Consider the following 72,089-nt stretch of genomic DNA (forward strand, 5'->3'; position numbering starts at 1 on the left):
TACCGCTTAACGAAAGGTTCCCAGCAAATAGATTCACAAATATGCGTTGGATTTGCATAGCCGGTGTTCACATTTCAGGAACCTTAACCTCTGATATTTCAGTTGGCTCCATTATTATTTCTTATTGATTAATTTGGTGATGCTGGACATGACCATCCAGCATATATACTTGATTATTCACTGATTGTGCTGTAGGAATTCCGCAGAAACCATCAATAATGATTGCCAATTTGAGCCAATAGCGGAGCGCTTCTATGTGTTTCAAGTAACTTGTGCCCAAACTAAAAACAACACGGAATGCCACGTAGCTGGACAGAATCAAAAATTATTTTTGCCACAGCTTGGAGCGAATCAGCATATTTCATGTTTTTCGTGTAATTACATACTTATTTACACACAACTATTCAACACTATAAAACTGTACTTAGAGCGAAAGTGTCAGTGAGAAAATTGTATTCCATCTTGAAGATTTTCTGATCTAGATTTCTCTTGCTGAATACGTCGCGCGGCACATTGGAGGCCTTAAGTTTTGATTACACAATAGCGTTGAGTTACTAGAGAAAAATTTGGTACTGCCAACATTCAGGTATTCCATGTAAGCGATGGGCAGTAGATGTGGATTTGTCGAATGTTCGTGCTTCGTTTGAGACGTTTGAAAGCAATCAACGCAACAATTTTTTTCAACGCACAAAGAGACATTAAGTTTTTTTTTTTTTGCACATGAATAATAATTGCGAGTTGCTACATTTAAACTTCCATGCTATGACGAGCTGTGGGTATGACGTAAATAAATAAATAAATAAATAAATTATAAATGAATAAATAAATAAATAAAACGCCACGTGACCGCAGATGATTTGTCTAAGCTGCGTGGTTGTGGCTTCAAATGCTTTCGTGGGATTCGAAGCAACTATTTTTTTTTTGTCTGGCGGCATAAATACAATGAAGTTTATCTTCCCTCGTGCATAATACCTGCGGATCGTCGTACTTATACATACCATTGTACCGTTGAATATGATTAATTTTGAAGGGGACCGTGGTAGTTCGAAGGAAGGACAATATTTTGTCTAATCCACGTGCAACTCGTCATTGGCATGCTCAGTAAACCACCACAATTACAGCCATAGACACTGCAACCCTATTTCCCTCTACTAATGTATGTAGGGAAATCTATCCCTTACGCCTCTATTTTACTAATGCGCAGGCACGGTTCGCAGCAGTGTGCACTCTGCCGGCGTCAAACAGCGTCGAGAGCGTCGCCGACACCGAGTTCACGCGCTGGATGGTCGCCACGGCCATCGCCCTGGTCCTACTCGCTCTCATCACGGGCCTCGCCTTCTTCATCGACAGTATGTTCCGGCACACGGGCAGCGACCGGTACCAGACTGAGGCTCCGTTTCCGGTTCCGGCCAAGCACCTGCTTAGCTCGGTGGCCTGCAACTCGACCCTGTGCCGGCGTTACTCGGAGCTCATCGCGTCGTGCGCCGGACACGGTGGAGGATTCGCCCTGCGAAGGACTGTCCCACTTTCTGTGCGGTGAGGGAGTTTGCTACGGCCGGCCGTTCGAGGAGCTTCTCAGGGGATACCTGCGGGCTCTAGCCGCCGACGCTCTGGCCTCGTGGAAAGGAACGCAGCTCACTTCGCACTGGCCAGCCGTGGACCGCGCCGCCGATCTGTACAAAGAATGCCGTGAAATTGCGGAGAACGACGACGGCGAGTCGGCAACGAGCGTCCTGGAGAGCGTGAGCGCCAGCGAGCTTAGCTCCCTCGTGGGAACAAACGAGACCGCAGGCGAACTGGCGACGCGACTTGCAGCCCTCTATCAAGACGGCGGGTTCTTCTGGCTTGACACGGCGGCAGTTCGGCGCGGTGAATTGAAGTGGCGCCTGCTCGTCAGGGCAAACGGGCTGTTCGAGCGACACGCCGAGCACCGCGATTCGTCGGCAGGCCATCGAAGACGACGCTCGGCGGCCAGTGCGGACGGGGCCACGGATTCGTTAGACGCCACGGACATCGTCGGCGACGACACGGCAGCCATCTTGTCCGGCATGGACAGCGTGCACCTCCTCTGGAAGCAAGCGGGAAACCTACTGGCTTACAACCCCGAGGTGTTGACAGTGGCGGAGCTCGATCAGTACGGACTGAGCTCAGCGATTCTGATCGCGGAACTCAACCGGGACGGTGGCGCGGCGTTCACCTCGAACGCGACAGTCGAGGTGCAGAACAGCGCGCTGCTTCGGTTCCTGATTAAGGCGCTCGCGCTGAAGAACGTCAAAGCATACCTCGCATGGGAGTTTCTCCGGCACCGACGGGCGTGTTTCGCTTCGTCCCGTTTACAGGAGAGGACGCTCGCCGACAGCTGCTTCGACTGCGTCGAGCGCGTGGCCGGATTGGCAGCCCACGCACCGTTCCTGCGCACCAGCAGTGAGGCCGAGTCTCAGGCCAAGGTCAGCGCCTTCCTTACCCACCTGAAGAGCTTCGTCGCGAGCGCAGTGGGAGAGGCCAAGTGGCTGTCGCCCACAGAGCAGGTGCTGATGAACGACCGCCTCTTCAAGTTCGACTTCACGCGCGGCGTGCCGGCGCGAAAGAACGGCGTAGCGCTGCTCAACAAGCACTACGCTTACCTGCCTACCATCACGGGCGACTTCGCGCGCGACTTCGACGCGGCCGCGCACGCTGCCTGGAACGCTTCGCTGGGGCGCACGTCGGTCTCGATGTTCCCCATGCTCTCGGCGTTCCCCAACGTGCTTACCGGTAACGACAGGGCGTACATCCCGGCCGTGATGCTTGTCCCGCCACTCTTTAGTTACAGAGACGCCCAGCACCCCAACTTTGGTTTCCTAGGCGTGGCCCTCATGAGGTCCCTGGCCCACAACTTGGCTCTCACGGGTCTCCAGCAGCTTTCGGACCCCGAAAACGCGGACCCGATGGCGGAGCACCTGGATCGCTTGGGTGGCTGTCTCCGACTGAACCGATCCTCGAGGCAGGCGTACGCATCAAGGATGGCAGATGTGTTGGCCCTGGACGCAGCGGTGCGTGCTTTCCTCGAAGGCTACATGCAAAGACCCAGAGACAAAGCCGAGGCGCACAAGGTGTTCCTTGATGCCTGTATGCTCACGTGTACAGACAAAGATCCTCATCGATGCGACGCTCCCGCCCGACAGGCCGACACGCTCGAGGCGGCCATCTCGTGTCCGCACCTGTCGGCAATGACGAAGGCAACTAAGTGCCCGTTGTGGTGAACGTAAAATGGCGCTGGGGATGGTCGCGCGCGGCGTTCCGTACAAAAAGTGGCGCCTCACGTGCTCAAAGCTGTTTAGTTTGTGTGTGTTCGATTGCAGTTTATAATTAGATCAGTACTAAAACGGTGCGTCATGGGTGATAAATGCTATTTATATAGCCTGTGCATTTTTGGCATAAGTTTATTTTCTAACTTTGTTTTTCTTCGTGTATTAGACACCATCATGACGTTATATTACTTTGATGTTATGAAATTGTATTGCAAGTTGATGTGCTAAAGCTATAAATACGACACAAAACCGATACCACTAGAATAGCGTCGTCGATAATAAGAGCCAGGACGTGTTAGGGATGCTTTTCTATCATCTTTCTTTTTGCCTTCATTTCCGGTGAAAGATCGAAGCCGAATGAATGAGCAGAATGAGTTCAATGTAGCCATCGATGGACTCTAATATGCGTTGGTTTCACTTCTGAAGGTTTATTTTGAGGAAGTAGGCACATACATAGAACAGTGGCATGTATGTGCGATATTATTTCATAGTCGTTGGCATTTCCCCGCACGCATTTAAAATGTGAAATGCGTCTAGACTTTAGATTTCAATCAAATTTTACACTGATAGCCATTTGAGTTTTGCACATCTGCTTACATTTGCTGCTTACTCTCTTGAAAGAAAGCAGAATACGTTAGAAACGTCTTTACTGTGTGTTTTAATTAGTGCTTGTGATTAGAGTAATTAAATTGATATTTATGTTCAAAAAGAAATGTATTTTTTTTCATAAAACAGTTTGTGTGACCACTCAAAGTGTAAAAGTAAATTTTTGTTGGCTGGCCATAATGAGAAGTCAAAAGAAATGTTTCACAATTGCCCAAGGAACGCGGCACATCCAGCATTCCGTCAAAGATGGTATGGTGTCTTTCTCAAGTTATCATGCATAGCATCTAGTACTCTGCAGCCTAATGAAACTGGTATACTAGTGGGTAAGCTGGGCCGGTATTTTGTAGCGACGCATTATGCTTTATTCTATACCAGTCTTATCAACCACCACTCACGGTCGGCTGATCCCATTGATAACGGGAGCGGACCGTCGCTCTGACCATTGACGAAGCGCGAAAAGCCATTAGCATATGAAAGGCATCGCTACAAAATACTGGCCCTAATGAATCAAAACTGACCCGTAGCTGATTAGTTTTTATTTTTATGCGTTACTAGCGGAGAGAATTGGCAGCAAAGTCTCTGCAGATACAACACACATGTTGCAGTTATGTGAAGCTAATCTTTTGCGAAGCGGGTAATTTAATCATTATACAGCGATGCGTGCAAATTTGTTTACTTTGATCCTAGGCAGCTTGTAGCCTTGTGAAAAGTTATAAAAATATCGTCTATCCACCCGAAGGTTACAACTTCAATCTAATGTTACGGCGAAGTTGTCTATGGCTAGGCCATATGGCTAGGCCATGGCGTCCGCGCAGCCCCTCCGGGCAACCACGCTCGTGAACTGCTCTCGCATTCGTCGTCTTATACAGCTGGCTGCGTTGCCTGCTCATCATTCCAGCGTAGAATTTCACTTCTCGTCGTCTTAATGGGGAGGCAGCGTTTACGGTGGTATGAGCCATAACTTAAGAGGGTATAGACCATTCATTGTCTTACGTTACGGACAGATTTAATACTAACAGAGGTGATACGCGAATGTGTGGGAGTATTTATCGCAACGATGACCACCGATCAAGACAACAAATCTGTGCAAACCTTTGCTCAAAATTCTTTGTCACCTCTGTGCCGTGCGATAAACAGCTTCGCTGTTAAGCGCATGAGGCCGAAGACGATGTATGACGACGCAGCCACGAGGACAAAGGCGATGTATGACGCGTCTAGAGGGAAGAATGGTGATTGTATACCTGTACGCACAGAAATGTAGGACACACATCTAGCTACATTTACGAATACCGTGCTTGTGTTACAGTGCTAGATAAACATACTGTAGGTTTGGCTAAGAGCGGGAGCACATGCGATGGCGGATACCGAGTCGATAATTTAAACAATAGAGTAAATCAGTTTTATATAATGAATTTTTATAATGCGCCACTGCATCGACAGTTCGATTTGCTTTAAAGTTACCTGTGAGCCGACGTTATTAGTTCTGGTTTTATGAAAATTTATTTACAGTTTTACTGAAAGGGAAAACAACGTTGTAGACCATCTGCAGCCGTTTTCCAGTGTTGTGGAGAGCATGAAGCTGGAGCGGAAAGCCGACCGTGTCGTAGGAGTCGCTAAGTTCTACAACTGAATCAAACACTATCTTGAAAGTTTCGGCACCCGTGTGCATCGCCTACGGTGGCAGGCTAGGACACGCGCATCTTTACACCGGCTGTCCGGTCACGCCACAGTGCATGAGAGCCTGTAGTTTACTAAATCAGGGGTATGTTCCCAAACTATTTATACCGCTCTGTGCGTGATCCTGCGCCAACAAATATGAGGCGATGAAAGTAAGAAATATGTGACCTAAACTAAGGACCAACATCTAAACTGGCCAACATCTGGAATGACCCGCAACGGCTACTGTTCGCCTCAAGGAAACAGGGGTGTACAACAACGCACGGGAATCACAGAGGCCCATCTGGTAAGCCAGAAGGAAAGACTACTACGTACAATAGCGGGACGCTGCGTCTTGGAACGTCTTGGATATTCCTTACGGAAGGCCAGCGCACTGACCAAAATCCCAACACGAATACAAGAAACTATGCACGTCTCACCGATTCCCAGGAACATGCACCCAAATTTCCACATCGGACGGAGACAAGCCCCAGCGCAGGCGCTCGCGAGAAAGTATAGAAACCATGCACCCCAATGTCTTGTACGTAGACGCGGCCAGCACCGCAAGAAGCACCGGATTCGTCACCAGCGTAGTCGACAATCACGGGACCGAAATAAATACATCGTCGGTTTCCAGAGTGAGCGCTGCGGAGGCAGAGGAACTAGCGATAGCGTTAGCCATCACGACGAGACCGCAGTGGGATTGCGTCATAGTTCTGACGGACTCTCAGATGGCACGCAGAAATCACTCCAGGGCTAAAATTTCCAGGGCTGTAAATCGCATTCTAAATGGAGCGCACCAGCTGCCACCATACATACACATCGCGTGGACTCCGGGGCATGAGTCCTTACGCGGCAATCAGCAGGCACACGCCTACGCCCGAGCGCATGCACACCGGGAGCAGCGAGATGACCGCGCCGAGCAGTTCCAACTAGAGCCCATACCATTAACCTACACTCACATCCTACAACACTATCGCCTTTCACGAAGAACACTACCCCCACCTCATAATGCTCTGACGTGAGAGGAAGCCGTAATATGGCGAAAACTCCAAACAAACGCATATACACATTTGAGTCTTTACCACGCCATACACCCTGCGCTGTATTCCTATAAATGTCCACACTGTGATCAATGTGCAACACTTTACCACATGGTATGGGCTTGCGCAAACACACCACAGCTAACACCCATAACACACCCCACCACACGGCAATGGGAGGCAGCGCTGTCCAGCTCTGACTCGACGCACCAGCTCAACCTGGTCAATCGAGCCACAAGGGCAGCTAAGGCCACTGGACTCCTGGACTAAGGGGACCACCCACTGCAGAGCGGAGGAGCTACCTACACTCACGTGCTCTTTTTATTAAAGTTTATTCTCTCTCTCTCTCTCTCTCTGGAAAATTGGTGCTGTTAGATGGGCTCCTGTTTGGGCATCTGTGCGCAGGCTCGAAAAAATATGTAATCCGGCGCATATGTTGGGCTTTATGTGAACCCAAACGGTAATTAAATGCTATATAATCATCATCATCATCAGCCTATATTTTATGTCCACTACAGGACGAAGGCCTCTCCCTGTGGTCTCCAATTACCCCTGTCTTGCGCTAGCTAATTCCAACTTGTGCCTGCAAATTTCCTAACTTCAACACTGTTATTATACGTAGGTATAAACTAGGTGGGTTGATGAAGTTAGTAAATTTGCAGGCGCAAGTTGGACTCAGCTAGCGCAAGAGATGGGTAATTGGAGATCGCAGAGAGAGGCCTTTGTTACCGTCGCTAGAACGGGGAGGTAAGAGCAACGGCGGCGGCGGAGTGTTGGAAGCAATCATGACCGCAGCGGCGGCGCTGAATTCATACCTTGCTTGTAGAGCAGAAATTAAATGATTAGCAGCTATCCTCTAATAAGTGGTTAAGTCTTAAAGATACGTTCGCTACGGGCACGTCATGGCCGGCACAAAGATTTTTCTCTGGTCTCGGTCGCACGCATTCTACGTGCTTTCGCGAATCGCCAGGAGTAGAAAAAAATTCAGGTAATGCGAAGAATGTTATGTTAGTGGTGTGGGTAAAGAAAGCTGCACCGATCCTAAGGTCATATTGCTAGATTGCTAGATCCTAAGGTCACAGAGCTAGATCCTAAGGTCATATTACTGCGACGCGCTGCATCCTGCTCGTCAAATCGGTTAACATCAATATATGATGCTTTACAAATCATTGCACATAGGAATTAAGTAAACAAACTTATTTTAGTCGCCAATGTGATGAACTAGAATGGTGGTGACCATGAACAATACTGAAAAAGACGACAGACAGCACTTGATTATATTGCTATGGAACGAGCCGGGCAAGAAGAAGAGGAGGAAGACGTTAGCTGACGCAGCCTATGGACGCCATCTTTACTTCAGCATCAACTTCATCCTTTAAATAAAGCAGTTCAACCTTAACCGTAGCAGGTTTGTGGTGGAGGTGCGGGGTACATCGACTAAGACGACGGAGCTGCTGCAGGAAGTGCCACGCCGAAGCCGACGCCTCGCTCGACTACCTCCGACACCACTGGATGTCCCGATGTCTCACAGCGGTGACCAACAGCCTTCTCTGGCTGCTCCAGTGCGAACAACCGGTGCCTGGATGCATTAAATGGAGCCTCGTACTTTCTCAGGAAAATTCGGCGAGGACGTGGAGGAATGGCTCACCCACTACAAGCGTGTGAGCAAGTACTACGGTTGGAACACCACGGCTCAGCTCGACAATGTCGTTCTGTTCCTCACAGACACTGCGCTAGTGTGGTCCGATATCCATGAAGATACCTTCAGATAATTTGGGACAGCTTCGTTACTGACCTCACAGAGTGTTTGGCGATTCCACCACGAAAAGGAAGCGGGCGGAGCAGACATTCCCTCAGCGCGCTCAAGTCCCAAATGAGACCTGTACTACGTACATAGAGGCGACCCTGAAACTTTGCAAAACGGTCAGTCCTCGAATGTCCGAAGAGTACAAAGTTGGACACCTTCTCAAACCATATCCGAGGATGTTTACAATTATTTATTCGGAAAGGAGAGTCTCGCGTCGGTCGCCGACCTCATCAAGCATTGCCGCACATTTGAGGCTTGGAAGCTGCGCTGTATCACGCCAAAGTTCGGGACGTTAACGAATGTCACAACGGGGGCAAGCATTGACGACAACGACAACTACACTTTTCAATTTGACCTTGCGGCAACTATAAGGCAAATTGTCCGCGAAGAACTTGAACGAAACACCAAAGGGGCGGATGTCGAACAGTTTCGTTGTGCTTCCAACCCACCTCAAGATAATGCATCTGCTGTGTCTGCATTGTCTGCCATGCCAGGCGTTCCAGACTGTCGAGTCGATCAGCTACGACTGCACCTACGTTCCTTTCCCGACGACATGACGCACGATCAACGCACTCGTCGAGCTACCGCCACGAATCGGCATTCGGAAGATCGCGTTTATTATTCTGAGCGTCCCAGGGTTGACCCCGAGGCTTACAATATGGTCGCGCATCGCCTGTGTGTTACAGCTGTGGCGCCTCAGGGACTCATTGCTCTTTTTTGTCGCCGGCCCCGACAGACAACAACATATTGCCCAACACCAGCTTGGCCTAATTTTGAACGTGAAAGTTATGACGACCGCTGGCCAACAGACCTGGCACTGCGAAAACACCACAGGCGTGCCACCCCGGAATACCTTCCGTCAGTATAGTAGAAGGAGTGGCTCGCCAGCTTCAGACCGCAGCCTGGCGCCCCAAACCAGTCGCCAACGCCGTTCACCGTCACCACGGCGACGTGCAACGTCACCACCACTGTCGGGAAACTAGCCAGCGCGGCCGATGGAGGTAAGGTTGCCGGACAGTCTGCGTCTCCTGCGAACTACTCCTATGCCCATTATGATGGTGAAGAACAAAGTGCGTGTGTTAGTTGATAATATACCTGCAACAGCATTAGTGGATACTGGTGCTACCGTTTCGGTCATGAGTGTGACTTTCAAAGAAAGGGTGGGTCGGAAAGTCATGTTCCCGTGGAATGATTGTTTCACTTTTCGTGGTGTCAGTGGATAGTGCCTTATTCTCCTTGGTATTTTTATGTGTTTCAGCCGGAGGAGAAGATCTTAAAATTGAATTTCTCCTACTACAGCGGTGCACTCATGATGTGATTCTCGGGATTGACTTTCTTCAGGATTGTGGTGCTTCCGTTAACTGTGGCACACGCTAAATTGCTTTGAATAGCGCGCTTCTCGCCACCCTTGCCGACACATCTTTACCAGAGAAAACTATTGTGTTGTTTCAAACAACTTGCTGCTACCGCCTTGGTCGCTGTCACGTGTCCCTGTCAATGTCGCAGCTGCCGACCGTTCATTTTTTGAGGCGCAAGTCCAGCCACCTACGTCGAGCTGCGCAAAGAAAGATGTACTTGTGCCACGCTTTCTCGTTGGAGCAGTGAATGGCGCCTCAAATTTGTGGGCTTCGAATCGTTTTTACGCCGCCGCTGTTCTCCCGCGTGATATGAAGCTCGGTGAATTTGACGAGATTACTCACAGCTCCATTACCGTTCTAAGCGAGGAGGAGCAGTCTGAAGCACTTCTGAAGAGCAGATCCTACGGATGATCAACAAGGCGCTGCCCTCACATGAGCGCCACGATCTCGCACAAGTTTTGCGGGGACATGTTTCTGTGTTCGATTTCACACAAGGAGACAAGGAGTCTTCACTCCCGCGTTCTCGTGCTCGCCACAGAATTGACACCGGATCTGCGCACCCCATTCGGCAAAAGCCTAACCGTGTTTCTTCAACTGAGAGGACTGTTATCGCTGAACAGGTGAAAGACATGCTACGGAAAATGTTGTTCAAGAGTTCTCTAGTCCGTTGGAAGCACCAGTAATCTTAGTAAAGAGGAAGTATGGATCGTGGCGGTTCTGCGTTGTATAAAGTAAGCTGAAGGTGGTCACCAAAAAGGATGTGCATCCGCTTCCTAGAATTGATGATGGCACCGATTGTCTACATTCCGCTGCCTACTTTTCATCACTGCATTTTCGATTAGGGTATTGGCAGACACCCATGCACCCAGACGAAAAGTATAATACGGCCTTCGTGACACCAGACGGTATTTATGAATTCAATGTTTAATGTTAATTTAATGAATTTAACGAAGACTCTCATGGCAGGTTCTAAATAAATCAAAACTGCCTTGATGGAACAATCCGAAGATCATGATGAACGAGCAGAAACGAAGAACGAGGCAAATTATTTGCTGAAGGCAATGACAACGTTGGAAACCACGCTAATGGCCGAGATTTAGGATAGAGTTTTATAGCGCTTCAACGCCACCAGCAAGGCACTTCATAGCCCAACACTGTCGTTGAATGCTGCCTTAAGCGTGATGAAATCGTTGTGTGACTATTTATCCGCCTTATTAAGAGAGAGGTTCGATGGAATTGAAAAGCTTGCGAAGAAAGGCTTCGGACAATGCTTTGCACAACATCAAGCACCCAGAGAAAGCGAAAACAACTGACACGATACGACAGCACTGAAAACACGAGCACTCGAGAGCCCCAAGATCCTTCAGCTAAGTTCCGCTGTGAAACCTTCTTCGTCATAACTGACAATCTCCTTCACGCTCTCACAGCTCGCATGAGCGCTTACACCGAAGTCTGCTCGTAGTTCGCTGTTTTTACTGATTGGAACTGCTTTTCCCCAGCGCAGAGGCACCTGCAGGCAATGGACCTCGTGAAAAAATATCCTTCTGATCTGGATGGCACATTTCCCGATGAGCATTAACAGTTTAATTCATTTACGAGCAACGAAGGCTGTTCTTCTGTGGCAGACATGCTGAAACTTCTAATTCCTCAAAACCTTGAAGGTTCATTCCCAGATGTTCATGTTGCTGTTAAAGTTTTTGTTCTTCGTGGTCACAAATTGCACTGGCGAAGGATCACTAAGCAAGCTGAAATTGATAAAGAACAGGCTTCGATCAACGATGGCTGACAGCTGCCTCAGAAATTAGCCGCTGCTGAGTGTGGAGACGGAGATTCTTAGGAGAGTCAATGTTGAAGATCTCATCAACACACTGTCCCAGCAAAAGACACAAAAAACGCTTGTAGAAACGAACATACATTTCTTTGGTTTCTTAAAAGATGAATAAAAACAGAAAACATGGTATACACGCCCCGTTTCAAGGTTGAATTTCTGCGAAACGCATAACCTCTTTTCTACACTGTGTTGAAGTAGAAAATTTTTTCATGTAAATTTATTCCACAGTTTAATAGCAGGAAAGGCGTGTGCAATATGAATGTGTGTCCTCCTGTTATAAAAGTGGATATTGCCTACAAAAATGCAAACGTATTACCTGTTTAAAAGTGAACGATCTGTGCATGAATGAAAATATGTATGATTGTTTATTAGAGAGTTTTATTAAAAGCCTTTTTCTGAAAACTCGGTGTAGATTTCATTTTCTATAGGCGCCACTTTTCTAAAAGATGTAACTCCTCGCATAATGAAAAGATTTGAATATTACACCATTTAATTTTTTTGTTCTGCTCAGTCGGAATATACAATATACATAATATCACTGTATGGAAACGCTGCCTTAGGAGAGCTTTAATTTGTGCTGCCGGATGAAATCACCATATAGCTAAACTATCGGGCGCATATTTACTGTAAGGATGTGCGAACATTTTCTGAAAAAGGCCCACTTCTTTACTTAGGCAGTGCTCACACGCTGGCAACTAAAGCATGCGCTGCCGAATTAGTGAAGCATATAGAGGAAGTCATTTTTCACGCATGCGCTTCCCGATTTTCGAGGAAAGATGTTGTCTATTGAAACAAGGATAAACTGCGCTAAAGGTTAAGAAGAATGGAAAAAACGCATACGACACTTAGACTGCACTTCTAAGAGTCGTATGTATTCATTTCATCTTAACTTCTCGCGCAATTCACCCTTATTTCAGTGTGAACCAACTAGCCCGACAAATATTATTCTTCTCTATTTCTCTTCGTCTCCTGGTATAGTTCAATTCCGATGGCAATCTCTCCACGTGCTCAGCGAGCAAGTAGACGCCCAGGCGATGTTCATAAACACTCTGGAGATTCTTCGAGCAAATACGGCATGTGTTCTTTGTGGCGAATTCTAAAGAGCGTCAAGTCTCAAGAATGACGAGAGGAAAGCGGCAGGGAGGGGGAGACCCCCCCCCCCCCGCCCCTTCTGAACCGGGCCCTCGGCACTGGTTACCGCCTGTTTCGTGCGCAAAGGAAACGACAGAGCTAAGAGGACGCACCGTAACCACTGTTCTCAATCGCTGCCAAAGGTGCAGCCTGGACCACGTTCTGCGCTCCGCTATTGGCGTGAATGGTGTGCGCACGCGTACTATAGGTACACCATAGCATTCCTTCTGATCTGCTGCGCGCATTTGAATGAACCAATTCCACCACACTCCTGAGCTCAGCATGAGAAAATGAAATGCAAAGAAGGGCCACAGAACAGGATATCGCGAATCCAGCGGCACACTGCCGAAGCATCAAGTTGGGCGCCCTGAAAAGGGCTGTTGGGTATTTCATGAAGTCAAGCAGCAGGCCTGCACAGTCTTACGGCCTTGTGACCCCTGGCAGGTCCCACTGCCCAGCCACCTGCCCTTCATTCTTGAAGTAGTTCATAAACACTTTCCGCACTGAATTTGCCACATTTGTGGAGTTGTGGACCTTTGCTCCCTGCAGGCCAAACACAGCAGCACTTGCCGTCCCTTGTGGCCAAGTGCCGTTGCGGACAGACCCGAACACGTCGTGGCAGTCCGCATATCCAGGTGGGCGATATGTCGCAGCAGCGTTGGTGGTCATGGACAAAAAGTTGGGAAGGATGCAGGTTGCCTTCACAACATTGTCCGCATTCTCAGGCTGCAGGTTGATCTGCCTCTCGTAGATGCGCCAACGCGAAACAAGAATCCCGAAGGCGTTCTCTACGCATCGTCTGAAACATAAACAAATTCTGGCTTAAAAATGCGCAAAAAAATAAATAGGTGCTTCTTAAAACGTTACAGCAAAAGAAGTCTGTACCAAAGTAGAAAAACATGTATCACTAAATGACGATGGCATGTTGTGCGTTCTGGTCCCAAAGAGGCCAAACACCAACATTTTATAAGTGTTGTTATTAGTTATAAAGGTGCAAAAATATTCGTGCAGTTACAGCAAACACATAATCAGAAGTAATGGCAGGATACATCATTGCTCTCACAGTTAACACAGTTCAAAGATGAAGGTAATCAAGAAAATGTCCTATGTACTAAAATTAACATTTATTTGTTAATGAATGTTGTGGAAATGAAAACAGTGAGAACTAAATACATAGTGGAGCAAGGTGGAAATTATGTTATTGTCATAACAAGTGGATAAATGATTAGGGTTTTAACCTGACGGACCTGGCACGACTGAGGCGGTAATTGAAGATGACCTCCTCAGCTTCAGTCCTGGTGCCCGGCAGCGGCCGCATGAAGTCGGGACGCAGCTGGAAGGCTTCATCGCCAACAAACACATGAGGGCAAACTTTCTCAGACCCCGGTAGCATAGCTGCCCGAGGAAGATTGAGCTTGCCCTCATGCAGTCGTTTGCCAATGGGGGAATTTTTGAAAATTCCCCCATCACTAAACCTTCCAGGTGCGCCCACATCAATAAGGCGGAACAGGTACGTACTGGCTGTCGGCCACAGCCATGAGCACAATGGAATGGGTGCCCTGAAAGCATTGGAAATAAAATAACATTTAATAATTCTTGTAACTGCAGCCGCTTCATTATCTTTCATTACACTTTTCTTCATTACAGTATTGCTGGGCACACATTAAAAACGGACAACATTTGACTGCACCACAAGCTCTGCCCCTAGAGTGCACATAATTTTTCTATCTTATCGTCCTCTGCTACTCACACATACCCCATTATTGCTGTTCAAGTGTGAAACATGCAACTAGACACAAATCACCCAAAAACATTCTCCTTTGTCACAGTCACGTTTCTGAAAAGAAAAAAAACCCTCTCCCTCAAGTCCTCCAATCAACAATACAGCTATAAATGGTACATTCTCATATCGCATAAATAATTACTCGTGGCAGTCCTCTGCTTGCAGGTTGAAAAACCAGGATGATGGTATTGTACTACCCCTTTTGAACAAAGCGTGCCAACACAATCTTTTCTCAAAATGAATTACCAAAAGAAGTAGGCTGTGCATTATGCACAAGGTTATTGTCCTACAATACTCCTGGGAAGTATTAGGAGTGTTTGTGTTCGCAAAGCAGACCCTTTAGCAGCAAATATGCTGCATGCAACCCTGCAATGTTTTGTTCCATACGTTATTGTTAAAGTGTAGGCTCCCTGCCTTTCTTGGACATCTTATCTCGGCATGCTTGCCGTCCACCATAGAGTTTCACACCCTAAAACCTAGAGGGAACTGTGGCGCTGCTGCGCTGTGGTATGGAAGGGAATGCCGGTATATTGTGGATTCGGATTGGCATCGTTCTTTGAGAGCCAGAACGCCTTGAAGACGCGCCTGGCTAGTCTATCACAGTGATTCATTTCCTGCTCAAACGGGATGTAAAAGACTGCTTTAGCTTTATTATTACACAAAAACATGTTTTGTTTAATTTTGAGGACATACTATTGGTTGCACAATTCTATGAAACGTAAAAAGTATCGGCTGGCCGCTAAAGTTGGAAGGCAGACGACAAGATTCTCGCTCGCTTTGGAACAACTTGTCGTCTGTTCTTGCTTTTCTTCGCTTGATGCTGCATTGTAGGTGAGTAAACTTTATTGAGAGATGTAATATGGGTGAATGAAAGCCTTTTATGTAGATTTTATTTTAAGAACGCGTTATTTGTGTAGCCATATCCACGTTTTAGACGAAGCCTCGTACAACACCAGCCAACACAAGCCTCGCAGACACATATCCCGTCATTCCCACGAGGGCACGGCAGCCCTTTAAGAAACTCGCATAGACAGTGGCGCCAGCTTACCCTCTAGGTGTTATAGTGAGAAACTCTATGCCGTCCACATCACACAGGCATTTGGGGAACTGCCAACGGCTGCAAAATCCTGCAGCGATGTCCCTGCAGTCGCCCTCTGGTGGAGGCTGCACAATACGGAAATGATATTGGATGTACACCAATCACTGGCAGACTTTACTGCTGCATTATGCACTTAATGTACCCTCATGCTCTGTGTTTGTGCATCTGATCACTATTCCAGCTACTGCAAACATCACTATCACACACGGTACATCTTACTGCTGCTGGTTTTACCTAATGTGATCTTATACCCTTGGTATGTTAATCTAGTATTTTAAACCGCGGTCCACTTTCTGCAGACATGCATGCGTTGTACGATCTAAGACGTTCGTGTTAAATATAAGATAGCACAAACAACACTGAAATTGAGTGAAATTCATTTCAAATGCTCAGAGAGGCAACTAATACTCAGCCATTGCTCAGTAAGTGAGAACATAAAATCATGCTTATTGGTACCACTCGACTTTGCACCATGCTATGAAAATATTTTATGCACACCTTCATGTACATAGGGGACAACACCTCCCACAGCACGCTGCACGTTAGGTGAATCGCCTCCCGTGCAGTCTCCAGCCCCACTCTGAAGGCCATCGCTGCATATCGGATGAGCATGCCGGATGACAGGTATCTGAAAGCACACAAGAGCACACAGAGCTCGATCGACGCATGAAAATTTCGGAATGGTCAACGGCCACTTTCTCCCGAATCATAAGAAGTACCGAAGTGACAAAATGGTCCTACCGCAGCGTCAGCGCAATGCGCTCGCCAGACGGAATGGGGTCCCTACAGACCCAAATTCCTTCGACAGCCGGTCCCGCACCATGTCGTGGAGAGCGTCGAATGTCTCCGGCGACATCCGGTAGAACTTGAAGAGCAGCGAGTCGTCGCCGTTCTTCATGAGTTTCATTTGCAAAAGGTAATGAAGGCGTATGCACTTGTACTGCGTCGAGGCCTTTGTCTTTTGCAACTTACCGCTGTGAACTACTCGCTCTCGTCCGCTCGCTTCGTCCAGACCGGCCGAACCGACTGCTTGCGAGACAGCGCCTGCCTCCTCCTTACAATAAGAAGTAGCTGCACAGCAGCCAGCTTCCTTCGCCGCTCCATTGCACGAACAGAAAACTTCACGGCAAGGAAAGAAAAACAAGGGCTCGCCCAGCAGAATCGAACAGCAGAATGACACCGGCGGTTCAGCGAGCGCGGGCGGGAACAGGAAGCGCGGGAACCGTCTGCCACGCTTCGCAGACGGAACGGGCGAAGTACTGAATTTTGACATGTACAAGAAAAAAAAACCTACTGCAGGACCTTCAGAAATATTTTATGTTGCTTTTTACATCAAAACAAATCAACTTAAATTATCAGAGAAAGTGCCACGCCAGGTTTGGTGTTCACTCGCTCCCCTAATGCCGGCAACACTGGAGAGCCGTCGCGCGATGCCGTCGCTCGCATGCGGGTTTGCTTGCAGGCGACGAGGAAACGCGACAGAAAACTCCATCGCGTCGCTTGTCGCTGTCGCGCGCAAGATCACGTGAATGCGGTTTATACTTAACGCTGTCGCCTTAATAAAAACCTAGTCGGGTAGCGATAGCTACAGACCCCCGGCTGCGCTTAGGCTTCGCTTGTAGTCACCATCCGTATACTGCGGCATCAACTATGGCTGCGGCGACGCGAGCTCTCCCCTTCTATACTCCCGGTTATCAGAGCTGCCGAGCGCGGGGTGTGAGGGCGCAGCGAACGCCCAACGGCGGTGTATTGGGGGAACTACAGAATGGGTTCAGGCCAGGCAGACGCTTAGAAGACAATATGTTTGTACTAACTCAGTGCATAGAGATTTCAGTAGCTCAGAAAAGACCTTTATGGGTAGCATTTCTAGATATTAAAGGAGCTTATGACAACGTAGACAGGGAATTGTTGTGGGATATTCTTCAATACGAAGGCATAGATGACGATTTTGTGGAGCTGCTGAGGGAGATATATCGAGACAACCAAGTACAAGTGGCATGGGAAGGCCGAAAAGGAAATGAAATGGTGGGAATTCACCAAGGATTGAAGCAAGGATGCCCTCTGTCACCATTGTTGTTCACGCTTTACGTCAAGGGCATAGAAAGACGACTGGAAAACAGCGAATTAGGTTTTGATTTATCCTACATGCGTAATGGACAAATGGTGCAACAGAAGGTCCCTGGATTGATGTACGCAGACGACATTGTGCTACTAGCGGACAATAAAAAAGATTTACAGATACTTGCGAATATCTGTGGGAACGCAGCGACAAATCTAGGCCTTAAGTTTAGCACAGAGAAATCAGGGATTATGATCTTTAATGAACACACGAGTAACTTCGTGGTGTCAATTCAACAGCAAGTAATACCCATAGTGAAGCAATATAAGTACCTCAGCGTACACATAAACGAAGGAAAGAATTACTAAAGCAACCACCAAGATAATCTGAAAATAAAGGGGAAGCGGAATGCAGCATTAATGAAACACAGAGCACTGTGGGGCCACAATAAGTATGAGGTGGTGCGTGGAATCTGGAAAGGAGTAATGGTGCCAGCGCTAACATTCGCAAATGCCATTATATGCTTAAAATCGGATATATTGGCGGGTTTGGAAGTTAACCAAAGATCAGTAGGCCGATTGGCTTTGGGAGCACACGGTAATACGACAAATGAGGCAGTGCATGGAGACATGGGTTGGGCCTCTTTTGAAGTCAGAGAAGCACAAAGCAAAATTAGTTTTGAAGAAAGGCTCAGGAACATGGATGAAAATAAATGGGCGGCTAAAGTGCACAAGTATCTCTACATGAAAAGCGTGGACACAGAATGGAGGAAGAGGTCAAGGAAGTTGGCAACCAAGCACAGGATAATCGAAACTGTAAATAGACAACCAGGGGTCATCAGAAAGAAAGTGAGAGAAATAGAGACCGTGAATTGGATGCAAAGAATGGAAACGAAAAGGACAATGGAGATTTACAAGAATGAGAAGAAAGAAATTAGAAGGGAAAATCTGTACGATAACACAAAGGGCAGTGCCTTGCTATTTGAGGCTCGAGCCGGTTGCCTAAGGACGAAAACATATCGGAACAAATATTCGGAACTAGATGAGACATGTGTATGCTGCAGTAAAGATCCAGAGACCACTCAGCACATCCTAATGGAATGCGACGGGATCCACCCAGCGAGAACCGTAGGTAACGTGCAACTCCCAGAAGCGCTTGGGTTTAAAGTGGAAGGAAACATAAACAGATCAGCCGTAGAGATCAGCAAGAGACGATTAGACTACTGGTGGAAAAAAAGCAGGGAAAAGATGGATACGACCTGATCTCTTAAAATCATAGGCAGCGGTACAAGCTAAATTTTTGAAAAAGGTATACAAAAATGCTAGATAAAGAACATGTGTAGTATACCTGATTAAATCAAGCAGGCTAGGTGACTATTTGTCGCCACCCCGTTTCAAAGGGGATGCCAATAAATCATCATCATCATCATCGGCTAAAGACCCTATATTGACCCTTTTCGCGAGGCAGTTTGTTTTACAGAAACGAGATGGCGCTTATGGCGGCGCGCCATACGTCTCGTCAGCGACCGCACACGAATACGAAACCATTTCCGCTTCTACCTTGATTCTGTGCGATCAGCTGTCAGAAATGCAACTGTTTTCGCTAACGCACTGTGCTCCATTCACTCTGGTTTGAATCCTGTGGATTGAATACGTGTGCAGCAGTTGGCTGCAAAAATAGTAACTGACATATTAAGGAATGTAATGAATATGTGGGGTCAAGTTCGCGGACCACTGCTGCAATTGTCCGCACGTGTTTCTGGCACTTCGAGATGTACGGCTCTCCTCGAGGATATACAAGTTTGCTCATCCGCCTGCGTTGTATTGCTAACCTTCAAAGAAAGGGCTTCAGCCCCGGTACGTCGGCAAGAGTGAGTACTGCTCTTCAAACAATAACGGGAGTAGTGCCACCTCCTGTCATAGTAGGTTTCGCGCACCGTATTTACGCACATCTACCCCAACCAGCACGGAAACTTAGATCCAATCTTTCGCCAACGTGACACGATTAAGTGAATGGGCGCACACTTGAATATATGCGCACTATATACGCACGATAAGTGACGACACTACATCGATAGCGCACGAATGGTCGAAGCTGAATGTTTCGTGACGGTCCACAAGAGAAATAGAGTTACTCGCTATAATACGCATTTGATACCAGGTATTGCGCTGTGCAGAACAGCTACGTTTCAAGCCTTGTGCGCAGGAAGAACAAATCTATCGGAACTGAGCACACCCGCGAGTGATTATGGAGAAAATAATGAGATAGTGGCCACACCGAGGAACTTCACTGTGTCAGAAACTGAGAAACCGCTGCCTCAAAATATTTGCCAAATAAAGTGCAAAGAGCAAAACACACTAATCCTGATTCAATTCGTGAGCGAAATGTTCGGATATATCACTGTAAAATATTTTCACCCTTAAAAGTTAAAAAGGGTGTAAATGTGTCTACAACTCCCACCCTTAGGTTGTGATTTATGTAAGAAACACCTTAAGGGTGGGAGTTATAGACACATTTACACCCTTTTTTATTTTTAAGGGTGTAAATTATATTACAGTGTAGCTTGAAATACATATTTAGCCCCGCTTTTAGAACAAGCATAATATACGCGGATTTGCGCCGTTTGGACATAGGTTAATCAGCTTCGCAAGCGTTTTTGCATATGCTCTGAAGCTGTGATCAAAGCTTAGTGTCGTTCACCCAGTCACCGTTTACGATATCTCCCAAGTCAGAGGTTTTAGAAGCCTCGCCGGCGTCATACACTTCCATTGTAAACAAGGAGGCAATGGAGGCAGTTGAAGCAAGCAATGGACGCGCACCACGTGATCAAACATGGCAGCGTCCACAGGATCACCGCGAAAAGAGTCAATAGAAAAACTACCGCCATCTACTCTTTCCTCCGCCGTCTCCTCTCCTATAAAGCGCTTGTTTTTTTCTTTACTTTTTGCTTGCGAAAGCAAGTCGACGGTGGCGCCCCTAGAAAGTCCATGTTGAAGCGTTCAGCCCGGGCACGCGCCGCGGCCGGCGACTGCGGCTACGCAGATTGACTCAACATGGCTCTGAGGCGGAAAAAAAACAAAATATGAAGAAATGAAAACGCGCGCTATCATCGTCCAATCGGAGATGCAGGATAGAGAGAAGCGGCGTTCATCAATGGATGGCGGTATTTTACCAACGACAGCAGCGGTGGCCGCGACGAGGCTTCGATGCCAGCGCCACAGTTCAGGGTAGTGCCATCCATTGACCGCCCCCACGCCGCCGCTTTCTCGCTGCGACGCCATCTTGAATCACCGCGAGCGGTTGCGATTGCTTGGTGCCAGTGCTTAGTTCGAGGTACAGTGCGCGCGGATGCTTCGCCGACGCTTCTACTTGCTGGACAGTGTTCAGCCGCATCACTTACAAGCTTGTCAAGTGCATCGAGTCGACGTGACGGGCTGTTGTGTTCCCAAGTGCGCCGGATCAACGCGTAAAGGGCTTCGTTGTTTTCGCTTCCCCCGGGACCTAGAGCGAAGGAAGAGATGGGAAGCCCAAGTAAAGCGGGATCACTGGAAGGCAACGGATAGCTCTTACATTTGCGAGGTAAGTGTCAAGAAAGTTTTGTCTACCGCACCGTGTTTTTCATTTAAATAACAACGTATTCTCTGGTCTTCGCTCACGTGCCTACGTTCGCTCATGAACTAAGCACTGCACATCGGTGCTGTCTGAGTATGGTTTGCGAGCGCGCGTCGCATAGGCTTTTTTTAGTTTTGGTTGGCACAGTCTATGCGAGTAGTACCCTGATTTTAAGGACTGACGAAGATGCTTAGCCGCGAAATAGTCTCACATTAGCTACAAATCGTCACGTAGACCACCTATTTAACTTTTCGGGAAGCGCACATCGTGTGTGTCTCTCGTTTTTTTTTTTGTTTGTTTTTGTTTTTCGGTACTGGTTATTTGGGACTAAAGAACGCAGTGCTTCGTCTGGGGAGAGCCGCTGTTGTGTACGCGGCAAGCGAAGCATTGTAAATTTTTCTGATTTCTCAGCAGATGTCTTGCGTATCTACATTACGTAGCTGATTTTTTAGACTTGTGGCGTGGTGCTCGTAAGCCGATGGTCATTCATGCTCATTCGCGATCTTAGTGGGTACTGTGACGGTCTTTAAATGACTGTGCACGGTGCGCCCAGCTGTAGTAGAGTTAGGGTACATCATGGGACCAAAATGTTTCGGCGATTTCTGGCGTGTTGTCTGTTGTTGCCTGTGCAATTCTTCGAAACGTTTGAGGTGAGATAAAACAGCATTAGTTCTGCGAAAATTTACTTTTAGGCACTCTATTGGGTTCTCTTTATTTACAAGGCATCTTTTCATATCAATTTAAAGGTCAATAATCACTTTTGGTGTTTTACTTGTACTTAGAAACACTTTGAAGAGGACCAGTTCGAGGGAAATCGACAGTGCACTGACCACCCAAGCGTAATCCGAAAATTGATGTGCCATTTTGTCGTCATGCGACTGCGTATCTACGTGCGCTAGCTATTCGAGCCGGATGATTCAGACGATGGTTACGCCAGTAAGACTGTGGCTGGCGTCAACTTGCCGTAAAGGGACTTGCTTTGCAGGTTACACCACACTGTACATTATCGTCGCCATCAGCATGTTTGAGTCCACTGCAGGAGAAAAACCAGTTTCATGTTTTTATATCATGGACTGTTTTAGAAGTGAAAAACATTGCTAATCTGTACTTGACTGTGTTAATTTAATTTACGGTTTTTGTACGCGATATGTATGCAGTGTTGTTTATTTTTTCAATGTAGTTAACATCAGTGTACTAATGGTTATTTAATAAAATGTTCTGTACTCACCATCAATGTGTTTGGCTGATGTGATGTATTCGATGGTGGCTGATGTATTCTGGCTGGATATCTTGATTAATAAGTTTATACAGCTGATAAAACTACTATCCTCACTCCAAATAGCTCTTTACTAAGTTGATATCGCAATTGATGCTTCGCGTTTCGGGTGAAACTGCGGCATTTTTTTCATATAAATACGCATTTGGTGCTGCAGCTAAACCTCGTCTCCCCTCAGTCCCCCACTGCCTTTCGCGCGACGGAAGAGGTCGCGTTTGCTCGCTATATATGGTGATTGTAAAGGAGGAAAGGGACGCTTAATTCTGCAGCTCTTCAGGGAGCACGGCGCAGAACGCACGTTTGTTCTCCGCCTTGCGTTCGCTCACCGGGAAAGCGCGTGTCCCTCGCGCCCTTTCACTCGCACATACAGCGTCCGGCGCGCGGCGACGATTTCATCGCCGTTAACGTCATACGGAACGTCACGGCGACGCCGACGGCAGAAATCCTCTTTAAGTGTCCATATAATTGCTATCGCAATAAAAATAAGCTTCCTCTAACGGTTTTATTGATGCGCAAGGGGGACTCTGCCATTCCGCTTATCTGCGATGCGCTCGACGAGTGTGCGATTTTCTCGGCAGACGCAAGAGACAACTAGCATGAGTTCCGTTTGCTGCTACAGTCTGCATTCTTCTAACAGCTGACATTTTCAGCCTCTTTTATTTTTGTAATTACAATTTACATTTGCGTGTGTGGTTTATGTATTGAGTAAAAGCCAGCCGCATATCTTTGTTTGCTAAAATTTTACCCTATTCCGTTATGATACGTGAGCGAGCATTACATAGGTAGCTACGGCGTTCCGGCAGCAGAATAACAGGCAGTGAAATGTACTTTATTTTGCAATTTTATTAGCACCGTTTGTACAGCAAGAGATACAATACACAAAAGAATATTGCAGACCTGAGTATCTCGCATCTACAGTAGAAACTGCATATTCTATAGGAGTATACACATATTGCTTCTCACAATTTCTGAATGCAAAAGTCCTGTTATTTGACTTCGCAAGAGAAAATTCCTACCAATGGAAATCGTTTGTCGCAGCAGTTATCTGTGATTACTCATTCAAAAAAATATAATTAGGCGTGACTGGTTGAAAGACTGAAGGCAGCACATTTCGCAAATCCAAACACAGCCGAGGTGGAGTTGTCCGTGCTGGAGCTCGGGTCTGGAAACAAATGGAAGTAATAAGTTTTGTGCTTACACACAACGCAATTGCAGGAAGAATTTCAGAACTCTTCCCGCCAAACAGTGCTTTCAATTCATGTAAATACGTCGACTCTTATTACATTTTGTTGTGCGATTTATGCTAAAAATATGGCACAAAAATTTAACAATCCAAATTCTAATTTTAACCCCTACTATATTGAGTAACATCTTTTGTAATGCTGCTTTCTCAAAAGCTGTCTGAAAACACTGACCTGTTTCTCACTGCTAAATTATATTGATCACTGAATTTCTTATTCACATGCCTATAAGGCACTGACGGATTAGTTTGGTCGACCTTTTTGTATACTCCTTGTCTTCCTAGTTTTGCAGAACGCCTATTACTGTAAGACGATCTCCCAAAAGTTGTAAGCCACTGGCCAACGGTTTATGAGCATTTCCTATTCTAGAAAAATTTGTTTTGCACAGGGGGAGCAATACTTTGCGGGAACACCGGAGCGCGTGGTTCCCTTAGCGCCGACGTAAGCACCTTCGTACGCATTGCGCGCCAGCGCGTCTTGACCCGAAGATAAATTCGTTTGTTCTGCACAAAATCTGCTCGTCTGCTCAATTCTCAGTTAACAACCGCGAACATCGCACATTGCAGATGAATATTCGATAAAGAAGAACAGACAAGCAGGCGTTTTCTTTTTTTTTTTTTTCGGGAGACAATTCGCTGCCCAACGTAAAGTGCGCCATAGCACAAACGCGAAGAAAACAGCGCTTGCAGTGCTCTCTGCACCAAGGCAGCGCTCCTTCAATTGGTTTCCGCGCCTTGTGAAGCTCTAGGTGACTTGCAATGTCTGACCTAATAACAGGCAAGTCTCTAACTTAACCCCTTTGTCCGTGCAGCAAGCATTCAAGGATCTTTAGCAAATATAATTAATCAACTTTTTATTGAATAAAGCGAACAGCAGTCACCGAGATATAACGAAACGCAATTTCCGTCAGCGGGTCAGCTAGCTCTCACCCGTCTCAGGAGCAGCTGTCGATAGGTAACTTCAATGTATTTACACACCACAGAGAAATATACCGCGTACGGAATACCCTTCCTTTCGTCTTACAGCCGTTTCGATAAGGCTAGAGGCTATTCGCTACATAACAACTGCATAAAAAGCATGATTACCTTTCATTCTCTTGGAAGCTGAAAAAATAAGCCCTCCTGTCTCTTCCAATGTTGGCCCACCACAGAGCCGCGCAGAAAGTCTTGTAGCCTTTCTTCTGTTCTTGATACATCGTTGGAGCACTGGCCCATGGAGCTCCAGCTTTGCCAAGGGGGCGCTGCGAACATGGTGCTAAACTGCGCCCTCTGTCCTGGACTGGGCAGTAAAAAGCTCGGTCGTCTGCATCGGAAGGCATGTTTACAATATCGACTCGCCATTTTCGGTTGCGTTGTACCATGGCTTGCAGCGAATATCGAGCGCCGAAGATTTTTTCAGGGGTGGCATGCTGCGTAAACGCAAGAAATTATGCAACGCCGAATACGCGTACGCCGTTCAAGAAATAAGCGGCTAAGTTTTAGCGCGGTGTCAATCGCAAGTGAAGCGAATCGCGTACGAAGTTGAACTTAAGGTATGGTTTGCACGCTGCTAGATTCAGGCGCACAAACGCTAGGAAATGCTTGCTATAAATGAATTCACAGCAGCGATAAGCAGACATCATGTGTACGGAACTGCTCCAGCGCACGACGATACGTGCCGCGACGGTAGCGGTCTCAGCATGTCGCGAGACGGCGGGCCTCCTGCAATCTTTTTCGACTGCCTACCGATAGACAAGTAGTTATGCCTGCGCAGTAGTGGCAGTCATCTATCGCTTTAGCAACTGATAAATAACTGATGCAATGCATATGAGCTCGCAGTAACGTACTTGCGAATCGCGCGCTGCAGCACGAGCTCGTGCGCTGCTCGCTTGATGTAGGTCTTAATGACAGCGCTCGAACATCGATGTGCTGTAATCAATACTGCCTTGCTGCGCTGCGTTAACGCATTGGCTTGAGGTCAAGGATGGTCACATCTCACTCTCGAACCTGTGCTGCTCGTAGTGGGTTAGTGAAGTTATCCAGCGTGCCCGACGCTCCCTTGTGTGATGCCTCGAGGAAGAACGGTAGAATCTGATGTTGGGATTCAGGCCTTCTTGCTCGTGGCAGCCCACGACGGAGCAGTAATGGCGGTGACACTTTTTCAAGGCTAAGCTAGGCCTCTCAGGATCGGCATCGCCGGTTCCTTCTGCTTCCAGCATTACGTCCCACGGCACATGGAGAGACCGTTTTCGTAAAACTAGGCTGCGGCCAGCTCGCACCGTGGTCGGCGTGGTCTGTGAGAAGTGACGAGCCTTTTCGCATTCGCAACTCGGCTGAAAAAAGTGCAAATAAGCGCAAAACTCGGGCTAGAAACCTGCTTCGCCACAGTCAGGCCTCAATACTACCTAAGCTGGTACTACCCAGATAAGTTTTCCCGCCGCCACGAGGCGCCGCTACTCCAGCGCAAGAGGCCCATACAGAAACAAAATGTTGCAGCGCACAGTAGAAGTCAAATGCGTGTACGTGTGCAGAGGGGCAGGAGCAGACGAACGGAATGGCAGCCGAAGCGATAAGTTGTAAGTGAGGCGCAATAAGTGAGGCTTATAAATAAATATATAGCATGCTAAAAAAAAGACACCACCTAAGTACTCCGCACAGATGGTTAACCAGCGAAGCTGAAACGTTTGGCCGTGAGTTAATCTTGACGCTGTATTGAAGCGTTTCTCAATTATTGGTTAAATGTTTGTGTTTGTACTGGAACGCAAGCGCCAATGGCGGGCGGATGCTGCTAACCACGACGCCGAGCTAACTCCAGATATCGAACGCATGCGACAACGGCGAGCCGAGGAGACGGCGTTGCGGGCAGAGCAGCGTCAACGTGGCAACGGCGGGAGCGCGTTCGCTAACGACGTCACTAACAGCGCTGCCAATGGCACGTGCGCTCGGGTGCGACGTAGAGAACGACGTAACTGACGGCGCAGTCAATGGAGACGTTTAGCAAAACATAGGACGAACGGTTTTTCGTTTCGCCTAGCCATATACAGCTTTCGCTGTGAAAAGAAAATAACCAAAACACATTTTATTTCTAGACATAATTACTCACTTTACTTTATTGCTATGTAACTTGAAAAGATAGAGCCACATATGCGAAAGTTACTGAATTTTCCTTTGGCTACCGGTGTCATGGGGACGCTTTATGGGCAATGCCGAAACTAGCCTCCTTGTCCACCGCCTGGAGTTAGTGCATGGTCACGTGCACTGCATTTAATGTGCGCAGGGACATTGCACTTCGAAAGTGGTCACCAGGTACCTGAAGGCAGTATGCAGTTATTATTTTGGATTTAAACATGGAGGAGCTAGCACGCACGCCGAGCCCCACTACCAAATTTACATGTCCCATCTGCCCCGGTTTGGGGTAGTGGCGCGCTTCAGCCAACCGCAGTGCAGTGGTTAGCTTTGGCATGGAGCCCCAACCTAAACGATCATCAAAAGCCCGACATCAGGTATGCATGAACGCTTGCCAATCGGGACGACGGCCCATTTCAAAAGGCCCTTCATGTGGCACTGGCTACGAAGAGAGAATCGCGTCATTTACTGACCGTTAAACTATATTGCAAAAATATACAAAACACTTTTTACGACGGAGAAGCCTTGTGCCTAAAAAATTTTAATCCTACTTTTCACAGCTTTGAAGTTTACTGCTAGCTTTTTCACTAACATGGAGCGGAAATCGAGAATAACGGCGCCAAAACCAGCGCGTGCCTGTTTGCGTTCTTTCTTAGACATTATGTGTGTCCCGCTTGCATAATAACAATAATAATAATAATGATAATAATAATAATAATAATTTGTACTTGTGAACGAGCTTTTAAACGATGTCATAGGTCCTATGATAATGGCCTGATGAAATTGGTCCGCGTAATCGGCTGCTGCCTCTGTAAGTTTGAGTATTGTAACGAGTTCGTCAATCCGCCTAACGTTGGTCGCCGAGGTGTCGGCCCGCCACTTCTCGAGGGTCCTTCGTTTAATTTTCGGCGCCTTAAATATTTCCGTTATTTACATTTAGCATATCGGCAAACTCAAAGCGTATGCTGAGTGTCCGGGTACCCCCCACATTTGTCGTATACATCTACTCCTTTACCATATACGTAATGCATGTTATGTCATGTCGGCATTGAGTTTGTGCATGTCTCCATATGACACACTTCTTTCTAGCTAGCGTCATTGGTGGCGCCTGTAGCGTATTCTGCTCTGCGTGCAATTATCTTCATTTCAGCTGTCTATTTCGTTTATTTTATCATTTCAGTTCCCTTGGCGTAAATGGGTCGTCTAACTTAAGCGCAGGGCCCAGAATCGTGGCGTGGGAAAGAGCACGTGCTCTTTCAATCCCCTGTCTGCCTATGTGGCTCGGAACCCAATGCAGGAATACTTAATTATTTGGGATGCTTGTCTTTGTGTGCCATCAATATTTCATGGACGTACGTCGGTATCCCCGCCGTTCCGTACGCTCTGCATGCCACTTCGCTGTCTGTTCTAATAAAAAAATCAGCGCAGCTTCACTGAATTAACTTCGCGAAGACTGACGAAACAGCGGAGCTGGTGGCTTCAACTTGGCTTTTATTTCCCGATGAGTCTCGCGTTGCCGAGACGCCGCCTCCCACACTCGAAACCCGGGGTCATCGCCATCGCTTAGCCTCGACTTCCCTTGCTCCGAACTCTGGGTCGACATGTCGTCGTTGGACCCATGCTCGAGCAGCTTCCCGTCGTTGGACCCATGCTCGAGCAGCTTCCCGTCGTCTTTCCTGCCGCGCCACTTCTTCTTCCGGAGACAGTTGCTGCTGCGTACTCGCTATACTCGTCGCCGAATGTCAGAATACTCTGCGCCGTCAGTGCACGCTTTTATACTGCTCGGTATACCCCCCATCGCTTTCTCTCTCTGGAAGTGTCGCGCCTAGGGAGCCTACATACAAATTCGCGCCGCCGCTACGCTGCCGTCTCTCTCTCCTTGGCTCCGCCCACCTGTCACTCGGCGCTCGCTCTCCCTCTTTCATCCTCGCCAGTCTCCGACCACCTGTGGTGCCAATGGCTGGCGCGCGTATCGCAAAACTGATCAACGCTCGGCACGGTACATCCTCGGCCTTAAACAGCTCCACTGTTAATAATGTCACCTGTAGTAGTGGGCATAGGGCAAGCGCACAGGCGCAAGAAGTGCGCGTGCTAACCGCCCCGCTCGATAGTTAAACTCCAGTATTCCATTCGTTAATTCCCTTGTATTTATGCACCAAATATAACCACCCGATTATTGGCCAATCCCCCACTGTGGGTGTGCGCCACAACCTCTCAGGTCAACAACAACAACAACAACAACATAGTTGCCTCTCGCCGCCGTTTTCGCCAGAGCCCAGCCGCTCTCAATAAACGTCGTCAGCCCCCTTTTGAAGACGCGTGGCAAAGTGGTGGAGGTGCGGGGTATTTCTCACTCATGCCACAGACTCCTCCTGGGAGCAGAAGCACCAGCCCTGTGTTAGTCCATACTCCTGTCCATCGGACCAGCCGCAGGATCCGGGGACTGCCCCCTGAAGACACCGTAGTGCTTCAGACTACCCCAACCGTTATGGAACGTGCAATGACGAACCGGTATACACTTCATAACCCGCTGGTGCCGAAGTCGTTCCATGGCGACGTCTTCGTAGACGTCGAAGACTGGATGACCGACTTCGAGCGCGTCGCCGAATACAACGAATGGGACGACGCGACTAAACATAGGAATGTCTACTTTTGCCTCGAGGACGGCGCGCGTACATGGCTTCAAAACCGTGAGGAGCAACTGACGTCGTGGCGCGAGTTCCGCCGTCATCTACTAGACACTCACGCCAGTCCTAATCGCCGCGAACGAGCCGAACGAGCCATTCAGGTCCGCGTCCAGCTTCCCAACGAAAGCGTTACCGCGTTCGTCGAAGATATGACGCGCCTCTTCAGACGAGCAGACCCTGGAATGACCGAGGACAAGAAGTTGCGTCACCTGATGCGAAGGGTGAAGGAGCAGCTCTTCGCTGGTCTGGTGCGCAATCCTCCGAAGACTGTCGCCGAATTTCTATCCGAGGCGGTCAGTATGGAGAAGATGCTTCAGCAGCGCTCTAACTTTTACGAGCGGCAAGTGAACGCGACTACGGACATGTCCACGGCCATGGGAAGCCACAATAACAACTTTCGAGACCTCATCCGCACCGTTGTGCGCGAAGAGATACTCAAGGTTTACGGCCCCCACAACCCACGGTGAGCTCCATTGCGAGTGTAATAAGAGATTAAGTGCACCAAGCGTTCCTGTCCACCGTTCCTTTTCCTAACACCGCGCCTGCACCTTCTGTGCACCACCGTGCGACCTACGCAGAAGTCTTGCGACAGCCTGCTTCGTCCACGCCGCTGTTTGTTCAGGCCGCTAATCCGGTTGCACTCCCACCAGCCGAACTGGTGCCATACATCAAGGAACGACGCACGCCTCCACCGTTTCCCCATGCCGCTTCTCCGGTTGTGCTTCCGCAAGAGCGACCAGTGCATTACGCCGATGATCGACGCATGTCCCCTCGGAAGTCAGACGTTTGGCGCACTCCGGATCGCCGTCCTGTGTTTCCACTGTGGTGAGGCAGATCATTTGCACCAGCCAGTGCCTCGGGTTGCAGGGGCTTTTCCGCCTATTGGTCGCCACCCCGACTGGGCCAACAACCTCGGGACATTGAGGATTATCTGGCTCAGCAACGCATGCCACCGCCTACCGGGCGGCAGTCACGCTCGCCGTCGCCAAGGCGATTTTCACCATCGCCCCAGCAGTATTCGAGCGGACGGTCGCCAAGTCCCCGCCGGGAAAACCAACTACAGCGACCTTTGGGGGCGAGGCCGCTGGCAGTCGACGCGCTGAAGACCTCCGATCGACGCGAGTAAACAAGGGTACCGGTCCGACATCAACTGCAGCTCAACGGAATGACCGGCTTTCGCTCGACATACCGGTGGTGATCGATGGTTACGCGGTTAGCGCTTTAGTGGATACCGGAGCGGACTATTCTATATTAAGCGGGAAGATGGCGACGATTCTGAAGAAAGTAGTTACCCCTTGGCATGGCTCGCCGATTCGTACGGCTGGCGGTCACGTCGTTACTCCACTGGGATCCTGCACGACAAGAGTTCGAATTCGAGGATCGACATTCGTGGTGAGTTGCCTTGTCCTACGCGAATGCTCCCGCGACGTCATTCACGGAGTTGACTTCCTGCAGGAATACGGCGCTGTTATTGACTTACGGGGAGGTGTAGTCACCTTCTCAGCCGACCAAGCAATCGACACAAACGACGACAAACGACGTGACGACGCGCTACGTGTTTCCGCCGAAAGTGTTACGCTTCCTCCACGAGCCAGCGTTCTAGTCGAAGTGATGTGCGGTGGAATGCGCGAAGGTGGAGTGGTCGCAGAAAGTAAGTTAGCGCATCTACTGACACAAGGTGTTTGTGCGGCCAGGAGTGTGCTACAGCTTCGTGATGGCCGATCTAAGTTGCTAGTCACCAACTTTAGTAACGAGCATCGACACCTCTTCCGCAGTCCTTCGATAGCGTTTGCCGAAAAAAGGGAACACGTTGCTCAATGTTTTGCCCCTGAACCAGTGAGGCTGGCTGACAAGTCACTGGGCACCGTCGACATTAATCCCGAGTTATCTAACGACAAACAGGCAGCACTGCACGAGCTCTTGCTTGAATTCAAGGCATGCTTCGCAAGCTCGTCTAAGGTACGCCAGACTTCGGTTACAAGGCACAGGATCATCACATGCGATGACGCGCGCCCGATACACCTGCAGCCTTACCGCGTGTCGGCAAAGGAACGCGCAGCGATTCTTACGCAAGTACAAGAGATGCTTGAAGACGGCGTGATCGAACCTTCCAACAGCTCATGGTCGTCTCCGGTCGTTCTTGTCAAAAAGAAAGACGGAACGCTACGCTTTTGCCTCGACTACCGGAGGCTCAACAACGTAACTAAAAAGGACGTGTACCCACTGCCACGTATCGACGACTCGTTAGATAGACTGCGGCGTGCCCAGTACTTTTCGTCACTCGATTTGAAAAGTGTGTACTGGCAGATCGAGGTAGACGAACGCGACCGCGAGAAAACTGCCTTTGTGACTCCCGACGGCCTTTACGAATTTCGCGTGCTCCCTTTCGGTTTGTGTTCAGCCCCAGCAACTTTCCAGCGAATGATGGATACTGTCCTCGCTGGATTGAAGTGGCAGACTTGCCTTGTGTATCTTGACGACGCAGTTGTCTTTTCTGAAACATTGTCTTTTCTTCATCGCCTGCGGCATGTGCTAGAAGCGCTCCGATCGGCTGACCTCACGCTTAAACCAGAGAAGTGCCACTTCGGTTCTCGGACACGTCGTCAGCGCCAAAGGAGTTCGACCCGATCCCGACAAGCTTGCCCCTGTAGCCGCTTTTCCTCTTCCTGCCGACAAGAAGGCCGCCCGACGCTTCCTGGGCTTGTGTGCGTATTATCGCCGCTTCATTGACAACTTCTCGAAGATTGCGGAACCCCTGACTCGCCTTACCAGGGATGACACGCCATTTGCCTGGACGAATGAGCAACAAGCGGCCTTCGCTGAACTACGCCAACGCATGCAGTCAGCACCCGTCCTGGCGCATTTCGACGAATAGGCTGACACCGAGGTGCATACTGACGCCTGCAACATCGGCCTTGGCGCAGTACTCGTCCAACGTCAAGATGGCATTGAACGAGTAATAGCCTATGCTAGCCGCTCGCTGTCCCGTGCCGAGGAGAAATACACTACTACAGAAAAAGAGTGTCTTGCGGTCGTCTGGGCGATCACGAAGTTTCGCCCTTACCTCTACGGCCATCCCTTCAAAGTGGTGACAGATCACCATGCTCTATGTGGTTGGCGAACATACGCGATCCTTCAGGACGGCTGGCACGGTGGAGCTTGCGGCTACAGGAATTCGACGTCACCATAGTTTATAAGTCTCGCCGCAAGCACGAAGACGCCGACACATTGTCGCGTGCTCCCGCCGGATCTTTCAGTCGACAATCAGAGGACGACGACGGCTTCTTGGGAGCCCTTACATTGTCGGACTTGGTCAAATCGCAGCGTGACGACGCTGAAATTCGACCTCTCATCGACCACTTAGAGGGCCGTGAAACAACCATACCACGCCATCTACGTCGCGCCTTGACGTGCTTCTGTCTACGAGACAATGTGCTGTACAAGAAGAACGCCCGCCCGAATGACCGAGCCTACCTCCTAGTAGTTCCCAAAGACTTGCGGGACGATATTCTTTTCGCCTGCCACGACGAGCCTACATCTGGCCACCTCGGCTCCTCACGAACGCTTGCTAGAGTGCGCGAGATGTATTACTGGCCCGGAATTTCAGCAAGCGTCAAGCAGTATGTGAAAGGCTGCCGTGAATGTCAGCGAAGAAAGTCACCACCCCTGAAGCCCGCCGGGTTATTGCAACCCATTGAACCACCTCATAAGCCATTCGACCAAGTCGGCTTGGACATTCTTGGGCCTTTTCCTCTGTCAACCGACGGGAACAAGTGGGTGATGGTCGCCACTGACTATTTAACCCGCTATGCCGAGACAGCGGCGCTCCTACGAGCCACAGCTTCTGAGATAGTGCAGTTCTTCATGTGTCACTTTGTATTGCGCCATGGTGCCCCAGCCACTGTTATCACAAATAGAGGAACGGCGATCACGGCACAGCTCACGGACGAAATTTTTGAACTAAGCAACACCAGGCATCGAAAGACGACCGCTTACCATCCGCAGTCCAACGGCCTTACGGAGCGATTAAACAAGACCATCACAGACATGATCTCTATGTACATCGACGTCCAGCACAAAACATGGGATCGTATGCTGCCTTATCTCACCTTCGCGTATAATACCGCCGTACAACAAACAACGCGCTTCACATCATTTCGCCTTGTCTACGGCCGCGAAGTACAGACGATGCTGGACGCTATGCTTCCGTGCCACGACGCCGAGAACCTAACTACTGACGCCGAAGAATTTGCTCAGCGCGCTGAGGAGGCTCGCCAGTTCGCGTGGCTGCACATCGCTGAGCAGCAACACGCAGATGCACGGCGCTATAACATCCGTCACCGGCAAGTGCGCTACAGTCCCGGCGACCAAGTGTTGGTGTGGACCCCTGTTCGCCGCCGTGGCCTTTGTGAAAAGTTGATTAGCCGGTATTTTGGCCCCTACAAAGTGCTGCGCCGCATTAGTGACGTGAACTATGAAGTCGTTCCAGACAGTGAGGCGCAAACACGGCGCCGACAACCACCTAGTTCTGACGTAGTTCACGTCGTACGCATGAAGCTCTACGTTGCGCGTTAATGATTTTTACGCGCCCATTTGCACCTAATGCACTTACCTCTCCGTTTCTAGAGAGGTAGAGAATTGTTTCTAGCTACGCTGCTGTAGCTCTCGCTGTGTTCTGTGCGCGAGCATCTTCATTGAGCGTGTGTTGTTTTTTTGTTGTCTTTTTTCCCTTTCCCACACCACTTCTTGAGCATCGAGCCGATGCTCTTTCCGAGGAAGGGGGCAAATGTCACCTGTAGTAGTGGGCATAGGGCAAGCGCAGAGGCGCAAGAAGAAAGAAGTGCGCGTGCTAACCGCCCCGCTCGATAGTTGCCTCTCGCCGCCGTTTTCGCCAGAGCCCAGCCGCTCTCAATAAACGTCGTCAGCCCCCTTTTGAAGACGCGTGGCAATAAGTCGACGGTTCCAAGCGTTGTATCTTTGACGGCTTCTGCTATTCCTATCGCTTGTCTGCAGTCTGCGAGCCCAACTTTATGTGGCAGTTTGAAATCCGTCTCGGCGAGCCGTCTGTCTATAGTATATGTGTGGTTCTGCTGGTTTGTTTGGTTATGTAGGTGGCCCGAGCCTGCCATCTACGTGGGTATGTTTGGGCGTTCATGTTTTTTGGTAGAGGAAGTATTTTTAAGCTGCAGATTGTTTCCAAAGGTGGCTTTGAGATCAATATTTGGGGCATGATCTTGCTGTCATGACTCATTTCAATTCACATTTGTTATCCCTGTCTTGATCTTATGACTCTTTGCTGTGGTGCTCTGCTTGTATCTAGACCAGCCTGTCTAAGTTGGGTAAGACGTCTCTTTTTTTCCATCCTGGCCGATGTTGCATACTGTGCTGCTCCCATTCTTATCTTTGCGAGTTGTCGATATTGACACGTGTACTTGTTTATCTTTCTCGGGTGACCGCGTTTCACCGTCGAAGAAATGTTCCACGGTGAAACATGCACAGCGCAGGACGCGCCTGCATGTATGGGAAGTTTCTCAAATGTCATAGGTGGTTCTATCGGCTGTCTGCTGTTACCAAACCTTGTGCACTATGATTGCATGTATGCGCGACGCGAATTGCGTAGTACTTTCTAGAAGACAAGCGGGTACCAGCGATTACTCGGCAACCTTCGCTGAATCATGTTTAAAGCCGACGCGCTTGACCCGCTGATCAGATTTCGACGATCGCCGACTCTGTTCGGTGCTATCGTTGTGCTTCGAATGTAACTTGTTTTTGTGGGCACAGGTTTGCTCAATAAGAAGTTAGTTTCGATCACAATTTTGCAAGTGTTTTCTTCACCGTCACTAGTACGTGACATCTGGTGCAGGTGTTAGTGCGTTCATGTACCGAACGCCCCCGCAAAAGCGTGATCCAAGCCCTGACTGCGAGAACCGACGAACGTCGGCAAGAGCCAGCGGGCAAGCCGCCGTCTACAACAATTGCCGCCGGAGCGCGGATTTCTACCTTAGCCGACCAAGAAGATTGTGGGCATGTCAACTGCCACGATGACGGACGCAGCATCCCCTGCAGCCATCACACTGAAGCAGCCCAGGGAGCCACCTACATTCCGTGGAGCTTCGTCGGATGACCCGGAAACCTGGCTCGAGACATTCGAAAGGATCTCAACCTTCACTAACTCCACCTCTGAGGACAAGCGGCGCCAGGTGCACTTAGCCTTGGAAGAAGCCGCGAGGACTTGGTTCGAGAACCGGGGGTCCACCCTTACAACGTGGAAGCTGTTCCATAGTAACTTCCTTAGCACCTTCACGAGCATGGTCCAAAAAGAAAGAGCTGAAGTTCTCCTAGAAGCCCGAGTGAAACTACCTAACCTGAACGTTGCCATTTTTACGGACGAAATGACCCGTCTTTTCCGCCACACCGACCCGGAAATGTCCGTGGAAAAGAAAGTTCGTCTCCTCATGCGCGGTGTGAAGCGAGAACTTTTCGCCGCAATGATTCGAAGCCCACCGAAGACCGTCGAAGACGTCATTCGTGAGGTCACCAACATCGACAAAACTCTCGTAATACGGAACAGGCAGTTTAACCGCCGCACGCTCCCCTGGCACTAGGCGGAAGTTCAACCACTGGGCACCGAAGACCTGCGCAAGACCATCAGAGCGGTAGTGCGAGAGGAGCTTCCGAGGATGGTGACAAGATCGCAGCCTCAGGTTGCCTCGATGGCTGACATCGTGCGAGAAGAAATCCAGTGGTCATTGGGAGTTCCCGAAGGGCAGCCGGAATCGCCACCGGCCCAGACTGAAGCGATGGCCTATGCCGCCGTCAAAGTACCTCTCCGCGCCAGCGCCAAGGCCCCGTAACGCCGAAATTCCATCGTCCGCCGCCGCCTCCAGCTCGCCCACCCGTCACTCAGCTCAACTACCCAAGGGAGATGGATGTTTGACGCGCACCCGACCACCGTCCGCTCTGCTAGAACTGCGGAGAAGCACACCAAGCCTACCGCCGATGCCTCTACCACGAGATGGGCCTGCGAGGGTTCACCGTCAACGCGCCACGTCTACAGCTTGGCGAGTGGTCACGTGACATCGCCGACTACATCGCCGGAACGCAGCGGAGACACAGACGTCCTGATCAAGCCCGGGGCCGGTCCGTGAGCCCCTATCTGGAAAACTAAACGCAGCAACCGATGGAGGTGCGGTTGCTGTACATCGAAATGACGAAGGGCCTCCGCCACCGACGATGACGCTTCAAGATTCATTTCGGCGGCGCAGCAACGACACGCCGCCATCCCGACGAAGCCTGGAAGCCAAGAATAGGCCGACGAAAGACGACCTGACGACGCGACGTGCCAGCCACAGGTCAATCCGACGCCGCCGCGATAAAGAAACACTGACCTTGACGTACTTCTTGACGGCCACGAAGTCACCGCGCGTGTAGACACTGAAGCTTACTACTTCGTCATCAGTGGACCATTCGCCGCCAAGTTGAAGATAGTCAACACTCCATGCGACGGCCCTCAAATTCAGACAGCTGAAGGACACCTCATAACAACAATTGGAATCTGCACGGCTTGAATCACAGTTCATGACCTGACCTACCTTGCGACGATCGTTGTCCTCCAACACTGCTCGCAAGATGTAATTCTCTCTGCCGGCTCTCCTTCGAGCTGACCGGATGCGCGCAGTATGTCAAAGAGCACCTAGAACCTAACATCTCTGCCACGTTCAGCGATCCTCCCGGCAGCGGGGCTCTTATGACGCATTCGTCGGTTAAAGAAAGACGGAAAAGGCAGCGCAATGGGTCCAACACGCGCACTGTCCGTAGCCACACAGGAGAGTAAAATAACAACACGCCAAACCTTACAGAAGGCTCAGCTTCTAGCGACGCCACAGTGTACGTAGACAGAGCAGAGCCGGCGCTAAGCCTTCGCTAGAGTTTTGTCCGCAGGTTGACAATCTCGGGTGTGTGCGTGACCAGTGAAACCTTCCCTGTTCTTTGTACTCGTCGTTGTCTAGTTATTCGAGGATCATCTGCTGACCTTAAAGGTAAGAGGTTATAAAATTACATCTGTATTGGAAAGCACTGGAAGCGTATTTATTATATTTGATGTCGAGTAATTGACACGGGCACCTTAAGATAGCTTATAAGTACCGTGTGCACGTTTGCTCTGAGAATTGCAGAGCTCCTATTTTCGTTATTTTGCGAAGATTGAGGCACAATCCACTTCCATGCGAGAGCCTTGGGCACATTAAAATAATATTTTTAATTAGCAATTGAAGACTTTTATTACGAATATATTATTACGCAACGACTGAATGCTGCGTTTGCTTTTGTGTTGCTTCCGTCATTATCCAATACTTTTATGCATATGCATCAGATGTGATTAATAGGTATGCGCTTTTCTAACTACCTTAATCAGAGCGGCAGGTTTGGCTAACTTCGACATTTTCTGCTCTATTTTTGCCGTCCTAGGAGACTATCGTCTCCTTTCAATGGACTGAGCGAGCTCGCTGTAGTTACCTTGAATGAGGACGCGTGAGGGTGCATCCCATTCTCAACATATGTGAAACATAATGACCTAGAGATCTTATTGTAAACTCAATTCCTGTTTTATCGTCTTATTCTGTGAACTTCCTTCATATTGTAGATAGATCAGGATGATGTCGAGAGAGTAGTTAGTAGACCGGAAGCAGCAGAAACCCGTACCATGCGATGAACTCGCGTCGGCGAGTTTATCGCCAATGGAAGCTTTTTTGGCAATTTATCATTGTCTTGGTAAATTACCGTAATGTAACTCATCAATTTGATTTGAGAATATTCTTCATTGTTGCGCCTAATAAAAAGTAATTCTATAAAATAAAAAGTCACAGGCCTGCGCGGCACACGCAGCACAGTCACAGCGGAAGCTCGTGGAGCGGCTATAGAGTTGCTCCAATTTGGGCACCATGCACAATGAATGAATGAATAAACTTTATCATTGTACTAAGAGTGGTGTGGTTAATCTCGGGTGGAGCCCTCTTGTAGAGCCCCACTGGCCGCGGCGGCTCGCCGGGCCTGGTCCAGGGTCGCCAGTTGGCTTCCCAGTGCCAGCTCGGAAAGTCGTGCCTCCCAAGACCATGTTGTAAGTGTCTGTGATGAGCTCACCAGCCTGGATACTGCCTCGGCAGGGTTCGCCTCGTTTTGTCGAGAACGATCTGAACTGTCCGCCTGGCGTTGACGGCGAGCTGGGGCTTGTAATGCTCTCTCCACAGCAGTCTGTAGAGCCCGATCAAGCCTTACAACTACAACTTACATGTCGGGCGCGCCGCGTTTGTAGGCACCTTAACTAGATGGCGCCACCATACTGGCGGAGGCTCCGCAGCTCGGGAGCTCGTTGATTGCGCGCCTCGTCTGAATCGCATATCGTCGTCGGCGCCTGCGGACGCTGCGTTTGCAGGCATCTTACCTAGATGGCGCCACCATACTGGCAGGGGCACGAGTCCGCTCACCCTGCGTCCACCTTAGGGTATTTTCCGCGGCTCGATAGCAAGTGCTTGCTTGGCTCAATGGCAGAGTATCCGGCTCCCATACAGCAGGGCGGCTTCGATCCCGGCTAGAATCGGGTACTTTTTTCGCGTTTCCGGCGATAGCGGTTGCCGGCATCATCGTCACCCGAAACGGCTATTGGAATGAGCCCATAACAGCTTACGCTGTAAAAAGCGGGCATGTTTACACTCGGTCGAGCAAAGCTTAGGCACAGCGAAAGCGTCAATCCTCAAGTCTGGCTGCTACTGCTAGGTATTTAACTTGGTTGCTGCTAGGCCTTGGTTTAACTTAACTACGCATGTACGGAAGGTATTCTCGAGCGAAAATTTTTGGAGGTACCTTCCCTTTCGCGACATTTTGCGTGACTGGCGCTGTACGCGTCGGCGCCCACAAGCGACAGCGTTCCTGGCATGCCACAAACACAGGCACGCAGGCAGCAGCCGTGTGTGTCTGTGTCGGGCGAATCGTGCGCCCACCTGCGCCGGCCGTTACTAGGCAACGCGAGGTGACGTCATCGCTACTGTTTCGGCGCATGCGTTGCTAGGCAACGCGGACAGCGTCGGCAGCAGATCTGCGCGTTGCCTCGTTGGCGCTGCTACAGTTTTTCTCTATCTCGCTCTGATTTTCTCTTTCCCTCTCCTTAACGTCATATGTCAAGGCAAAATGTGCACGGCACGGAGAGGAGGCGAGTCACACGCCGCTCCGCGAGGTGGTTGCTAGGCAATGCAGTGACGTCATAGCGCGGCGAGATTTTTCGACAGCAGGCGCCACTTTTTACGGTTTGCTAGAACAGCTTCACTGTTAAAACGTGCTTCACGTAACTTACTTATGGCTTCGTACGTGCAGCCTCTGTCACTTTTCCAGAGAGCTCTCTGGCGCTCAACAGCACTGTTTGGCAACAGTGGAAAAAACACCTTAGCGATACTTTCGAAAAAATGCCTAACCTTTCTAGCTATTTTGCCAGCGACAAGAGCCAGACCAGTAATCCGTTCACCAGTCAGGTCAGTGAAGGTCACCAAGCAGACCGTACGTTCAGCGAGACTGTGCTGAAGCAGACGCAAGGGGGGCACTCTCGTCAATGGCTTTAGAGTCAACAGCCTCAACGAGCACGTTAGAAGAATGAATTTCATCGCACACTACGATGGAGCCTGTTTCTCCAGGGATGAGCTGCTCGACCGAGACAGGCCAGCCATTGATTGGTAATTGTCCTTGCATGTCTATCTATCCCACTGACTGGATTCCCCTGCACGCAGCCACTGTCAACGTTTGGGTTGCGCAGACCCAGGATGTGTGTGAAAATGCAGAAACATGCAAGTTGATTACTCTCGCTCGAAGAGGTACTTTCAGCCAACTGACGCGGCAACGAAGGGCTACCACCGCCACTTCAAGCATGAAATGTTCTATGCTCACTACACCAACGGCGAAGTGGTCTTGCGTGCATGGCCGCTGTACAGCCCTTACAAAGTATCCGTGTATTGCTTTCCTTGTACTTTGATGTCAGGAAGAAAGGACCAATTTTCAGGACCAGATGGGCTCACAACATGGAAGAAGGCATATGCGAACTTAAATACACACTGGGAAAGTGAGTGTCATAGACAATGCGTTCTTGACCTGTGCAAGCGACGTTCTCTTAGAAGCTCAGTCATTCGAACCTTTGAAGAGCACTACTCGGAACGGGCAACTTGCTGGAGAAATTTCCTTCAGCGCGTAGTTGCTGTTGTAATGTTTCTGGCAGAACGAGGGTCTCTCTCGGGGGGTCTAACGGTTTAATCGGGTCTCCCCAAAATGGCAACTTCCTTGGCTGTCTTGAAATGATCGGCGTTCTTGATCCTTTCCTTGCTACCCATACAAATAACTTTGAGAACGTTGAACGTGGCAAGACATCCTACCTCTCCTGAACCATTGTGGAATAGGTTGTAGAAGCTCTTGGAACTGAAGTTCGAAAAAAAAAATCACTTGCGAGATTGCAAGTGCCAAGAACTTTGTTTCGGCTGATTCTACACGTGATTCGAGTCACAGGGATCAACTTGTAGCGGTCAGTCGCTACGTCGCTAACGATGAGCCTGAAGAACATTTTCACGGGGATTTACCCATAACCAGTCACAATCGCGAAGTCAGCGCTCGACTTCTTAAAAAATCATGGAGTTAACTTCCAGGATAGTCGTGGCCAGTCATACGACAACGAAAACAATATGGCTGGCAAATACTCCGGCATGCAGTCTCATTTGCATGCAAGCTGTAGATTCTTGTGGGCAAGCTGCCAGCTTATTCGGGCTTGTACAGCGTATATACGGTTTCCTTGTCGCGTCTACGCATCGCTAGGCTGCATTCTAGGCTCACTTGAATAAAAAAAAAACCCCGACAGCGGTAATTCCAAAGCAGGTCTCAGACACGCGGTGGTCAGCGCGAATGAATGCAACGAGGGCTCTCGTGCTAGTGGTAGTGCCTAACCTTAAACTAACATTCAGACGTGAAGGTTCCATTGTAATATGACAAGGAAGTCTAGCACGGCTGTGGACGACACGAAGGACGCCGACAGGAAGACACAGCAGCGTAGGTTTAGCCAGGCGCACCAGGATCAGCGTCGAGCCCGAGCCCTACTTCAGTAGTGCTGGCGATCCGGCTGCGGAGCTCTACGCGAAGCACTTCTTCTTCCTTACATCTTCCCCTCTCGCTGAAGACGGAGCCGCACAGGAGGCCTAAGGCGCCGTGAGGACGAAGGGCTCGCCATACGGCTTGAGCCGATCGACGTGGACAGTTTCGAGGCCTCGGTGACGCAGGTCCGTAGGGGGTGTCAGAGGTTCGATGACGTAGTTCACCGAAGAAGTTTGCAGCAGAACCCGGTAGGGTCCATGGTATCGAGATACAAACTTGGAGGAGACACCTGGCATCGAAGTAGGAGGCACCCACAACCAAACGAGAGCGTCAGGCGAAAACTGGGTTTGGGGGCTCCCGTCGTCATGACGAAATTTCTGTAGTGCTTGTTCTTGCGTTGTAAGGGAGCGAGCTAGTTGCCGACATTCTTCTGCATACCGGGCGGCTTCGGAAACCGGTGTACCCTCTGACAAGTCGGGACGGTAAGGAAGAATATTGTCAATGGGAAATGACGGTTCTCGGCCATACAGAAGAAAGAAGGGAGAAAAGCCCGTCGTTGCCTGGGGTGCCGTATTGTAGGCGTACGTGACATAGGGAAGGATGAGGTCCCAGTTGGTGTGGTTGGAGGTGACATACATCGAAAGCTTGTCGCCAAGAGTTCGGTTAAAGCGTTCTGTCAATCCATTTGTTTGCGGGTGATATGCGGTGGTACAGCGATGAATAATGCGGCATTCAGTGAGAAGTTCTTGAAGGACATCGGCGAGAAAGACGCGGCCTCGGTCGCTCAGTAGTTCGCGGGGAGCGCCATGACGTAGCACGAAGCGTTGAAGCAAGAAGGAGGCAACGTCGCGAGCCATCGCGGCGGGTAGAGCGGCCGTTTCGGCATACCTCGTGAGGTGGTCTATAGCTACAATGACCCAGCGATTGCCAGCAGCTGTGTATGGCAGAGGCCCGTATAGGTCTATTCCAACCCGGTCAAAAGGTCGTGAAGGGCTCGGCAAAGGTTGCATTGCTCCAGAAGTGCGGCAAGGATCAGGCTTGCGGCGTTGACATTCTGTGCAAGAGCGAATGTACTTTTGCACAAATGTGTACATACCGCGCCAATAAAACCTATGACGTAGTCTGGTGTAGGTCTTGAAGAGACCAGCGTGTGCACACTGAGGGTCGGCGTGGAAAGCGGCGCATACATCAGTGCGGAGCTGCCGGGGTATTACAAGCAGCCATTTGCGGCCGTCGGAACTGTAGTTACGCCGATAGACGATGCCGTCGCGGATGGCGAAGTGCGAAGCTTGCCGGCGTAGCGCTCGGGATGGTGGGCGTTCAGGTGAATCAGAGATGTAGTCTATCAAAGATGAAATCCAGGAGTCCTTGCGCTGCTCCAAAGCCATGTCGACAGAAGCGAATGGGGGAAGTGGGTCGTCTAGGACGGAGACACTGACAATGTCGGTGTGGACAGGCGAGCGCGAAAGAGCATCGGCATCGGCGTGCTTCTTGCCTGAGCGGTAGACAACCCGGATGTCGTACTCTTGGAGCCTCAGCGCCCACCGGGCTTGGCGGCCGCAGGGATCCTTGAGGGACGACAACCAGCAAACTGCGTGGTGATCGGTGACAACATCGAAAGACCGGCCGTACAGGTATGGACGAAATTTTGTAATGGCCCAGATGATCCTTAGACATTCTTTTTCCGTGACTGAATAATTCGCTTCAGCTTTCGTAAGAGTGTGGCTCGCGTAAGCAACAACATATTCTTGGTAGCCGGGCTTCCGCTGGGCGAGCACAGCGCCAAGACCAACGCCGCTAGCATCCGTATGGATTTCCGCAGGAGCAGTTGGATCGAAATGGCGCAGTATCGGTGGTGTTGTAAGCAGGTGACGTAGCGTCGCGAAGGCCTCGTCGCAAGCCGGGGACCACGCGGAAATATTGGGGTCTCCCTTGAGTAGCTCTGTCAGCGGTGCCATAATCAAAGCGAAATTTCGAATGAAGCGGCGGAAGTACGAGCAGAGGCCCATGAAACTACGCAAGTCTTTTAGAGACGTTGGCCTTGGGAATTCTGTAACAGCACGGAGCTTTGCGGCATCGGGAAGAACACCGTCCTTCGACACGACATGTCCGAGAATTGTGAGCTTGCGTGCCCCAAAGTGGCATTTTTTCAGGTTGAGTTGGAGGCCAGCGTCATTGAGACAGCGTAAAACCTGCTCCAAGCGATCGAGGTGAGTAGGAAAATATGGTGCAAACACTACTACATCATCCAAATAACACAAGCACGTGTTCCATTTGAGGCCTCGAAGAATAGTGTCCATCATCCGCTCAAAAGTCGCGGGCGCGTTGCAAAAGGCCGAATGGCATCACACGAAATTCGTATAAGCCATCTGGTGTGATGAAAGCTGTTTTAGGCTTATCGTCTGCAGCCATAGACCTGCCAATAACCAGAGCGTAGATCGAGGGAGGAAAAGAACTCAGCGCCTTGTAAACAGTCTAAGGCGTCATCGATCCGTGGCAATGGATAAACATCCTTTCGGGTTATTTTGTTTAGGCGACGGTAGTCCACGCAAAAGCGGGTCGAACCATCCTTCTTTTTAACTAAAACAACTGGCGATGCCCATGGACTGTCGGATGGTTCAACGACACCAGGCTTGAGCATTTCACCTACTTGCTCATCAATGGCGCGTCGTTCTGTCGAAGACACGCGGTATGGTCGCTGCCGTAGCGGTGAGTGAGCACCGGTGTCAATCCGGTGGCATAGAGTCGTCGTTCGACCCAGAGAAGTGCTATGGCTGTCAAAAGCAGGGCGAAATTTGTCGAGGAGACTGAGGAGATCATGGCGCTGCTTGGGGTTTAAGGCGTTGTCGATGACGTGGCTGAAAACGTCTTCAGGCGATGTGGCAGGTACGGGACCACCGGAGAGGGTGTTGACCTCGGACGATCCAGTAGGATGTTCCAACGCGGTAATGGTGTCGTAAGGCTCCACAGTGCCGAGAGATTCACCGCGAAGCAACGTAATCGGGAATGGGAAGTGGTTGTATAGACAGGAAGGTGAGCCGCACCTGCTTGAAGGCCAAGCAGCGCAGTTGGGAGTGGTGAGTTGGGGCGACGAACGAAAGCAGTGGAAGGTGTGAAGAGTACGGTAGAGTCGGAGGCAACGGAACAGGATACAGGTGCCAAAACGGATGTGTGCGGGGGTATCTGGATGTCGTCAGTGAGGAATAACTTGGTGCAGGAAAGCGAAACGTCGTCAGATATGGCATTGCCAAGCGAAGAGAAGGCGACTTCAGCACGGGAGCAATCAATGACAGCTTGGTGACGAGAGAGAAAATCCCAACCTAAAATAATATCGTGGAAACAGTGGGGAAGAACGACGAACTCGACGATGTAGAGCACTCCTTGAATTTCAAGTCTGGCGGTGCACGCAGCCACCGGGTGGACGTGCTGTGCTGTGGCCGTGCGGAGTAGTGGACCGAAGAAAGGCGTCGTGATTTTTGGTATTGAGCGGCATAGTTTTTCGGCAATCACTGATATGGCGGCACCTGTGTCAATGAGGGCAAGCACAGAGACACCTTCAACAGCGACATCAATAACGTTGGGCGGCGAAAGAAGAGGGCTTGAGCGTTGCGACGATTACGCAGTTCTTGCCTCGGGAACTGCGCCGCTAAGTTTTCCGTGTCAGCGGTAGAGGGACGTCGACGCATCGGGGAGAGCGAGCGACGACGGGGAGAAGGAGAACGGCGGTCAGAAACTGGGCGAAGGCTAGGGCATGGAAGAGGTAAATCGCGGTCTGGAGCGTAAGACAACGGATGGTCGTACGCTGCTGTGCGTGGGTCGTCACGTGGATGGAGTGGACGGCGGCGGCACAGGCGTGCAACGTGTCAGGGAATACCACACGAATAGCAGATCGGCCGATTGTCCGCTGTGCGCCAGGGATTAATTGCTCGATGGACTGGAGGTCGTGGTGGCGTGGAGGTAAAAACAGGGCTAGGCATCGGAGGCGGAGCCCGGAACGTCGGTGGGCGTGGTCGTGCGACGGCGTCGGCGTAAGTCAGTGGGGCGGTGAGTTGAGGCGCCCGCTCCAGAGGAAGGACCTCGGACACTTGTTCTTCTATAACGTGTCGGAGGGTCGGACTAAGGGACGAACTGGACTCCGGCGGGTTGGAGATAAGGGAGAGCTGGCGAGCAACTTCTTCCCGGACGAAAGCCTTGATCTGCGAGAGGAGGTTGGAATCGTGAAAAGGAGAGGTCAAGCCGGACAACGATTCCTGATGGGTAACAGGACGGCGGGTGAGGAGGCGTTGACGGCGGAGCTCGTCATAGCTTTGGCAGAGTTAAATTACTTGGGCAACAGTAGAGGGGCTCTTTGAAATGAGCATCTGAAACGCGTCCTCGTCGATGCCCTTCAGTATATGCTTGATTTTAGTGCCCTCAGACATTGATGCATCGACGCGTTTGCAGAGAGCGATGACATCTTCGATGTAGCTCATGAAGGTCTCACCAGGCTGCTGAGAGCGCGACTGCAGACGCTGTTCGGCACGAAGCTTTTGAACAGCAGGGCGGCTGAAGACCTCGCTGAACTTTGTCTTGAACACAGTCCCTTGAGACTTCGCTTTCGTGGTTGCGAAACCACAAGTGGGCAATTCCGGTGAGGTAAAAAGGGACGGTGGTCAATTTCGTGGTGTCATTCCATTTGTTATTAAGACTGACGCGTTCGTATGATGATAGCCAGTCATCAACGTCGTGGTCATCAGCACCGCTAAAGATGGGAGGGTCCCGCTGACGAGTGTGCCGGGGCATACAGAGTACTGGGGAGCAAGTGGTGGTAAGCTAGTGGCGCTTGCGGAGGTCATGATGGCAGGGAGGATCCGGCTGCGCAATTCCAGGATTACAGGAGACCCAGCAAACCTCCACCAATTATGACAAGGAAGTCTAGCACGGCTGTGGACGACACGAAGGACGCCGACAGGAAGACACAGCAGCGTAGGTTTAGCCAGGCGCACCAGGAACAGCGTCGAGCCCGAGCCCCACTTCAGTAGTGCTAGCGATCCGGCTGCGGAGCTCTACACGACGCACTTCTTCTTCCTTAAAGTAAATTATACTTAGTCCAAGCTTTCATTCATTTACTCACTTCCCCAAATAGACTTTGAGTCATGATTTAAATAAATTATCTCCATCTGATCTTTGAATTGAGCGCATAGTTATACCAATTTCTTTTCTTGTTGATTTTATCTCTATATGAAATTGCAAGCTCTAGCACAGACTTGCAAGGCACGTCATCATTGTCATGTTCAGTATTAGAAGAAGAAGAAGACGACTAGCTGGAGTACGGAGGTTTACGCATTGTCTCTCTCTCCTAGCTGACTTTACCAGATTCCTCAGCGGTGCCAGATAAGTCATCTCTAGCGATCTACTCCTAACTATCTGTCTCGTTTCATTACCGACAATACGCTGATTTAGCTCTCCCTCACCGCTATCGGTCTTATTGCCGCGCTGATACGTAAGCGCCACTATGGACGCTTCGACAACGGGTACGGGCGGTGAGCAGAAATCCAGGAGGGCTTGTCATTCATCGCGGCGGCCTCGTCATCGTCGCAAGGCCTCCTCCTCGTCCTCGTCGTCCCGCTCCTCAAGGCACAACAGCGAGCGCACGAGGACGATGCCTTCGTCCGGGGCGGGCTCTGACCCCGAAGCCGCCGCCACCCCGGTGACCCTGCCAGTGTCCGCCGCACTGTCCCCGTCGCCGAAGGACGTCGCAGGCGCACTGAACATAGCAGGTAAGAACAAGTGCATGCCAAGATGCGTGCGTTGAATGCAGTTCACGGCGAAAATGCGGCGCAACAGAAAGATGCACGCGCATATAAATGGGAGACCGGAACAACTTTTCTATACCTTCATCAACTTATACATTCTATGTTCATTTCATCTGCTGTCTTTTGTAACGTCGGAAGACCTGGTTGTGCGTGTTCAGAGCCGCGTGCCTTCCTCGGCCATTTTTAACCCACGAAGACAAAGTCAGCGCGTGCGACACGCTCTAGTCAGCGGTCGTTTTCGTTCTTCTTTTGTTCCAAAACTCATTCTTTAGGTCAGATCCTATATCTCGAGCTTACCATTTGGTTTCGTAATAAGTTCGTGGACACCTAATTGGACATTGAACAATACCATTTTGTTGCATGGGGCAGCTCAGGCACTGGCGTAGCGTTCGCCCAGAGGCTTGGACCTTGACCAGGTAGATTAGCGGAAAGTGCCGGGCACTGACGAGGGGACCTTGAACACAAACAAGACGTTTATTTACAGTGTCCTGTTAAGAACGGTCAGCTCTAAAAGCTGCTCGACAGCGAAAAGATTATTAGAAAGCGAAAGCCATCAGGGGGTTTTACCCTTTAGGGAACGAAGTCACCACAGAGAGGGATCTGTCACCGGCCAAAGGCGGAACGGTGACGCTCGGTCTTCACATCTGTGACAGCAGTATATGGGTGAGCGAATATTCTAATCTTTCGAATAACGAATCAAATACTGCTGTCCTATTCGATTCTGTCCTCGAATCAAATAGTGACTATTTGTAAACACGAATATTTCTCCAATAGTTTTTGAATATATTAGGACGTCAAGCATGAGCAGTTGAACATCAAATTGGAGCAAAGGTACAATGAAGTTATATCAACTGACATACGTACTGAACCAGGCTATGTTGCTCAGTAATCCGGACTTGACCGCCTATAAAACAATCACTCACACTCCGAGAAACGTCCTGCGTATGCGAACAAACGGCTCAAATCTTCCTTATTCTGCATTTGAGCTTTGATTATAAAACGCTTTATAAAGTGCAATTTAATGACAGAAACTTCCTAACGTCATAAATACCAGGATGCGAACATCGTTTATATCAAATGTGAAAATAGCTGTCATTATTGTTAATAGAAGTCACGGTTATAACGCTCATCATCAAGCTAATGGCGTTCTTTACACCTTATTTCAACTTGAAGATGCCAGATTGCAAGTAGTGATTTCAATTCACCCAGCCATAGGACCTGAACGAAGCGTATGTTAAAATAAGTGTTTGCCCAGAGCAGCCATGTGTGCGCACACAGTTCTCTGTATTTGGAGCAAAACTATTCACCTGTAGTAACAAGCCGGCGGATCCCACGCCCTGTGGGAATCGATGTTTTGCGAAGCAGTGTGCAGGGAGCCTACCAAGTTAACGAAACGAGCATGAGAGCACCAACACGTAGGCGGCTATTTTATTGACCTACATGACAGGCATCTCACGGTATTCATGTCATGAGTCCTCAGGAGTCCATTTAGCTAAACCTAAGAGACCTTAGGGCGAAAGCCTTAGTCATTCTCATGACTATGACTTCTACCATCATCCTTTAGTGTTTCCTTCAATTAGGGTCCACGTCCGAACCCATTCAGTGGTTTTTGAGTGTTAATATTTTTTTTTCGCTGAGTCGATGTCATTTTTGCTGAGTCATGCTCATGACTATTACTTCTACCAGCATCCTGTAGTGTTTCCTTCACTTAGTACTCACGTCCAAACCCATTTCAGTGGTTTTGAGTGTTAAACTTTTTCGCTTGGTCATTGTCATGACCTGCATGACACGCATGTCATGCCATTTTTGTCATGACCAATCATTTATGTTCGTCATACATTCCTGTCACCTAATATATCAATTTTGGTACCTACCAACTTAACGAAACGAGCATGAGAGCACCAAGGCGTAGGAGGCTGTTTCATGACGTATACATGACACGCATGTCATGATATTTATGTCATGACACATCATTTATGTTCTTCATATACGCTTGTCATAGTATGCCAATTTTGGTACATAACAAGTTAACGAAACGACTATGAGAGCACAAAGTCGTAGGCGGCTAGATAGATAGATTGATAGATAAATACCGTCAAAGTAGCAAATGTTCGCAAAGAAATGCTTCGCATTTAAAAAGGCAGCAGTAGTAGCGTGGCTGGAATCCGCCTTTTGCATGTCCCGAGTGCGCATGCGCTGTACCCTAGCGGAGAGCGCCGAAAACGTTTTGTACGGCGTCGGTGGTTCGTGCAGCTGACGACGCACGCGTATGCACCATGTCGTCGAGGACGCGAACTCTCGATAATTGTCGGCGCTGTGCCGGTCAACGACGCGGTATTTGCGCTGTTTTTCGGTAGAAACTTCAGCTGTTCACAGTGATATTCGGTTAACGTCCGGTACATTACAATATATGCCGACACGACACCGATGTCGGTCAAAAGTCGACCTCACGCCGGCGCCAACGCTCGGCCGGCTGTCGTTGTGGTACTGTGCCGGTGGAAGACCTATATTGTCATACAAGTATGACGAAGAAGCGACCGACGACGCGACCGACGACAACGAGTGATCGTAGTGTGATAAGCTTTCGTGCCGACGACGCGGACAAAACCAGTGTGCTGATCGCCGCGCGAGCGGCCGCTGAGTGAGAACATCGCACCGACAACGTGAATATCGCCGCAAATACGCTGGTGTATGTATTTACTGACGCTCAAATTGAGTCGAAACGTGCTTCCGACGCTGATATGCATGAGTTACAGCCCTTTACAGCCCTCACATCAAGTTTGAGGCGGTGTCGATATCGTTCAGGCAGCTTCATTAGGCCTAACACAGCCTACGAGTTCGCCCGCTACCGGCGGACCTGAAATATAGGATAAGCAAGTACGACGAAGCAAACTGCTTATAAAGTTCGGTGCTGGTCTTACCGACTTGAAGTGAACCACTCTTAGCATAGTACGATGCACACAAAGAGTGGGAAGCGGCGACACGGCGCAGTGCTAATAACGCGGTACAGGCACCGTTCCTGAACGAAGGCTGTCGGTCGCAGTCACTGACGCTTGCATGAACGAAGTGCAACTACGGATAGTGTATTTTTATGCTGCCAGATTTAGTGGTTACCGAAAACACAGTTCGCCTCTTATGCTAAACAGGCAACAAGTGATTGCCCTTTCGATACTGCATCGTAAGCAACAACACCGCTCGTTGCCACGCGAGTACGGCGGGCATCGGCATTTTCGCGTGCCAGTACGGCTAAGTGGTCGTTGTCGCCTTTTTCGATGTGCCCGGGACGTTCATGCCTTCTCGTCTCAGTGTGATCGCTTCTGATATGTGCATGAGAAGTGTTCATGTATGCTTTGAACATTTCCTCATTATTTCGTGTGAGCGGTGCACAGTTTATACTGTACTTGAAGCGAACAGCGAGCGGTGGCCGTACGCGTACCGATGTAAAGAAATGCGCCGTTCTTGCGTGGCATAAATACTCTGGGCACAGTGTCGCCCCTTCAAAGAGCTGTGGCCACTGTGGTCAAGACGCAGTTATATAAGCAGTTTTTATCATCCTATTAGCGTACGTTCAGTGGAGGTCTTACAGTGGCAAATGCATGAACTCAGCTGCTATATACGATACGGCCAACCTCCGCTGAGCGGAATCGACCCCAGCTTAATTAAACTTTATGTGGGCGACTGGCGAGTGCTCACGTTCGTGCATTTCAACTTCCGAAGCATGTCTGGACTCATATTCGGTAAGAATAATTATGAATAACAGGAATACAGGTGTAGGCGCTGTGTCAATCGCGTTACGGTGCGATGTATACATAGCTTGCACGTGACGTCACTTCCGCGGGCTCGCTGCCGGGGCCGCCACGCTTGCGAACCGCTTGTCGCTATATATTCTGACGCGCGCGCGCGCGCTGCGAGAATCCGTCGAGCAGTTGTTTTCTCTGTGTCGTGACAGGCTTCTATTTGTCCTTTCCTTGGACATGCCAGCATTTCCAACTGCGCGGCCCTTTTGCGAAGACTACTTCGCACAGTTGATTGAATCTGCGCGTGTACGGTACAAAAAAAATCACAGCATATCCACGAAGTGAATGATGATGAGTGGGCGAAGCATCGGGGGATCATTCGGATAAACCACAGCTACGGACGAGAGATAAAGAGAGCGCGCGTCGGGAATGAGAGAGAAAATTACACCATCTTCCCGTAGGGGAACCCTGAGTAGTATGCGAAGCAGCCATGGGGTCGACTCAAGGTAGTTTTATCAGCTCTATAAACTTGGACATGCAGCAGCACCAGCAACGCGCAGAACTGTTGTCGACGCCGTCGGCGGTTTGCCCGCGTTCGCACCGAACGCGCGCAAAGTGGAACCGGAAGTGGAACCGGAAGTGAAGCGTAAGTGGAAGCGGAACCGGAACGCCATCGAGTGAACACTTCATAAAACTACAGGTGGCTACAGACTACATCGGAGGAAGGACAGACCCACGCCCTAAGGAGCTTCGCCCCTAAAAATTACACCATCTTCCCGTAGGGGAAGATGGTGTAATTCTTTAACTTGAGTCGACACTGGGGTCGACTCAAGTTCCCATTAGTTTTCAGATCGGCATGTCGCCGCTGCCGTTTCGTGGCAGCGGCTCGAGCCCTCTTCTCCGCGGCGCTGTCCACGGCGCTGACACTGGCGTTGACGCTGGCACTGTCCGTGGCACTCATCGTGGCGTTGCGGGAGGAGAATGAGAGGACGAAGTGAATGATGATGAGTGGGCGAGGCACCGGGCGATCATTCGGGCAAAACGCCGGAAGCCGGAAGCTGGCTTCCGGAAGCGGAACCGGAAGCGGAACAGGAAGCGGAAATGGAAGCGGAACCAGAAGCAGAAGCCGGCTTCGGGTTCCGGCTTCCGGAAGTCGGAGCTTGGCGTACATATACTCCCTTTTCGCGGCGATCCCGTGGGCGCTGCCATGTTTGATCACGTGGTGACGCGTCCATTGCTTGCCTCAACTGCCTCCGTTGCCTCCTTGTTTACAATGGAAGTGTATGACGCCCGCGCGGCTTGGAAAACCTCTGTTTTCGTAGATATCGTAGACGGTGACTATAGGTGGACGACAGGAAGCTTTGATCACAGCTTCAGAGAACATGTAAAAGCGCTTTCGGAGCTGATTAAGCTATGTCCAAATGGCTCTAGCAGGTTATATGGTGGTTGTTCTAAAAGCGGGGCTAAATATGTATTCCAAGCTATCCAAGCCTCCCGATCATGAACTCAGTCAGGATTAGTGTGTTCTGCTCTTTGTTCTTTATTCGGCAAATATTTTGAAGCAGTGGCTTGTCAGTTTCTAACTCAGTGAAGTTCATCGGTGTGGCCACTATCTGATTATTTTCTGCCTAATCGCTCGCGGGTGGGCTCAGTTCCGATAGATTCGTTCTTGCTGCGCACAAGGCTTGAAACGTAGCTGTTTTGTACATTGTGAAATGAGGTTTATTGATGCAAGCGTAGATGTAGATCCTTCGGATATACTGACACAGAACCACAGAACGGGCGGCTAAACAGTTACGCCGGGCAGCGCTCTTAGCGGTCACTTCGGCGTCGTCTTTTGCGGAACGATCACGATGCTGCTACTGCTGGTGGTGTGCATCATCTGCAGAGCATGTTGCACGTCTTCTTCGTCACAATCACCCCCGGGAGAAAAAGCAGCCATCCTGGCGGCTCAAACAGTAGTGATCACGAGCGGCTCACGGTAAAGCTTAAGGCGATCGACGTGAACAATGTCACGTCCGCGACAACGGAGGTCAGAGGGGGGTGTCAGTGGTTCAATTAGGTAATTCACCGCAGACGTGCGCTGAACAATGCGATAAGGTCCATCGAAGCGGGGAAGAAATTTTGAAGAGAGGCCAGGAGCATGTGCAGGTACTGACAGCCAGACGAGGTCGCCGGGAGAGAAGACAGGTTGCTCACAGAGAGCGTCATGGAGCCTTTTCTGGCGCTGTTGCGCAGCGGTGGTGAAGTGGCGCGCTAACTTGCGACACTCCTCGGCATGACGTGCTGCAGTCGAAACGGGCACACACTCAGAAGCATCGGGCTGGTAGGGTAGCAGGGTGTCCACGGTGTGGGATGGATGACGGCCGTAGAGCAAAAAGTAGGGAGAAAATCCAGTGGTAGTCTGGGTTGCAGTGTTGTAGGCGAACGTAACAAATGGTAGGATAAGGTCCCAATCTGTGTGGTCAGATGCGACGTACATGGCCAGCATGTCACCCAGGGTGCGGTTGAAACGTTCCGTGAGTCCATTCGTCTGGGGGTGGTAGGTGGTGGTTGTCCTATGAATAACGTGGCACTGAGCCAGAAGAGCTTCGACAACCTCAGACAAAAAGACGCGCCCTCTGTCGCTGAGAAGTTCACGAGGTGGGCCGTGATGGAGGATGAAACAGCGGAGCAGGAAGGAGGCGACGTCGCGCGCAGTGGCGGCAGGTAGTGCCGCAGTTTCAGCATATCGCTTAAGATGGTCGACGGCGACGATGATCCAGCGGTTACCGGCGGGTGTCATAGAAAGCGGACCATTGAGATCAATGCCCACTCGATCAAATGGTCGGGCCGGACAGGGAAGAGGCTGCAAAGCTCCAGCTGAACGGCAAGGCGCAGATTTCCGACGTTGGCAGTCCGTACATGAGCGAAAGAATTTGCGGACGTATGTAAACATGCCTGGCCAGTAGTAGCGCTGACGAAGTCGTTCATACGTTTTGAAGACTCCAGCGTGGGCGCACTGCGGGTCAACGTGAAAGTATGGGCATATAGTGGATCGCAGACTGCGCGGTATGAAGAGTAGCCATTTACGGCCGTCAGATGCGTAGTTGCGTCGGTGCAGAAGGTCGTCACGAATGGTGAAGTTAACAGCTTGGCGGCGAAGTGCGCGAGAGGCTGGCAGCGGGGACGTGTCAGAAAGTAGGTCGAGGAGGGCCGCTATCCAGGGGTCGAGGCGCTGCTCTGAAGCAATTCTGTCGATGGTGAGAGGCCAGACGATGGGTGTTAGTGTTGACAGGCAACTAAGGCCGGTAGGCAGAGGAGACCGTGACAGAGCATCAGCATCCGAGTGCTTGCGGCCAGAGCGGTAGAGGACGTTGATAGCGAACTCTTGAAGTCGAAGAGCCCATCGGGCAAGGCGGCCACATGGGTCTTTCAAATTTGATAGCCAACAAAGGGCGTGATGATCTGTGACGACGTCAAACGGGCGGCCGTACAAGTAAGGGCGGAACTTGCTAAGGGCCCATACGATGGCTAAGCATTCTTTTTCAGTCACAGTATAGTTGGTCTCCGCTTTGGTGAGGGTACGGCAGGCATAAGCAACAACGTATTCAGGGTGTCCGGGTTTTCGTTGTGCTAGCATGGCGCCGAGACCGATTCCGCTGGCGTCTGTGTGTACTTCCGTCGAAGCTGCAGGATCGAAGTGACGCAGAATAGGAGGTGAAGCGAGAAGACGTCGTAAAGTAGTGAGCGCCTCGTCGCAGGCTGGAGACCATGATGACAGGTCGCCGGAGCTACCCAGAAGCTGTGTCAGAGGGCGTATTATAGACGCGAAGTTGCGAATGAAACGTCGAAAGTATGAACATAAGCCGACGAAACTGCGAAGTTCTTTGAGATTTGTCGGTCTGGGAAAGTCAGTAACGGCACGCAATTTCGCGGGATCAGGTTGGACGCCGTGCTTAGACACGACGTGGCCAAGAATGGTTAACTTTCGAGCGGCAAAGTGGCATTTTTTTAGATTAAGTAGGAGCCCAGCGTTGGTAAGACACGTCAGAATGCACCTGAGGCGGTGAAGATGTGTCGTAAAATCCGGAGCGAAGACGACAATATCGTCGAGGTAACACAGACACGTTTGCCATTTCAATCCACGCAAAACAGCGTCCATCATTCGCTCGAACGTTGCGGGGGCATTACAGAGGCCAAAGGGCATCACGTTGAACTCATAAAGTCCATCAGGGGTAACAAATGCAGTTTTGGGCTCGTCAGCGGCGGCCATGGAAACCTGCCAATACCCTGATCGCAAGTCGAGTGAAGAGAAGAATTCAGACCCCTGTAAACAGTCAAGGGTATCATCTATTCTCGGTAGAGGGTACACGTCCTTGCGGGTGATCTTATTTAGGCGGCGAAAGTCAACACAGAAGCGGATAGAGTCATCCTTCTTCTTAACGAGAACGACCGGCGAGGCCCAGCGACTGTGAGAGGGCTGAACAATGTTGCGGCGAAGCATGTCGTCGACATGCTCACTAATCACACGGCGCTCCGTAGGTGACACACGGTATGGTCGTTGCCGCAGTGGTGAATGTGAGCCCGTGTCGATGTGGTGCGTGACAGTGGACGTGCGTCCAAGGGAAGGCTGAATAGCGTCGAAAGAAGATCGAAAATGATACAGGACGGCGATAAGCTCCGAACGTTGCTCTGGTGTAAGGCCGTCAGCGATGGATGGGCTAAAGATGTCGATGCAAGACTTGTCGGAAGCAGAAAGAGTGCAGATGTCAGTAAGGTCGTCGCGAAAAGTAGCATCGGGCACGTCGACGATGTGCAGGGACTGAATGGCTTGGACATGGCCGAGATACTGGCCACGGAGCAATGTGAGCGGAGCGGACAAAAGGTTGCATACGAAAATATGGCTGAAACCAGCCGAAAAATCGAGGGTCGCGAAGGGAAGCAGTACAGTATTTTTGGCGATGAATGTCTCAGAAGGGGCGAACAAAACAGTGGCGTCAGAGATGCTTCCACAGGACACAGGTAAAACAACAGCAGCGTGCGGAGGAATGTCAGTCTCCTCAGCGACCACTATTTTAGGGGGATGTTCGGGAGAATCGTCGGAATGAAGATCGCACAAGGCAGAAAGTTCGACTTGGGCCCGCTCGCAGTCGATGATGGCTTTGTGTCGTGAGAGGAAATCCCATCCAAGAATGACGTCGTGAGAGCAGGACGGCAGCACAATGAACTCAATAATGTACATCATGTGCTCAATTACAACTCGGGCCGTACAAGCTGCTAACGGCTGAGCATGCTGCGCTGTTGCGGTACGGAGGCCTACACCAGCAACTGGCGTCGTCACTTTCCGGATGGAGCGACAGAGTCTTTCATTTATTACACAAGCGGCGGCTCCAGTGTCCACAAGGGCAAGAGTTCATACTCCCTCAACAGAAACAGCAAGTACATTCGGCGGAGAATTGTGAGGACTTGGACGGTGTGACGGCGACGCAGTTCTTGCCTCATGAACTGCGGCGTTTAGTTTTCCTCTTCTGAAGGCATGGGACAACGACGCATTGGGGAGAGAGAGCGCCGCGCGACGACGTCGGCGTACGTGAGAGGAGCAGCTACCGGATGCGACTGAGAGGACACTGGCACAGCGTCGGCAATTTCTGCTTCGATCGCCTGCCGAATAGCGGGTGACAGGTAAGGAGCAGGATGGGGCTGGGGCTGTTCCTGAGCAAACTGCACCAGTGAGAGCTGCCGAGCTACTTCCTCGCGTATGAACGCCTGGAGCTGTGGCATCAGTGTTGACTGGTCCGAGTGGACGGCCAGACCTGCGAGGCTGTCGTCGTTAGTAACCGGGCGACGAGTCAAGGCCCGCTGTTTCCGGAGTTCATCGTAGCTCTGACACAGTTTGATGAGTTCCGCTACGCTGGTCGGGTTTTTTGCACGAAGCATCTGAAAGACGTCATCGTCAATGCCTTTCAAGATGTGCTTGATTCTGTCAGACTCGGGCATCGAGGCATTGACGCGCTTCGAGAGGTCAAGAACGTCCTCAATGTAGCTTGTGAACGACTCGCCAGGTTGCTGGGCGCGCTGGCGCAAACGCTGTTCAGCGCGCAACTGGCGCACGGCGGGGCATCCGAACACATCTATGAGGGCGGTCTTGAATGCAGACCAGGTGGAAAAATCTTTCTCATGGTTTTTAAACCACAGTTGAGCCACATGTGAAAGGTAGAAGAGGACATTGTTCAGTTTAGCGGTTTCATCCCATCGGTTGTGGACGCTTACCCTATCGTAAGTCGATAGCCAGTCCTCCACATCACTGTCGTCAGTGCCGCTGAAGACCACCGGATCCCTCAGGTAAGGCACCCCGGAGCAAATGACGCGTGGAGGGGGCGTGGAAGGAGGGGCCGTGGATGGCGGGGCCGTGGATGGCGGGGCCGTGGATGGCGGGGCCGTGGATGGCGGGGCCGTCGATGGCGGGGCCGTCGATGGCGGGGCCGTCGATGGCGGGGCCGTCGATGGCGTGGCCGTGGATGGCAGGGCCGTGGACGGCAGGGCCGTGGACGGTGGGGGCGTGGTTGCGTCTTCGGGCATAGCGGGACGAAGCGTACGGGAGCGGAGTTCCAGGATGGAAGCTTCGCAGGTCGTACCCAGCACCTCCACCAATTGAAATGAGGTTTATTGATGCAAGCGTAGATGTAGATCCTACGGATATACTGACACAGAACCACAGAACGGGCGGCTAAACAGTTACGCCGGGCAGTGCTCTTAGCGGTCACTTCGGCGTCGTCTTTTGCGGAGCGATCACGATGCTGCTACTGCTGGTGGTGTGCATCATCTGCAGAGCATGTTGCACGTCTTCTTCATCACAATTGCAATACCTTGTAGCAAATATACCGGGTGTTTCAGCGAACACTTTCAAAAATTCTTAAAGTTTACCTGTGGCAGATAGCACAATTCTTGTTAATGAGCCGGTCTACTCGAAGCGGCGGACATTACTTGCGCAAAAAATTGAAATGCATATTCGACTAATTAATAAACATTCACTAATTAAGTTTTTAACTAATTACCTGATGGCCCACATTGCAATCTACAAATTGTAGCCGTGGAGTTCGCAAGACGGATCCACTTGGAACGAATTCTCGGGATGACACCAGTTTCGGGATATTAATTCCCGAACTTTGCAGAGAAATGCATTGGCGTTCCAGTTAATTTTGTCGTTCAATGCATAAAGCGACATTTTGTTAAGAAACTAACTGGAACGCCAATGCATTTCTTCGCAAAGTTCGGGAATTAATATCTCGAAAGAGGTGTCATCCCGGGAATTCGTTCTAAGTGGATCCGCCTTGCGAACTCCAAGGCTACAATTTGTAGATTACAATATGGGCCATCAGGTAATTAGTTAAAAACTTCATTGGTGAATTTTTATTAATTAGTCGATTAAGCATTTCAATTTTTGGCGCAAGTATTGTCCGCCGCTTCGAGTATACCAGCGCATTAACTAGAATTGGGCTATCTGCCACAGGCAACCTTAAATAAATTTTGAAAGTGTTCGCTGAAACACCCTGTATATTACAGCTAGTAACTCGCCTACTCTTGTGGATAGTCACGAAACATTCAGCTTCGACGATTCGTGCACCATAGGTGTAGTCCGTCATTAATTGTGCGTGTACAGTGCGCCTATTGTCGCGGTACAACGCCAAGAGAGGACAGGGAGACGTTCTTCAAGAACAGCAGGACAACCTGTTCTAGCAAAACGGAACGGAGACACGTCTTCTTCGTCCGTTAATGCCCCCATCGTTGTTGTCGTCTTCCTAGAGCACACGCGTCATTTGTCCCTCCCTAGAAGAGCATCGTCCCGATGCTATACCAGAAATGTCACTTGCGGTAGTGAGGGTCTCCCGCATAGTCATTCGCTCACATACGACTTCATGCGTACAACATGCACAAGTTCAGGACGGTGCGGGCGGCGCCTCGTACTGTTGGGACTATCGGGGACACCTCGTAGGTGACAATATATTCAAGTGTCAGCCCATTCACTTATTCTTGATACGTCGGCGATAAAGTGGGCGGAAGTTTTCCTGCCGTTTGGGACAGATGTGTATAGACAACGTGCGCGAAACTTACTATGACAGGAAGCGCGCTACTCCCTTTGTCATTCTTTAACGAGTGGTACTCACTCTTGCCGACGTTCTGGGGATGAAGCCCTTTCTGTGAAGGCTAGCGATACAAGGCTGGCGGATGAGCGAATTTCTGTATCCTCAAGGAAAGCCGTACATCACGAAGGGCCGGTAACACGTTCGAACAGTTGCAGCAGCGGTCCGCGAACTTGGCCACACAGATTGCAGCCAACTACTGCACACGTCTTCAATCCACGTGATTCAATCTGGCATGATTGGAGCACAGTGTGTTAGCGAAAACTCAGTTGCATTTCCGACAGCTGATCGCACAGAAGCAAGGTAGAAGCGGTAATGGTTTCGTATTCGTGCGCGGTCGCTGAGGAGAGGTATGGCGCGCTGCCGTGAGCGCCATCTCGTTTCTCTAAAACAATCTGCTCCGCGGAAAGGGTCAATGCATATACATACAAAGAGAGGGGGAGGAGGATGCGCATGCGCAGTGCGGGTGTGGACGCCACACGGCGGATGGAGGGAGGGAGTGACATAGCCCCGACCATAAGCTGCTTCGCATCTAAAACAACAACATTGCGAGAACGTCGATCCCTACACACTACGCCGGGGAATATTGCGTGAAGAGTTCGGCGAGGAGGCTCGGGGAAGACAAAGTGCTCCTACTTGAAAAGGTAAGTGCAGAGTTTTTTTTTTTTTCACTTTCAAGGTCTCTTAACTGGTCGGTTTCTCCAGTCGGGTGCGGCGAGAGGGGCCAATCGGCACATGGCTGGATCCTTGTCGCTGCCGCGTCGACCTGGGCACACCTTTCCTGCAATTCGACTTCGCGCTTTTCGGCGTCCGCTTGCCGCTGTTCGTCGCGTCGTTTTTCGAGGCGTTGGTGTCGCGAGGGATTTGTGTTCATGGCGCTGTAGCCGAGGAGAAGCGACGGAGCCCAGTCAGGGTCCGTCTGATCGAACAGTTTAGCTGCATTCCCTAAGAACGCCATATGAACAAAGTTACAAAACTAACCTTTCGTTATATATCACCGCTATCACGCTGTCAAAGCCGAAATGAATTATTTACCTGCAATGGAGTGTGCGCCGCAGACTCGCAGGTTGCCGTTCTCGATGTCTAAGTTGGCACGTTTAATGCGCGCCAGCCATAGGCTGCGCCGCTTCGTGCTCAACGCTTTCGTGCGCTCGCACTGGTTCGCCACGATCTTCGGTAATGAAAAGAAGTTGCTGTTAGTCGGTTTTGTTCTCCCGTGAGTGTCACTGCGGTTGGAACGACCAAATATCATGCACATGACCTTGGTGACAACACGTCTTGAGGGGCTTGTAACGACTGTGGGAGAGCGAGTGGTTCATATGCATGACGGACGCACATGCCAGAATTCCTTTCACTGACGACAGTGCAAGCTATGTATTCGTTCAGAGGCACATCGCACGGTGACTGGTTTTGTCGGCGTAGCTGCACGAAATCCCGTCATCATATTTCGACGACTTGCGGTTGTATGTCGCACCAGAGTCATTGCCGGCATAGGCAGCCTGTCCAACAAGCGGCCGCTCCCACAAAACGAAAATTACAACGACTGACAAATGCACGAACCCATTCCAGCTCGCTTCTTGCAGAGTGCCTCTGCGTCCCGCGGGGCCCCGACGCGGTACATATTGTTTCTCGCGGAGCCCGCTAAGGTGGCGCCACAGGGCAATGCCAAAGCCGGACGATTGTTCTTGTACATACGAGAGGTGATAAAACGGAGGTGTTTAACTACAGTGCCCAGAATATACTTTAAACATATTCTAGGCACTGTAGTTTAACTATCGTCCTATTTCTATTCTCTCGTCCATTAGTAAAGTTGTTGGTGTTTCGGAAAAAGTTACTGAGATGTTCGTCACTGGAGGCGAAACGGTGCCGAATGTAGAGGCACTGCTAGCACATATGCCATCTTGGTAAACCTCCGTACTTACTCTGGGTAGTCTGTAGACTTTGTTTGTGTATCTACTTTGCATTATGGCGAACCATAACATAAAGAGGGAGAAATAAATTATTTGTGGCTTGTTTTATATCCTTTATACTACCACCTCAAAAATCGTGGCAAATATATGCATGAAACTGTGTTGTTGAAATGTTTGCTATAACGCAAACAAAAATAAATCTATGAACCATTCCCGGTTGCTATCCATAATTGCATTGTAAAACATTATTGTGAGAATTCACAGAACAAACAACCTACAAATTTAGATTTCTACTACAGAAAATTTCTTTCTATGGAAGAAACATTCGATTTAAAACACGACTTTCTTCTCTTAATGGTCAAAGACAGAATTTTCCTTCATTTTTAATAGAATTGGTCCCCAAACAGAAATAAGAAAAGTTTGTCCTCAATACTCTGAGCGATATGATACTTGTTCGTCTCTTTGCTAACCTTAATTAACATTTGCATTCAGCTTGATCATCTACGCAAGTATAGGCAGGTAATCTTGTATCCACCAGCCAATTGGTCTTAGATTCTGAATAAGATACAGCTGCAATCAGGACGAGCTATGCCGCTCACATCCCTACATAAACTCGTAGGGTCGATTTGCAGGATGTGTCGCGTAGTTTCAGATGTTTTGAAGCCCGGTATCTTGTCAACGGTCACGTGCCATGCATTATATGTAGCGTACTTATCTGTATATGTATGGTCAGTTACAACCACATCCCAGCATTGATTTTTCGAACTACAGGAACGCTGCAGTAATGAATCGAACAAAAGTTACTCCTGCAAGTGGAATAAACTGTCTGACAGTTTTAAAATTGAAGAACATCCATAAACAGAATACTCTGGCGAAATCATTGAAAAACGAGATAACATAAAAGATGTTTCAAAAATTGGCATAATTTTTATTGTTCTGTCACAAAATGTTCTTAACACGGTGCGCTTAGCATGCTTCTTTCTGGGGGGGGGGGGGGGGGGGGGCGTGATTGTATGTTGCAGCACGGTTCTGACGGCCACCGATTCCCCTCGTACTGGTACCACACGGCGATACCGTACCACCATGCGGCTTTCACAAGGTTTTTTACACCTGTGTTACTCGCGAAAATTCATCGTTAGTTTCCGCCAAGGAGGCTTAAAACAGTTTTTTTTTTAATCTCCTTGGTCCGCCCCGTTGGTTCCCCCAAGGAGGTTTTGGTTCCCCTCAAAAAGCAGGCGCCATGTAGCAAAATTTGGAGCACTTCAGTTTCGCCTTTGAGAGTGGCACGCAATAGCATTCATTGATCCTTGACTGCTTCTCACGCTTCCCGGCAACCGAAGCTTATGTAACCGTCATGTTTACCGGGAAACGCGTACGCTATGCACCACGGTGTAAGATATGCACGAAAGCGAGCTTTCTGGTAGATATGCGGCCTCATGCGCGGGCAGATCCTCTGTTATTGTTTCGCCCTTTTAATATTTCAGTCTGAGAATCGTTAACCTTAAAAGGCATGCAGTGTGGGTGTTTTCTTTCATGACATTTGTTTGGGGCTGTCATTCTCAAAATTCCAAGGAATAACTTTACAAAGCATGTAAGACAAGATATGGACAACTTCAGTGATAGAAGAACTTTAGTGCCGTATAGAATATACACTGCAATTTTCGCTCGGGGGACGCCAACGCCGACACCGCTTTTTCTGCGACACGGGGCCCTTAACGCTATCGCGTTATGTGTTATGGGTTTCGCTTTGCTTACCACCTTACCTTACTAAGCGTGCGCTAGGGAGCCTACATGTAGGCTCCCTAGAGTGCGCGATAGGCCAACGCCATCTAGAGGAAATATCGGTATCCATCCAACTCCTCAAGTACTAATGCGGAACTTCGTGCAGCGTATGCGATTGCTTCTGGTGACCAGAGCCATTGTCTCTGTGCGACCACACAGAGAGAAAATAAATGTTTAGATACAGCTTCTATACAGTCATGCATTAGCAGTCGGAGTGTCCGATCGGGAGAAAGTGTGTGTGTGTGAGAAAGGTGGGAGGCCCGTCACGGTGTAGAGATAGAGAGGATATAGGACAGCTTAGAAGAGCGTGTATTTGTTGTACATGTGTAGGCACAATACTGCTACCAGGAGATCTACAGAAAAGGGGGCTTATTTACACTATTTACTCCACCCTCCTCTCGTCCGCTGTACACTTCAGCATCTTCTTCTCCATCCGCAGCAGCACTGAATAATAACAACATATATATATATATATATATATATATATATATATATATATATATATATACACTGTAACTGAAGGTACTCTTCTCCGGACCATCGCCAGTTGGAGTTCGCGCCTCGAAGAGGCAGGACGTGTGTCACGTGAGCCCCGGAACAACACTTTGCAATGTGTCGAACGTGGTATAAATCATGGATCCGTGACCTCAGAGAGGTGCGACGTATTGCTAACGCATTGCTCTGCCATTTCCTGCTAAGTCCGAACTGCACGTTTCTGCTGCCACAGGCGCAGCATCTCAAGCGACAGCGGTTTCTACCAGAGGTGCAGCGTCTTTAAACGCTGGCTGGCACAAAGGCAGAATGCGAGAACGCTCCCTTTACCATGGTGCCAGAGCGCGGTTCCGCACCATACCACCGATACCACATATACTGGTACCACACGGCAATACAGTACCACCATGCGGTTTTTACGGAGGTGTTAGACCGCACTGTCCTCAGGGTGTATGTACCCTCACGAAGACGGCCTGGTTAGACGATAAAATGCGTGTTTAGTTCGCCCTTCTTCCTTGGTTCTCCCCAAAAGCTAGACGATTAAAAACTGGAAGGTGGCATAGGAGAAGATCATGACATATCTGCAGACATAATGGGAAGTTTGACTTATTCTCAACAGGGTCAATCAGAGGTCTTGGAAAAATGCCGTTATCGTGCAAGATTTGCGATGGTTAGCAAAAGCGCTCGTGTTCGCGGCAGCTGACATGAATTCGAAGACCTGGACAAGAAGCATCGAGTCGAGGTTAGCGATGACAACCTTTGTGTTTTCTTGCTCTTGTTTCTTGTGTATTTGCCCCCAAGCAAACAGCCAAAGTGAGCTTGAAACAATTTATCCTTAAACAAGCACCTCACTCGTGCCCAATCAATACAGCGGCAACTGCCCAGCAGTCCGCCTACGCGACAGCCGAGACCACTGTCATCGCTGAAGGGCAGCTTCCTGCATCGTCGACGCAGCAGCCGAGGTGCGCGAGCCCGACAGGGGTCGAACCAGTCGGCGAGAATGGCGTCGGTCACCCGGAGCGGAGGCCGTCCACTGAGCAGCACTCGCGGTTGTCGATTCCATTCCCGGCTCAGGAGGCGGAGGAGGCGGCAACCGCGAGTCGGCGACCGTCTGGTCGCCTCATACGGACACGAATGTCCCAGACATTTCTGCTGTCGGACGACCACAACCGCGCCTTTCAGCAGGTGGGATCAAAGTTTGTCTATTTACAGAGAGAGAATAAACTTCATTCTGGAATCGCGGTCCCGGATCACCTGCTTTGTCTGCCAAGCCGAGCTTTATGATGGCTTGTATGTAGTCGGGGAAGGAGTCCACCAGCCACTCCGCAAGTGTCGTAGGTCTACGGGTGGGTGCGAGTTTGGCAAGGCTCGAGTGAATAGCGGGATGGCTCCCCGCACAATCCCACAGAATGTGACCATTATCCGGGAAGCCGCCACATGCTATGCGAGCAGGATAACCAGGAAATCTCTCTATGCAGCGCTGAAAGTGTGGGGCCAAGAAGGAGATGTACGATGATGATGTAGAAATTGTACAATACGTATATGATATGACTCACTGTTTCCCACGATCCTACTAACCCCATCGACATTTTGCAAGTTCTTCGCCCGAGAGATTCGTAGCGGCATCCTCTTTCAGAGGACGCTGCTGCGACCGCATATTTGAAATGCACTCTCCTCCAGGCCCTTGCTTCTAAGGGTCTCTGTGAGGCAGTAGTGCCTTGTATCTCTTACAAGTTTTTATACTATATTATATTCATGGCGCCCCTATCACGTCATTGTCATGATTTTATTAATGTTGTCTTTTACGCACCTTTAGTGCGCAGGATTTTAGGCCCCTTTACAGCCACCCTACACCTATCCACTGTCATTGATCATACCATTGCTCATTCAGTAAGTACACCACGTCTTGGCGCTCTTTGGCCATAGCTGGCCCTTGCGCCATAAAACAACATATATCATCATCATCCTACTAACCCCGTTTTTATGTCTTGTTAGGAGGTCCCTCCGACAGTTGTTACTTCGGGACGTCCGAATGTGTACTTATATCCATCTCGTAGGTGATTTCTTCTTCAAATAAATAAATATTTCCGTGAAAAATATAGTAAAAGAGACATAGGCAAAATGCTAGACTACAATAGATGGAAGAATACCTGATAATCCCTGATGCAGGCTACTCGCCGCCACGTTTCAAATGGGATGCAATTTAGAAATCACCATTATCGAAACTGTGTTCTCGTCGGTGCCTAGGAGTACGGCCCCGTGGCGAGCCTCCGAGATGGGCGCCGCATGTCGACGTTCCGGCGCTTCCGTGACGTGGGGCGCGCGATGCGCTCCTCACTGTCCTCGTCGTTCCTCGAGACGCCCGGGGCGGGTCTGTTCGGATCGGGCCTCGCCCGCCGCCTCTCGCTGCACGGCTCGGCCCAGGTGCGGATCAAGGCACTGAACACGGGTTCCACTGCGAGACCCAAAATGAAGGAGGTGAGGAGGGCATGCGGGTTTTAAGTGCGAAGAACCTGAACAGCCCGGGCTGTCGGCGTCTATCGCGTGATCACGCTCAAAAAACAAGTGCCCAAACAGGGTGAAAACAAATGCAGAATTGATCAGAATCGGTTCAAATTAAACTAAAATGATTAAGAATAATTTAAAATACAGGAATAATCAAGCATTAATGGCTTTCATCATCATCATCATCATCATCATCATCATCAGCCTATGTTTATGTCCACTGCAGGACGAAGGCCTCTATCTGCGATCTCCAATTACCTCTGTCTCTCGCTAGCTGATTCCAACTTGCGCCTGCAAATTTCCTAACTTCATCACCCCACCTAGTTTCCTGCCGTCCTCGTCTGCGCTTCCCTTAAGCGCATTAATTTACCAGAAATTCGTTACAGTTGCGTTTAACTATCAGCAGCAAAGGCTTTGGCTCCATGTGCGAGGCGGTTTCATACCAGTTTTGCTTTAGCACATGTGTCAAAACGGATGATGAATTACTAAACACAAGATAAACACAGGATAAAACAAGATAAACACAAGGAAAACTGAAGTAATACCACCGGTGAATCACTGCTCCGCTATTCCTCAGCTTTCAGGTTGCGTGGAACTGCATTACCGCCGAGTTTACCATTGCATTAGCGTTAAGTTTTTATTGTTCTGTTGAAGCCATTGTAGCACAACTGAAACAAACACAAATAATACACGCGCGGGCACCACGGGTGCTATAGTCATAAGTGCGCTTGCGCAGGAGTTCGTTAATCCATATGCATTTAAGTTCAGCACAGAAAAGGAAAAGGATTGAAAAACCGAATCTCTTTGACACATAGTCAAATAGACTTATGGCTGATACAATCAGTGCGTTTTAACAGCGAAGCAGTTTAAGCCAGTGGTTGCACCGTTAGGTATACGCCAAAAAACGTGGCCGAGCGATGGCACCCCATACGTCGCCTAGCAACGCCTCGCATCAGCCGCGCCGTACCTGGCAGCAGTTGCCAGGTACGGCTACTGGTACGGCTGTGGTACGGCTGGTACGGCTACAGGCACGGCTGTTGCCAGGTGCGGCGGCACCTGTTGTTCAGCTCCGGAGCCGAATATTCACGTCATCGCTGGCTTAGCACCGCTTCACCTGCCTACCCATGACGTCACCACACCATGCGGATTGCTCGCCTAAGTCGTGCAGAGGCGCATCTAAGCCGTGACGTCAGGGTACGCGGGGTATATATACATGGCTCCCGTTTCGCCGCCGCGTGACCATTGCTGTTGTGGAGAATGGGGTCACCGAAGAAGATCGTTATTCCAGAGGACGAGGAAGCGCGGCGCGAAGGACGACGCGCCGCTACTCGAGAGCGAGTGAGACGACTTCCTGCCGATCCAGAGTAACACGACGCAGAAGCGGCGACTAAACAACATCGAATGGCAGAAGATTCTGAGTTTCAAGTCCACAATAGTGAGCAAACCCGTGTGAGCAACCAGAAGCGTCGCCGAAACGACCCGAGCCTGCGAGTCGGGGATAATCCGTAGCGGCAAGTGAACATGAACATGATCTACCATAACCTAGCATAACTTGGCCGAACCTGTAAGCATAACTACGCAGAAACTTAGCCGAACCAAGAATAAGCTAGATGGGGCCGCCAGCTTCGCTGTTTGCCCAGCCTCCGCGCCACTAGTGCAAAAGTGCCCCATTTTTTTTATGATATGGAAAGCTTCCAAAAGTTGGTGCTCTTCTTACTTCGTAAGCTTCCTGTGCCCGTGGTGCCCGCTCCTCTGCTCTTTGTGTTCCCTTTAATTTCGCTGCCATGATTCAGCAGAGATCAATTAACTTGCCCAACAAAGAGTTTTAATGCTGGTCTAGTCTGTTTTTCATGGCTTCGAAAGGCGCCGGAGAATAGGAAGGACAAGCGGGGAGACATCAACACGGTCACAAGACGCCTTGAGGTCATCTTGCGTGGCCTTCGTGTTCCCTGGTTTTTGTTTGCAAGCCGTGCGCCCTTCTTACGACAACACCGAAGCTTTGCTCAGCGAACTTGCTTCCTCCGTCGGCTGTCGTGTCCGCAGGGCAAGGAACCGTTCCGCAAGATGGTCTTCTCTCTTCTGGTCCGCGTCGTGGTCACCGTGCTTGCCGTGGGCTTCGTCATCGCGGCCGTGATGTTCCTGACGCCGCATACGCCACCGCCCGAACTGTGTCGCAGCCACTCGTGCCTGGAGTACGCCGAGAGGCTGCTGCAATCCATGAACGCGTCCGCCGACCCGTGCGACAGCATGACGCGCTTCGTGTGCTCGGGATGGACGGCGCACAACGCGCTCAGCGTACGCCTCAGCGTGCTGGACGCTGCGCTCTCCAGGCTGTCTCGGTTCGCGCGCTCCGCGAGGGCCTCGCTGTCGCAGCCGCGAACGGCGGAAGAGATCGGCGCCGCTTTATTCCGCAGCTGCGACGTCGTCATCAGGTGCGTGCGCAGGGACCAATAGGCGCTTCGCTTCGCTGCACCTTTCATCCGACATTCCGCGCACATAAAAGATACAGTGTGCATCTTGGAATTCATGTAAAGCGATGTTTTCGTGAATCGGTATATTATATTGACGCGTGTACTTACTTATCCATTTCTCGGGGACTGCATATCGCCCGCTAACAACTTAAAGTTATCACTCAGCGCAAGACTAGGCTGCATGATTTGCAACTTACTCGAATGTTATCGTTGATTCTCTTGTGAATGTTCTCGCCGAACAGTGTGTAATTATATTGCAAGCGTGACACGAATTGTGTAGCGCTTTCTGCAAGTCATGCGGGCACCGTCGATTACCCTGGAACCTTTGATGAGTCACGCATAAAAGCCGACGCGCTTGGCCCGCAGATCGCATTTTCGACGATCGACTACTGTGCTCTCCGCTCTCGTTGTGCTTGACGGTTGCTTGTTGTTTCTGGGCGCAGGTTCTCCCATTTAAGAGTTACCTTCGTGATTCACAGTTGTCGCTACTGTGTTCTTCAACGTCACAACAACGTGACAATGTGCTGTAAAATTGTTTATCTTTTGCACCGCGTTTTGCCGAATAGCGATTACGTGGATAACCGGTAAAGGCGCGATGACCCTGCGTCCTTTTGCAGCGACTAGAGTTACTGGCGAGACCTTGAAATGCGCACCCACTCGCATGCAAAAAGAGCACAACTTCTATCACAACTGACAATTTTGTTAACAAAACCACCAATTGTTCAACCCTCGGAGTAGGTTCTACTAATCTTTTTCCCGCAGCTCGCCTATACGTTATTTCTTTACTGCACCGGTAACTAGCTCTGCTCAGCTATCGGCACAAATATTGTAAACTCTCAGTTGTACGTACGTCGGTTTAACGAATATTTGAGAATCACGAATTTTTAGAAAATCCCTGGTGATTTTCTATGCACATATCTTTCAGGGAACCACGTTTCTGAATAGCGACATTTCAGTTGAACGAACTTGCTCAGCGGACCCGGGCTCATTTTCAAAATCAGTCCAACCAAGTTTTCTGCTTTGCAGCACTGGCGTAGCCGATGACCCCCCCCCCCCCCCCCCCAAATCGCCCCAACAGCGGCGGCGGCGGTGCAACATATTTTGCGCTTACAGTGCCGCCGATGCAAAACGGCGGTGCGGAAGACGAAATCGAACCACGTGGCTCGTTTTCACCACTTCTCCGTGGTGAAAACCACAGAGCACCAGTGTTCTGTGGTTGCACTGGTGCTCTGTGGTTTTCACCCCACAGCATCAGTGCAAATGAAAATTAGACTTTTTTTAAATGAGATAATTAGCAACGTAACTGTTACGCTCCATAAACGATAACACCATAAAGTGCATTTCACACTTCCAACTCGATGTCTGCTGTGCCCTGTGCTGTTCCATATGCTAGTGAATAATTCAGTTTAGTGAACTATCAGTTAAGTGAACTAATTCCTTGGGTCCCTTAATGTTCACCCAAGCGAGAGAGTTCACTGTGCTTATATATTCGTTTGTTGTATATCTTTAAAAATAAAATGCTATGTGTATTATTTATAATAAATTGATTAATTCTGATTGATTGATTCCTGGTGGCAGGGGGGAGAGAAACGAGATGGTCAACGTGAGACAGGCCCTGGCCGAGGCAGGCGTTGCATGGCCTGGCCACGCGATTGGCAAACCGGATGCGCTGCACACTCTGCTGTTCGCCGCCATTCGCCTCGGCTGGACAGCCATCTTGCACGTGGACATTCGCCCAGGTGAATATTGTCTTGGTGTTGAGCAAAAAAGTCCAAAATACCATTGCTCATCAAAGAAAAGTTAAGCAACTTATTCACGCTTATTCCTGGCCGTGGAAAGCACACAGAAAATGAACACGCGTGGTAATTATTGAATTAGTGGGTGGTTCGCTCAGTGTTGGCGATTAAAAATTTCCCACAGCATATCAAGAACCCTACTCATCATCATAATAATTTATTTTTCCTTTAAGGACCCCTGTCGGGGTGTTACATAATAGGGGGGGGGGGGGTTAGACAAGGTAAGCATAGGAACAATGACATGGTTACAGTTTCATACAGCCTGTGGATTTGTTTGAGAACCGAACTAAAATTGAAAAACTTAGCAGTACACTGAATACAATGTAAAAGCAAATCAGCAGAAAAGTCACAATGTGAAGCGGCAATCGTAAAAGAAGGAAAACACAGTAAGGTCATTAGAAGGTTAGCGTTGGAGATGATCAGTAAGCAGCTGTTTAAAGATAATGGGGTTAAGCTCGCTGACAACTCTATCTGGTAAATTGTTCTACTCTGTGATGGCGCTAGGCAAAAACGATTGATTAAACGAAGATGTTGAACGATGCAAGTGCTGCATGCTGCAAGATTTTAAAAGGCGACGAGATGTACAGGCTGGTGGGACAAGAAGGCTACCATGTAGTGCAGGAAGTTATAATATAGTCGGTGGAAAAGGCACAGCTTTGCAGTTTTCCCACCGAACTGCATTGGTTCGAGTGCCTAGGGTGATTTAATCGCACTGACGCTTTCTTGACCGCTGTACCTGTAACTGAAGAATGTAGCGGCCCGATTTTGTATTGATTCTGAAGCTTGGTGCGGGCTCCAATTAGCTGAGGCGTATTCAAGTTTACTTCGTATGAAAGTTTCGTAAGCTAGTTTTCGTGTGGATGGGGGGCACAGGGCAAGGTTACGTCTGACGTAACCAAGGGATTTAGTTCTGTCAGCGGCCAATTTTGTTATGTGGTCGGTCAAGGTCAACTTGCGGTTAATAGTCATAGCGAGTTTACCGAGACTACGGAGCGCTTAAGCCGGAATTTTAAGGTATCAAATTCAGCAAATCGAAAATGATACGCTGCGCTTTGCGGGGTTAGGGCGGCTTAAATCAACAAATACATAGCTCATGATTTGCACAGTGCACATCACAAAGTAAAAAAAAAGTCATTTAGCCTGTTTTAAATGCATCGGTGGACATATCCGACAGTGCGTCTAGTAGGGGGACATCCACGTCGTTTGCTTAGAGGCTGTTAGATTCTCTTGCTATGCTCAGGGCTGCGTGTATTCAAAGTATCAACACCTTCAGTGTGGTTAGTGTGCAACGGTACATAACGGAACTTCGGTGCAGTGAGATTTCTCAGTCTGTTATAAAATTCTAAGTGATCAAAGCAACGAGACAGGCACGGAACAATGATATTCTTATTGCATTACGTTTGTTGGTGGGAGTGTCACTCATTTCTGCCTCTCTTGTGTTCAAAAGTATACTTCACCTTCAGTTACGATAATTAAACCGCCAGGTGGCTCAGTGTGCAATGGCGTTGCGCTGTGAAGCACGAGGCCGAAAGTTCGATGCTCAACTGCGTTGGCTGCAATCTATTCCGAGCAGAATGAAAAAAAAAAAATACGCCTTTGCACCGTAATTTCTGTGTAAGGCAAAGAACGCTAGGTGGACCAAATAATCCGGAGCCTTCTATTACGACGCCACTAATAACCTATACGGTGCAGTGTCGGTACATTACATCCCAGTTTTTGAAGCTATGATAATTGTAGTAGCTAGCATAGCTATTATGTAATCTGACACCTGCCACCAGACG

General features: G+C 49.7%; 1 protein-coding gene and 1 non-coding gene across 2 annotated transcripts; both read right to left on the reverse strand.

Annotated features, from left to right (window-relative positions):
* Positions 1-13,142: 13,142 nt before the first annotated feature.
* LOC125947689 (uncharacterized) lies at positions 13,143-16,502 on the reverse strand. The gene is made up of 5 exons (XM_049672922.1): positions 16,396-16,502; positions 16,103-16,232; positions 15,599-15,669; positions 13,970-14,281; positions 13,143-13,521 (listed from the first exon to the last, which is right to left on the reverse strand). Exons 1-5 carry the CDS (start codon positions 16,500-16,502, stop codon positions 13,143-13,145), a joined length of 999 nt encoding a protein of 332 aa, XP_049528879.1.
* A 10,618-nt stretch (positions 16,503-27,120) lies between these two features.
* On the reverse strand, positions 27,121-27,281 carry LOC119462957 (U1 spliceosomal RNA). Its single transcript, XR_005194313.1, has one exon. It is a non-coding gene; the product is annotated as a U1 spliceosomal RNA (small nuclear RNA).
* Positions 27,282-72,089: the final 44,808 nt, after the last annotated feature.

The sequence above is a fragment of the Dermacentor silvarum genome, chromosome 8 (assembly GCF_013339745.2).
Source record: "Dermacentor silvarum isolate Dsil-2018 chromosome 8, BIME_Dsil_1.4, whole genome shotgun sequence".
Lineage (NCBI taxonomy): Eukaryota > Metazoa > Arthropoda > Arachnida > Ixodida > Ixodidae > Dermacentor > Dermacentor silvarum.

Bases quoted from the DNA above. Each gene is read 5' to 3' on its own strand.
- LOC125947689 (XM_049672922.1), bottom strand. From the start codon at position 16,502: ATGAAGAACGGCGACGACTCGCTGCTCTTCAAGTTCTACCGGATGTCG. The intron at 15,670-16,102 runs GTGTGCATAAAA...CGTATTGTGCAG, and splicing joins TGTCCCCTATGTACATGAAG to CCTCCACCAGAGGGCGACTG. The intron at 13,522-13,969 runs GTCCGTCAGGTT...TTTATGTTTCAG, and splicing joins TACCGCCTCAGTCGTGCCAG to ACGATGCGTAGAGAACGCCT.